General features: G+C 34.9%; 1 long non-coding RNA gene across 1 annotated transcript; it reads left to right on the forward strand.

Moving 5' to 3' along the window:
- Nucleotides 1–9,104: 9,104 nt before the first annotated feature.
- Nucleotides 9,105–53,005, forward strand: LOC119864943. Its single transcript, XR_005368393.1, has 3 exons — nucleotides 9,105–9,162; nucleotides 33,292–33,335; nucleotides 52,950–53,005. It is a non-coding gene; the product is annotated as an uncharacterized LOC119864943 (long non-coding RNA).
- Nucleotides 53,006–72,089: the final 19,084 nt, after the last annotated feature.

Genomic DNA, 72,089 nt, shown 5'->3' on the forward strand with positions numbered 1-72,089 from the left:
AGTAAATAAACTTTATAGGACATTATAAATTAACACTTATAGAGAATTTAGTGCTTAGTACAAGAGATGAGCCATTTATAATGTGTCAAAGACAAAATACAGCATCCATTCCTGATCACAACTCTTCAGAGTATAGGGATAGAGGGAACATTCCTCAACATCTTAAAAGCCATCTACAAAAAGCCCACAGCAAATATAATTCTCAATGGGGAAGCACTGGGAGCCTTTCCCCTAAGATCAGGAACAAGACAGGGATGTCCACTCTCACCACTGCTATTCAACATAGTACTGGAAGTCCTAGCCTCAGCAATCAGACAACAAAAAGACATTAAAGGCATTCAAATTGGCAAAGAAGAAGTCATACTCTCCCTCTTTGCCGATGACATGATACTCTACATAAAAAACCCAAAAGCCTCCACCCCAAGATTACTAGAACTCATACAGCAATTTGGCAGCATGGCAGGATACAAAATCAATGCCCAGAAATCAGTGGCATTTCTATACACTAACAATGAGACTGAAGAAAGAGAAATTAAGGAGTCAATTCCATTTACAATTGCACCCAAAAGCATAAGATACCTAGGAATAAACCTAACTAAAGAGGTAAAGGATCTATACCCTAAAAACTACAGAACACTTCTGAAAGAAATTGAGGAAGACACAGAGATGGAAAAATATTCCATGCTCGTGGATTGGAAGAATTAATACTGTGAAAATGTCAATGTTACCCAGGGCAATTTACATGTTTAATGCAATCCCTATCAAAATACCATGGACTTTCTTCAGAGAGTTAGAACAAATTATTTTAAGATTTGTGTGGAATCAGAAAAGACCCCAAATAGCCAGGGGAATTTTAAAAAAGAAAACCATATCTGGGGGCATCACAATGCCAGATTTCAGGTTGTACTACAAAGCTGTGGTCATCAAGACAGTGTGGTACTGGCACAAAAACAGACACATAGATCAGTGGAACAGAATAGAGAACCCAGAAGTGGACCCTGAACTTTATGGTCAACTAATATTCGATAAAGGAGGAAAGACTATCCATTGGAAGAAAGTCTCTTCAATAAATGGTGCTGGGAAAATTGGACATCCACATGCAGAAGAATGAAACTAGACCACTCTCTTGCACCATACACAAAGATAAACTCAAAATGGATGAAAGATCTAAATGTGAGACAAGATTCCATCAAAATCCTAGAGAAGAACACAGGCAACACCCTTTTTGAACTCGGCCACAGTAACTTCTTGCAAGATACATCCACGAAGGCAAAAGAAACAAAAGCAAAAATGAACTATTGGGACTTCATCAAGATAAGAAGCTTTTGCACAGCAAAGGATACAGTCAACAAAACTCAAAGACAACCTACAGAATGGGAGAAGATATTTGCCAATGACGTATCAGATAAAGGGCTAGTTTCCAAGATCTACAAAGAACTTATTAAACTCAACACCAAAGAAACAAACAATCCAATCATGAAATGGGCAAAACACATGAACAGAAATCTCACAGAGGAAGACATAGACATGGCCAACATGCACATGAGAAAATGCTCCGCATCACTTGCCATCAGGGAAATACAAATCAAAACCACAATGAGATACCACGTCACACCAGTGAGAATGGGGAAAATTAACAAGGCAGGAAACCACAAATGTTGGAGAGGATGCGGAGAAAAGGGAACCCTCTTGCACTGTTGGTGGGAATGTGAACTGGTGCAGCCACTCTGGAAAACTGCGTGGAGGTTCCACAAAGAGGTAAAAATAGACCTGCCCTACGACCCAACAATTGCACTGTTGGGGATTTACCCCAAAGATACAGATGCGGTGAAAAGCCAAGACACCTGCACTCCGATGTTTCTAGCAGCAATGGCCACAATAGCCAAGCTGTGGAAGGAGCCTCGGTGTCCAACGAAAGATGAGTGGATAAAGAAGATGTGGTTTATGTATACAATGGAATATTCCTCAGCCATTAGAAATGACAAATACCCACCATTTGCTTCAATGTGGATGGAACTGGAAGGTATTATGCTGAGTGAAGTAAGTCAATCAGAGAAGGACAAACATTATATGTTCTCATTCATTTGGGGAATATAAATAATAGTGAAAGGAAATAAAGGGGAAAGGAGGAAGGATAAGTGGGAAATATCAGTGAGGAAGACAGAACCTGAGAGACTCCTGACTCTGGGAAACGAACTAGGGGCTGTGGAGGTGACTGGGTGATGGGCACTGAGGGGGGCACTTGACGGGATGAGCACTGGGTGTTATTCTGTATGTTGGCAAATTGAACACCAATAAAAAATAAATTTATTATTAAAAAAAAAAAAGAATAATGCCCCGGGATCCCTGGGTGGCTCAGCGGTTTAGCACCTGCCTTCCGCCCAGGGCATGATCCTGGAGCCCCCAGATCGAGTCCTGTGTTGGGCTCCCGGCATGGATCCTGCTTTTCCCTCCTCCTGTGTCTCTGTCTCTCTCTCTTTCTATGTCTATCATAAATAAATAAATAAATCTTAAAAAAAAATTAAAAAAAGAAAAAATATAATGTGTCAAAGAAAATCTTAAAAATTTTCAAGTTATTGTGAGTATTTTTTGTGTTAACTAAGTTGAATCATGTTGCTCAGATATTTGGTCAAATATAATTCATTACATTAATTTTTCAAATGTTATCTTGAGTGTTTCTGTGAGGGTGTTTTTGGATAATATTTACTAAAAAAAAAAAAAGTTAAAATAAGATTTCCCTCCAAATCAGTGTACTTTGAGTTAAACAGATTGTTCTCCATAATGCAGATGGGCCTTATCCAATCAGTTGAAGATCTGAATAGAACAAATAGAACAAAAGCTGACCTCCCCCAAGCAAAAAGAAATTCTGATGTGATGCAACTTTAAAACTTCTACTGCAACCTCAGCTCTTCCCTGGATCTTTAATCTGCAGGACTAGCCTATAGATTGAATTTACAGGCTGCAATAATCATGTGATCCAATTCTTTTTTTTTTTTTTTTTATGTGATCCAATTCTTTAAAAAGTCTCTCTCTCTCTCTCTCTCTCTGTATGTATATATATGCATACACACACAGATAAACAGAGACATGTTCTATTATAGTTGGTCCTTGAATAATACAGATTTGAAATGTACAGGTCTACTTATATACAGATTTTTTTTGGATAAATGCAGTACAGTACGGTAAATGTATTTCCTTTCTGTAAAAAAAGATTTTAGTTATTTATTTGAAGAAAGAGTGAGTGAGATAGAGCTCAAGTTTGGGGGGAGAGCTAGAGAGAGAGGGAGAAACAGAGTCCCTGCTGAGCAGAGAGCCTGATATGGGGTTCCATCCTAGGACTCTGGGATCATGACCTGAGCCAAAGGCAGATACTTAATTGACTGAGCCACTCAGGTGCCCCATATTTCCTTTTTCTTGTGATTTTCTTAACATTTTTTCTAGTTTATTATAAGAATATAGTATATAGCTATTTTATTTTAATATTTATTTTATATTATTTATTATTTTATTTTGTTTTATTTGTTATAAAACGTGTTAATCACCTATTTATATTATTGAAAAGGCTTCTGGTCAAAAGTAAGCTATTAGTAGTTAAGTTTTGGGGGAGCCAAAAGTTAAACATAGAATTTTTACTGTGTGGGACTCAGTTTCTCTAATCCCCACATTGTTCAAGGGTCCATTGTAGTTCTCTATCTCCGCAGAACCCTACTATAGATGTCTAATATTTCCACATATTTTCTCATTTTTCTAATAAAAGTGATGCGCTGATGGTATGAAATTCAGCACAATGAAATACAGTACATCTTAATTTTTATTAGTTTGGACAGTGGCCTTGAACTATTTTGATAGGTTTTATCTCATATTTTTCTATTGATGATAACTGTGACATAGTATGCTCTTAAGGTGGCCCTATGATTCCCACCTCTACTCTTCATTCTCTTGTGTAATATACTTTCTTTGAATATGGGTGGGGCCTATGACTTAAGTTCTAACCAATTAAGTAGAGAAAAGGTGTTAGGGTGTATGTGTAATGTGCATGCAGTTATGTTACCTAGATTGTAGTGCCTGCCTCCTGTTCTCTTTCTCTTCCTTGCTGACTATGAAGAAGGAAATGCCCATGTTGGGGAATCCCACATGACTAAGAACTGTGGGTGGTTTCTAGCAGATGAGAGCTGTCCCAGTCAACAGCCTGCAAATGAACTGAAAGCTCTCTGTCCTACAATTGTAAACAACTGAATGCTTCTAAAAGCCACGTGGAGGGGAAAACAGATTTTTATGTAGTTAATGCTCCAGATAACATCAGTTCTGGCTGACAATTTACAGCATGATAAATCTAAATCATGCCTAGACAAGAAAAACTGTGAGATAATAAATGTATTGCTTTAAGCTGTAGGTTAATGATAATACAGTTATACAACAATAAGTAACTAATAAAATAACTTGTTTATATCAACATTTATAAGAAAGATTAGGTAAGTTTGGAGTTATGACATATTACTTTGTTTTACATAATTCTAGTTATCTGTATTTCTCTATGTTCTCAGCTTACATTCTTGGAAGCCTTAAATCCTTAATGCCTTTGCTACCCTCTTTCTCTCTTATAACTCCCTCACCACCTGCCAATAATAAGGGAAGCAGAAGGAGAAGAAGAAGGAGAAAAAGAATTAAGAGAAGAAGAAGTAAGAGAAGGAGAGAGAAAGGGGAAGGAAGCAGCGGGGGGAGGATGGTGTTAAATGCTTAGCTTCCTACACAAGCCTCTGGTATATCACTAGTTGCTTTGTCTTGACCTTATTAGTTTCCCAATTTTTCCCAAATAGGCTGCAAGGAGATAAGAAGAGGTGTTTTAGTTGTCAGGAAAATGATAGATATTCAATACATTTAAATTAAATGGAAATATTTAATTAAAAATGTCACATGAAGAGTATTTGCTTACACTTGATGCAAAGGACTGTAAAATTTTACCCAGAGAAATGGAATTTTACCAAAAAAATATTTTGACATTTGTTCTCTTTTTTATTGCCATAGTAACAATGCATTTTCCAGTGTGTCCTTATAATATTCATCAGTTTTCCTCTTTGCGGTCTTTAAAAATAGGAAGAAAACACACTGTCCATCTGGAAAGAAAAGAAAATAATAAATACAGCATTAAATATGATTTAAAATAATATGTGTAATTATTTTTACTGGCAGTCACCATGCCTAAAAATAGGAAAAGATCTATTCTATGGTATAATAATGTTAGTCTGAAAACTCATGGGAAAATTCATGACCTCTCACATGTATCAACCACTCAACAGGATGGTTTTGAGGTTTTCTGACTCATTTTTATAAGAAATGTGCTAACTTAGATATTGAACTTCTTTTAGAATCTCACAAATCTCATGTTACCTGTAGATATTAAGTATCCTCTTATGATATCCTGCCTCACTAAATTTATCAAACCAATACAGCTGTTCTCTTTGGGGCGCTTCCAGCAAAAATTACATCAACTAATGTTTAATATGTTTGTTGAACCTAATTTGCTGCGTGTCTGATTTGCAAGACTACTTCTTATTTAGTAACATATAAAATAAAAAACAAGTGGATTTAGTTTATGTAAGAGATTTTTTTGGCAGTATATTTCACAAAGAGAAAAAAATGCAAGTGTTTACGAGGGTAGTAAAGGAAGGGAATGAACATTTGTTAAGTGTGTGTAAATATGTATATGGGTGTTCAAGCATGTATATATGTTTGTATATACATACATTTGCACCATACACATACATATATACATACAAAATAAGAAGCATATATATTAATAGCATGAGACTAATGAGTAATAATACACAGTAATTATCCATCTTACAAAGAGAACAAATCTTGTCCTATTTCAGTAAAGGCAAAAAAAGAAAATGGTGGTTATTACATGCTCATTTATATTCTAATGAAGAGTATCTCCTTTTAATAATTTTATCTCAGTTCATTGACTAATGAAGTTCAAGGAGAGAGGTATCTGTATATGTTAAAAAGTCCAAGATCATGGAGCCAGGAATAGTACATTTGACCTTGTGAAAGTTTCATAATTGCTTCATATATCATGTGTGAATGATGATGGTTGCTACCTTGTAGCATTATTTGTTATGAGAATCGACTGGAAAAGTGTTTATAAAATGATCAGAGAATGCTATGAGATTAAAGAACAAAGAGATTGAGTTATTTGAGAATAAATAATTATTTCTGATATTGCTCTGAATTTATTTAATGCCATTTTTTAAATATAGACAGAAAAGAGAGTTGCCTATATAATGTGATTTGAAATGTGCCAAATGTTTATACGTGCTTTACACAATGTTATTGCACAATTGCTGTGACAATATGTGAAATTTTCATACATATCTTTAATTTATTGGTTTCAAAGCATTCTAGGCCCTAATAAATTGATAATTCTGTACATTTGTGTCATGTCTTAAAATCTGCAAGATATTTCCACATATTAACTATCTGACTTGTGATTTAGATATTATAAATAATTATAACTATTATAAATAATTTATAAATAAATAATTTATAAATATTATAAGGATAATTATTTCACTGGTGCCTGACTGGTTCAGTTGGTAGAGTGTGTGACTCTTTATCTCAGGGTTGTGAGTTCAAGTGTCATGTTGGATGTGGAGCCTACTTAAAATTAAAAAAAAAAAAAAAAAGAAAAGAAAAGAAAATCATTTCAGTTGTAGGTCTGACCCACATCAGGCCCAAGAGATGAGCTCAATGCTTTTGACTCCACCGAGAGCTGACAGTGGTCTCTTCACAATGTCATGGCTGAGTGAAAATGGTATCTGGAAATGTTTCCTCCCATGAAGAATTTAAGGTAAATTAAATTAGCTCTTATTGGCAAAGATAAATCCCCAGGTAAATGGGCACAGGAAGATTATGATAGGAAATTTATTAAGAAAATTCCACATTATAAAGAACAAGGTCTATAGGGCAAGTGTAAATAGGAGAGTCCACTACTGAGAAGCACTGTGTTATCACCAGATATCCGGGAGACAGGAAGGGCCTAAATGAGAAGTAGTACTAACAGGGTCACTAAGAAACACTTAAGGATACTTCGTGATCTGGTTCTACTCCAAATTCATGTTCCTCTGTTCCTTGACTTGCATTTTACAATTTAATCCTTTATTCAACAGTTACACTATATCAGGTACTGTCCTAGATCCTGGAAATGAGAGTGTGAACAAAATAGATACAAAGTCCTGCTCCCATGAAGATTAAATTGTAGTTAGAAATATTAAAATGGGGATCCCTGGGTGGCGCAGCGGTTTGGCGCCTGCCTTTGGCCCAGGGCGCGATCCTGGAGACCCAGGATCGAATCCCACATCGGGCTCCCGGTGCATGGAGCCTGCTTCTTCCTCTGCCTGTGTCTCTGCCTCTCTCTCTCTCTCTGTGACTATCATAAATAAATAAAAATTAAAAAAAATTAAAAAAAAGAAATATTAAAATGCTTAATAATCTGTCATCATCCTTTTTTTATTCCACCTGCAACCTCTCTATCTGAAATGTTCTTGCCTTCCCTTCCCCAATCTTTAATATGCTGCTTAGTTTTCACATCTTTCAAGAAGCTTTTCTGAATTTTACAATCTGGACAATATCCCCATATTTGATGTGCCCTTACTATTACATAGTCCCACGAGTCCCACGTTGGGGACTTACACACACACACACACACACACACACATATATATATATGTGTGTATATATATATATATATTACACTTTATATATATGTTACGCTTATATATATGCTATACTTATATAGTTATATGTATGTAAGTATACATATGTATATATGTATAGAAGTATACATATATAACTATATACTTATATATGTTACACTTATATATATACACACACACTCACTGTTATCAGTTTTTTTTTTTTTTTTTTTTAACTAAAAGGCAGGGTCTGGTCTTCTTTTTGAAACCCAATGTCTTACACATCTGCACGAAATAGGTTTGTTCAGTGAAAGAATAACCTTCCTTTGCAAATATATCCAAAAGCTAACCTTGCTTTTTTGCTGTTTTGCTGATTGCATTTTGGTAAATGTTTAGCTAAATTTTCCAGGGTGGTGCTCTTCATTGATCAAATGATTAGGTATCTGCTAAATTTCGACATCAACTTGGAACCATGTAGACCTGTTTTTCCCTATCCTTAAAGATTCTTAAAGTAAATAACAAAATAGAAAACAATTCTAGTAATAGAAACCTAAGAACACGTAACGTTCACAGTGAATGTAACTGTTCTGTCTATACCTTTAAATTCCCTGGGTAGTAGTAATAAGGTGATGGTTTGTGAATTAAATACACCTTCCGCCTTCCCCTCCCCCGCCCCTACCCAGAGCTAATGACTGACATTCTTACTATCACTCTCAAAGATTTTGAGCAGCACATTAGCCCAAAGATAATAAAAAAAGAACAAATTCCAAACCCATTAGGGAGAAAAATTACCTATGGAGCTGGAGTTGATCTGATATATCCAGCAAAATTGGGGATAGCAACTTGAATAATGATCCGGAAGACTGACAGAGTGATGGATAGACTTCTGTAAACCCATGGGGCTCGTAGAGGATTTCTTCGCTCTCTGTCTGCAGTAGCAGCAACTGGCATGGTTTCTTTATTCTGTGGCTGAAGTGTATTAGAATATATGATGAATTAGCATGGACTTTTCTTCCTTTTCTCACTGTCAGGTTTATAAAAGAAAAAAAATTACACTCAAAGACATATACATTAATGTTGTATTTAATAATTATCCCTACCCCCTGATTTACTTGTTATATATAACCCCTCATTAGGTTAGCCAGTTTCATTTTGTTCTGCTAAATGAGCAGACACTTAAATCGCTGCCCATACTCTTAGCCTACCCTTCACCTTTCCCTTCAGAATTCTTGCTTAAAGATCAATAGTCCCCCTTCCTCTTACTAACAACCTTAGTGCTTCAGAAGTCATGTGTACAGTGGGTAGGTGAGCATGCTTGGACTGACTTTGCTGCTCTGTGACTTAACAGTTGAGGGGCCTTAGCCAAGTCACTTACCCTTCCTGTGGTTTTCTCACTTGTGAATTAAATAACTCATAGTAATGTGATGAAGTTTGAATGATCCTGCCTGCAAACAAATCATCCAAAACTGTAAGCGCTCAGAAATGTTAATTTCCTCCCGGTCCATGAGTATAGCCCTTTTTGTTGACTGTGTTTTTATACTATTTATTTGTTTTAACAAGCAGAGAGGAAACAAAGCATATATTTTAACCCTAATGTTACTCATGAAGAAATGTAGTTACCACCTTGAGGTTCACTAAGCTAGGAAGACCTTGAGACAATAATCTTTATAACCTGAGTAATCCGGTTCCTACAATTCATAGAATTTTAGGGTAATAAAAAGGAATAGATGGAGAAAAAAAACTAATACATTTTGGTGCCCACTATATGCCAGGTTATGTGCCAAGTCCTTAATTATTTTCTAGCAATCTTGAAGGTACTTATTCTAAGAGTAAGTTTAGACTCACAAAGGTTGATTCATTTGCCATTGCTCATCCAGCCAGTTTGTGGTGAATTTTAGATTAAAAACCAGGCAATAGTGATCCTAAAATCTGTACTTTTTCTATCTTATCATGCTGCCTTCCATATTGAGAAGAATCTTAGGGATAATTTATGCTAACTTTCTCTTTTCAGATGAATTTGCTCTTTGTAATCAACTTGTTCAAGACAAGCCAAAGCTTGTCTTCTCAAACTTTATCTTCTAGGTGTTCATAAGATTTTTTTTAAAAAAACCTTTCTTTGACCTATTGCTTTAAAAAAAAAATGTTATTTATTTATTCATGAGAGACACACACACACAGAAAGAGAGAGAGAGAGAGGCAGAGACAGAGGCAGAAGGAGAAGCAGGCTCCATGCAGGGAGCCCGACACCGGACTCAATCCCGGGTCTCCACGACCAGGCCCTGGGCCAAAGGCGGCGCTAAACGGCTGAGCCACCCGGGCTGCCCGACCTATTGCATTTTTATAACTATATTTACATAGTTCAACAGTTTTTCTTTGTCCCTGAATCTTTCCTTATTGAGACTATATGTCTTCAGATTTTATATTAAGAAGAAAACACTGAATTTTAGCCCTCATCTGGCCTCCAGTGTGGTATTTGTTAACAATTAAATCAGTGTCTGTCTCTTTATTCTGCTTGCTTCTGTGGTAAAGAATGCTAGTGGATGATTTTAAAACACTCTGCTAAGTATTAAATGGCAAAAGTGGTCATAACTGCATATATCTAATAAGACCCTTAACAGAACCACTTAAGACTACTTGAAGTATATATACAAAGAAATAGGATTATTTAAAAAAAAATATATATATATATAATTCATCCTTTTTATCAGAGAGCCCATATTTCTCAGAGTGTATATGTTTGTATTTTCCCCTGAAAAGTACACCCCTTCCCCCCCTTTTAAAAATTTTCCCAAAGTATCCACCTTTGTAGATCATCTACTGTTTGGGCTGACTGCCTTAGGAATCCTCTAGTTCTTCAAAATAATAACCAAGTAGTTTTAATATGCCCCTTTTCTCAGATTTGTGAAATATAGCTGTCATAATGGCTGACTTTTAACACAGATGACATCATTTTAACATCATAATAGAGATGCCAAAAATTTCATTATTTTTTAAGAGGTGCCAAATGAATAAAACCGAACACAATAATAAGCTTACAAAAGGTTTTAGGATGTCTTGAAATGACATTTTTAGCAACCTCTTTATGATAGTACCTTGTAGAAATATATCTAGCCATGAATAGAAAAAACAAGTTTACTTAGGAATGGTCTGCCATTTAGGTTGGAAGCTACCAACATTAATTCTTTATATGTAGTAACCCAAGACTCTCTGTGCTATCCCTGCTGTAAAGACACCTCTTACTGCATTCTTACTCCTTTCTCCTAATCAGTCTTAAGGTATCTGATTGACCTTTCCTACAAATGACACTAGTTAAAGTAAGATATCTCACTTAATATAACTTTTGAATTTAATGATATAAGTTAAAATGCTGAGAACTCAATAAATGCTATTCTTTTCTCTGCTTTCTATAAATTTTAGTGAAATGAATTTTGTGGTAATGTGTATCAATTCCCTGCTCCAGCACAGAGTGAAGGCAGGAAGTCAGGACTGTGATTGTTTTTCTAGCTTGGCTATTCCTCAAAGTATGAGTTCAATACATGCCAACTGAATTAATTCACATATAGTTATACCACTTTATTTATACATACATGGTTATATAAAGATTCAGATATGTTTATATGTTAATGGTACTGAAAGTACTTATATATACTCCCTTCAACACACATGTAAGCTTATTCTAAGAAATAATAAATTATGAATTAATATGATAATCACTTTTATCTTCAATTATGATATTTTATTCATTTATTTGAACAAAGGTCTATGTCAAAATTTTACATTTATGTGACTGCTTTCAGGTTTCAAATTTCACAAATATTTTTTCCCACTTGATCCTTATATCTACAGAATAGAAAAGTAGATATCAGTATTCTTTTTTTAAAAGATTTATTTATCGATTTTAGATAAAGAAAGAAAGAGTGTATATGCATACAGGGAGAGGGACAGAGGGAGAGAATCCCAAGATGACTCCTCATAGGCATGGAAACCTATGGAGGGTGAAGCCATGACATGAGCCAAAATCAAAGTCGGTTGCTCAACTGAGTGAGCCAGCCACCCAGGCATCTCTAGATATTAATATTCTTATTTTAGAAAAGGAGAAGAAGATAGAAGTGAATTTGAACAAATCAGTTTATAGATGCTAAAATAGTGAATAGTTATTTTTATGACAAAGTTAATTTGCCAGATACTTATGTTTAGAAAATTCATCAAAATATTTTTATATGTAAACACAGATGCTTATTCACCATAATGTTGGGTATCTGTCAGAGGGGTGAATTTTGGTTCTTTCCAGATGGCTCTTCTCTAAATGGGGGTGCAATATCATTATTGTTATATTCAGCAATAATTTTCTTTTCTTGTAGTATCAGTCTTCTTCCTTCAGATTATTTGTGCTGGCAAGATAACACAGCATCCTTCTTGAGTAAGGCTGCAGTCATTGCATATTCTATGGAGAAGATGTAAGCTGTAGACAAATGAAAACTGCTGCTGTATTTTATCTGGCTTCTTAGAGATAAGCACTCTAAGGTCAAGATAAGTTTTTATGCTCCTGTGCTCTTTATTAATTGCTTTAAATTATATGATAAGAGTTCAAAACACAGGGGTTCCTTCTAATTTATTTCCTAATTATTATGTATGTATATCTGTGTCTATTTGTGTATGTGTATACACATACACTGTCTCAGATGGAAAAGGGGAAAAAGTAATATATAATGAAATTTAAAGACAAGAAATGTTAAAGGAGACACGATACTTTGACAGTCAAAACAACATTTATTAAAGTATGGTATGTGGCCATGTTGGAGGGAGTTTGTCAGTTTGAAGAGGAAAAATCTAAAATCCATAAAACTATTTTGTTCATGACTTTAAGCAAATCTGAAATGTAGGATTAATTTTTATTTGCATAGAAATCCCATTATTCATACAATTAATGGTAAGTATGTTCTCTGTAGTTATACATGTCCTTTTAAGGACCATATTGGCTTGTCTACAAATATCTAGCTAATAAGATACAGTTTGTCTCACCTAATATATTTTTATGCCATTTTCATGCTACGTTAACATTATTAAATTTGTAATTTTGTTTTTTATGCTTGTGCTGCATTATATCTTCAGTTCTCAAAAATGGACCCATGACTAAAATGTGGTTTACTGAAGCATAAAAAAGTGATGAAAAGAGTAACATAAATAGTACAACCCAAAATAACATCATAAACAAAGAGTGAAGTGGTCTCTAGTGGTGAATATGGAATACAAATCTCTATATGCTGGGACACATAAATCTTCAAGTGTCACTATTTCATATATGTGACAGGAAAAGAAAAGTGCAAATAGGAAGTACATTTATGAATATCTTAAAAATTGAATTATATTTGACTGGAGATTAATTTAGCACGATTCCCCAGTTCATTTTCCATTATGAAGACTTGTCAAACAGGGGCATAAATGTCTGGCAAGACATTTCTTGAAGGATTAATTGATGTGTTCCCTCTGCTTCCTTGTGAAGTTTCCAGCTTGTACCCTGAGAAATATTCCACTCTTTTGGACCATATGACTTAGGGAAATCACCCATTTAAAAATAAAATAAAATAAAATAAAAAAAAGGCTAAGATCATATAGGAAGGGAAGAAAAGAGAAAGGAAGGAGGAAAGGAAATAAAGAGGGGAGGTAAGAGAAAGAAAGGAGAGGGCAGAGAACAGAGGAAGGACTTAAAAGCCCCCAATCTTATCTGAATCATATGCAGAAAATACCTTTATTTTTAGGTACCCGAATTGCATGGAGTATGGCTGTGTTGCTATAATTTTTCTTTACAATGGAGAGGGCCAACAACAGATAACCTGCAGCCCTTTGATTTGAACATCCAGTTGCAATGAAGCTGTCCTATAATCTAAAGACTCTGCCTTCATTTTGCCCACTCCAACATGTCTCCTTATCTGTGACTGATCCCCCATACTATTGCCTGGAGCACATTCTACACTCCTCCAAGAGGGGAAATTAGACACCAGCTCTCTGGTAGTGTGGCAGTTGTGATAGTGTTCCTACTATTGCAGAGGTGAGGGTTGAGGGGCCTGGAAAGAATACATTGGAAATTGCCGCTTGACCTGTAGGATCTATTTTCATTCAATAAAATTGATTAATTTTGTTGCTAGAACTATACAAGAGACCAAAAGTTGGGGAAACATTTATAGTTGCACTCTTTGTAGCAAAAGCAACTTAGGGGCAGCCTGGGTGGCTCAGCAGTTTAGCGCCACCTTCAGCCCAGGGTGTGATCCTGGAGACCTGGGATTGAGTCCCACGTTGGGCTCCCTGCATGGAGACTGCTTCTTCCTCTGCCTGCTTCTCCTTCTGCCTGTGTCTCTGCCTCTCTCTCTTTCTCTGTGTCTCTCATGCATGAATAAATAAAATCTTAAAAAAAAAAAGACTTAGAAAACTGTAGTTGATGGCAATATTAATGACAAGTTTTATACTCAAAGAGAGAGCAGAAGCAGCTGGGATTGAAAATCTTTATCAAATTACACTTTAGGATCATGCCTAATATTAACCATGTATTAATGGAAGAAGAATAATTATTACGTGGTAGGTGACTGCATATATTTTGCTAAACAATGGAATGAAAACTACTGGGCAGACTATGAATAAATTCTTGGCTTATGCACTGTACAGATATGAGGGAATTATACTTGATGGCTTTTTATTATATTTATCAGTAAGGAATTCATGCTATAGGATGAGATTTTTCATTTGGTGATCACTTATTTTGTGACCTTGGTATTTGTGGCTGTGACCTTGCAAGAGGGTTGGGAGGAAGAAGGGGAGGATTTTGTGAACCATTCTAGGTGTACATTAGTAATAATGTACATATGATTTCAATCAAAGTGAATATTTTATGAATCCTGGCATGCTTTGTGTATCTAAAAGTAGCAAAAATAATAAGAATGAAACAAGATAAAAACCTCTGGAAAATAATAATGAAATAGAGAAAAGTAAGTTACCTGATAGAAAGTTCAAAGTAATGGTCAAAAAGATGCTCACCAAACTGGAGAAGAAAAGGTATAAACAGAGTGAGAACTTCAACAAAGAGATGGAAATATAAGAAAGTACCAAATAAAAGTCGCAGAATTGAACTACAATTATTGAACTCAAAAATAGACTGAAGGGATTTAACACCTGACCAGATGAAGCAGAAGAAAAATTCAGTCGACTTGAAAACGAGGCAGTGGAACTCAGTCAGAAGAGCAGAAAGAAAAGAAGAATTTAAAAAGTGAAGATGGTTAAGGGACTTATAAGACATCAAAAGGACTAACATTGGCATTATAAGGTTCATGTCATGAGAAAGGGGTAAATGACTTCATTGAAGAAATAATCAATGAAAACTTCCTTAACCTAGGGAAGGAAATAGATATGTAGATCCAGGAAGTCCAGAGAGTTCCAACTAAAATGACATTATAATTAAAGGACACCAAAAGTCATTAATATTAAAAAGTCAAAAGTTAAGACAAGGAAAGAATCTTATAAGCAACAAGGGAATAACTGGAACAAAGGAATAAGAATAAGAATAGGACTATCATAGATTTTTTAGCAGAAGTTTTGAGGGCCAGAAAGGAGTGTCATGATATACTAAAGTGCTGAAAGGGAAAAAACCCTCCAACCAAGAATATTCTCTCTGTCCAAGTTATCATTCAGAATTGAAGGAGAGATGAAGAGTTTTCAGGACAAACAAGGGGTTTGTCCCCTTAAAGGGGTTCATCACCATTCAAATTGGAAACAAAGAGGTAAAACTGTCACTATTTGCAGATGGCATGTAATACACTTAGAAAATCTGAAGGACTCCATTGAAAAACTATTATAACTAGTAAATAAATTTAATCAAATTTCAGGATAGGTAATCAAGATGCAAAAATCTGTTGCATTTCTCTACACTAATAATGAACTATCAGAAAGAGAAATTAAAAAAAAAATACTATCCATTTACAATTGCATCAAAAAGAACAAAATACCCAGTGATACATCACCAAAGAAATAAAAGGCATGGACACTGAAAACTATAAGACATTAATGAGGAAAGTGAAGAAGACAGAAATAAAAAGGAAGGTTTTCTGTGTGCACAGATTGAAAGGCCTATAAGACTTGCTTGCAATGTATTTGTTCATGGAATACGGACAGAGAAGTACTAAATTCAGAAGAAGAGCTTAGAATTCTTTAGAGTAATTTTATGGTAGTTTGACAACAATACTGCATGTAAGCCTCGTAACAGTGGACTCACTTCACAGAGCAGGTTAAGACCAGTTTTGATGATGGTCATCTTGTGATGTGAGTTGATGTAGAGTGAGATGCTTATATTTTGTAGGATTACAGTCCAACATGTTGCTTGCTTTGCTGAAATTTTTTGTAAGGAATCTTGGATATAGTTTTTAAAAATTCTGTTAAGGCCAGGAAGCCAAACCAAAGACTCTCCATCATGTTTCACCTGCAGTACCTATAGGTTTGGGTGAATTTCCCTCTTCTGAAGCCTCTTAAATATTCTAAGTTTTCCTTGCCTGCAAAGAAAGTCTCTTTCTTACTCAGTAAGACTTACTTAATAAGTCTGGGAATTCTGCATCCTGGTTACCTTATCAGTTTTCCTAATAGATGTTATGAGCATTGGTTCCATAAAGGTAACTTTAACTCCTTAACTCAAAGTGTTTGGTCATATCTGATTAAAAAGCATCATCCTCCAATATGACATTTCAGTCAAAGCCTTAGTTTATTACCAATGTTTCCAATTATGTCCTGTTAACAAAGGAAAACAGATTCTTACCAAACCTAAGCAAAAATTATGTTGCCACGAAATAAGAATACTTAATGAATAAAAGTTTCCAAAATATAGAAAGATGGAAGTAGAGAGAGTAGGATAAATGTTTCATATCTGGGATGCCTGGGTGGCTCAGAGGTTGAATGTCTGCCTTTGGCTCAGGGTGTGATCCCCGTCTGGAGATTGAGTCTTGCATCGAGCTCCCTGTGAAGAGCCTGCTTCTCTCTCTGCCTATGTCTCTGCCTCTCTCTGTGTGTCTCTCATGAATAAATAAATAAAATCTTTAAAAAGTGTTTCATATCTACTTATACAAGTATAAATTTTTAGGAATTATAGGGAGCATAAGAGCAAACAGAAAGGGTTTCTTTGTATCTAGAACTTAGGGTATTAAATTATCAGCAGTATTCCAAGCAAAACCTATAATTACCCTTAATCAGTTCATTCAATTCTAAGTAATTAATTTTTTTTCTGATTGACTTGGGGTTAATAGTCTCATGAACCCATCTGCTTCTACACTAGGGTTTTGGAAGTCCTGGCCCAGTCTAATAGTATAGTCTCAAAGTTATTTGGGCAATGCCATCTGAAACCTATGTCAAGAGTACCTGGCATTGTCATTTTGTAAGGTCTGTGAAATAATCTTCTTTTTTTTTTTAAGGAAAATCATTCTGATTTGTAGTTGATTTGCAAGTGCTTTCAGGAGGCACAAGAGTAAGACAAAAACTGTGTCTAGAGTATGCACACAATTTAACTATAACTTATTTACTCTTGATAATTTTCAAAAGTGAAAGATCTGATGAAAGCTCATTTAAAAATAATGCAACTGACAAGGAAATTTGTTTTGTGGCATGCAAAACAAAGTTGATTGAAAATCAAAGTGGGAAAATATTTTCAAAATATACATAAAATGTAACATGATTGAATCTTAGCACAAAAGTAAGAAAACTTTATTCTTTTAAGTAATAAAGGCCATGGAAAAGTCAGAAGAAAACACAAGAAACAATTCTAATATGACAGAACTTTTGGCTTCTCGGCAGGTTATTCAGAAGGTAAAGATACACCTCTTATAACCTCTTATTAAGAGCACACCAATAATTCAAGAAATTTTGTCATTTTAACAGAGAAAACCAGATTCTAGTTTTGTATCAATAGACAGTTGACCTTGAAAAATGTGGAGGTTAGGGGGCGCTGACCCCCAATGCAGTTGAAAATCCCTGTATAACTTTTGACTCCCTCCAAATTTAACTACTGATAGCCAACTCTTGACCAGATAACATATTTTTTATGTTTTATGTACTATGTGCTGTATTCTTACAATAAAATGAGCTAGAGAAAAGAAAATGTTATTATAAGAAAATCATATGGAAGAGAAAATACATTTATGGCACTCTACTGTATTATTGAAAAAAATTTACATATAAGTGGATCCCTGCAGTTCAAACTCATGTTGTTCAAGGGTCAGCTATAACACTTTATACAAAAGCCCCTTACAGAAATCTCTTAAAAATAAACCCATCAGAGCTTTGATGGCTTTGAGCAGGATGAATAACTTGTTTTTCTGTGGAACTGTACAATTTTGTATACTCATTCAAGTTTTGTCCTCCACTTTCCCCTTTATTATATGGAACAACTAATTATTTTACATTGGAACAAAACAACTCCCTCTTCCTTTAGTGAAAACACGTCCTGAACACCTTATATGGAAAACTATCTTTTTCTGCCACTATTTCTCCTAGTAGAACCTCATTAACATATAGTGATTTTAAGTTTTAAATACATTAACTTCTATTTCACAGTAAAATGTAATTGTAAATGTAATTGTGAATATCTTAGGCCAGGGTTTTGCTGTAAAGCTTAGGAATATTTATCTTTTCAGTTTTATAACCATATATGTCCTTGTGATATAATTTGTCAATGTGGCCAAAGATAACTATATTTATTAACAGACCCAAATGCATACAGTTTTAAGATGAGGCTTAGTAACTTATATTTCAGTATTTTATCTTAGAAGTAATTTAGGTATTTAAATAATAGTCATTAGTTAACCAAATTTAGCATACACCCAAGATTTTTTTTTAAGGATTTTATTTATTTATTCATGAGAGACACAAAGAGGGAGAGAGGCAGAGACATAGGCAGAGAGAGAAGCAGGCTCCATGCAGGGAGCCTGATGCGGGACTCAATCCTGGGACTCCAGGATCATGCCCTGGACCAAAGGCAGGCGCTAAACCGCTGAGCCACCGAGGGATCCCCATACACCTAAGATTTTAAGTTACCAAAAGATCTTTGAGATTATGCCTTCACACTGACATACCAAAAAGCATTATTGTTTTATTGAAATGAAGTTTGTTAGAATGATTCAATTTGATTAATCATAAATTTAAATTTTCATAATCTTAAACATCTGGCAGATAGATATAATGCAAGTTTATTTAGTTAGTAACATATAAGTTTAGGAAGAATATATCCAAATAGAAAAAAATATATTGAATAAGTCTCAATCTCTGGGTATTTTAAGATTCCATTTATATAAGCACTTATTTATCTCTAATAAATAGAATGAGTTATTAGAATGAGCTCTTTTAAGGCATTTTATAACAACTTGTTAATCATCTAGAGGTAGGGAAATATTACACATACATAATGTAAACACATGCAGGCAAACAAAATGCTCTTTGTGGCTTTTTTTTTTTTTTTAAGATTTTATTTATTTATTTCTGAGAGACACACAGAGAGGGAACCTGGCGGGACTCGATCCACATGGGTCTCCATAGTGGCCTCGCTCCTGTGACTCTTGACAGAGGCATCCTGGCCTGCTGAATCTAATGTAGTGAATCACTGTCTGAAATCAAAGAGAATCAGCCTTGCCCTCTGGGTCTCTGCTGGGAGTGGCAGCCTTGATGACCTCATTTTCCCCTTTTTTTGAAGATTGTTACATGTATATTCACAACTGGATAAATTTATGGTCCTGTCTTGTAGAATCCCAGATATCTGACAGCCTTCATTCATTCTGTTCTGTTTTCTCTGTCCCCTTTAGTTCCAGCTGGCATGGTTTCTGCTTATGTGATCCCCTTTCTATCCCTGGTTTCTGTTGAGATGGCTGAAGCCAATTAAATCTGTGAATTGCATCCATAGTTTCTTTATCAAATGGTTTTACAGCCACAATCTCAGTGTTCACTTCAGAACACGTTTCCTTGTTTATTGTAATATGGATAGGATGAGGATTTTCCAAATCTTCTAGTTCTGGTTCCTTTTTGCTTAACAGTTACTCCAAATTATGTCTCCTCTCGTAATTTATGTGAGTGGGTGGGTGGGGGGGAACCAAACTTCTCCTTCAATACTTTGGTTAGAAATTTCCTCAGCCAAATATCCAAGTTCTACCTTCCACAAAACACTAGAACACAGCCAAGTTCTTTGCCACTTCATAACAAGGATCACCTTTCCTCCAGTTTCCAATAACTTGTTCCTCATTTCCACAGGAAACCTCACAAAAATTATCATTAATGCCCATGTTTCTATCAGCAGTCCCTTCAGGATGATCTGGGCTATTTCAAGGATGCATCTCAAAACTCTTCTGACCTTTGTGCATCACTCAGTTTGAAACTACTTCCACACGTTTAGGCATTCATTACAGTGGTGTCCTCCTTCACAGTATCAACATTTGTGTATTAGTCTGTTGGGGCTGGCATAACAAAACACCACAGACTGATTGGCTTAAATAACAGAAATTTATTTTCTCATAGTTCTGGATGCTAGAAGTTTAAAATCTAGGTGCCAGCATGATCAGGTTCTGGTAAAAGCTCTCTTTCTGGCTTACAAATTGTTGTCTCTCATATGGCTTTTCTTCTGTGTGTACAGGAAGTTGTGGTGGGGAGAGGGAGAAAGAATGAGAGAGGGAGGTCATCTTTCTTAAAAGCCCTATGAAAACTCCACTCTTATGATTTCACTTAACCATAATTACCTCTCTAAAGACCCTATCACCAAATATAGTCACATTGAGATCAGAGCTTTAATATATGAATCGGGATGGGTGGGGGGCATGATTCTGTTTGCAGCACATACATACATATATATGCATGCATTTACAGACAGACCCAAATACAGAGATTTTTAGGTTCAATTCCAAAATTTAGCTAGAGTCAGACATAAACACAGAAATACAAAACTCACTGGTTTATAGGAAAGGCCTGGCTCTCATCTTTGCTTCATTTGTATATCATTATCATAACTGTGCTTTGGGCTGATAGGACAATTTGAGGTTACCTGCTCAATATGAAATTTGAAGAATACTCACAAATGATTGTGGGGGAGACTTTCAATTTTTTGAGTAATCTTTGCACCCAGCATGAGGCTCTAACTCACAACCCAGAGATCCACAACTGTATGTTCTACTGACTGAACCAGCCAGGCACTCCCTTTTAATTGTTTTTTTTAATCTGGGGAGCAATCTTATTTAGTCTGTGGGTTAAATTTTGGACAAGGGACTGAATAGAGAGCAAGTGACTATCTAGGTGAATGAGTGATGCAAAACCGGCTTGCTTCTAATTAGCTTTTTTACTATCAAGCGATTGCTTCTGAGGCCCCTAAGCCCAGTGGGGCACCTAAAGCTGGAGTGTGGAGTGACTGCAGGGAGATGAGGGGCCAGAGTCTGGCAGAGATGGATAGAGGGGTTGAGAAACTGGAGATATTGGGGAGTGGGGGCAGATAAAGATTCATAGGAGCTGAAGGCAGCAAAAAGAAAAAAAAGAGAGAGAGAGAAGGGATGGGTGATGGGTGGGAAGTTATCAATGGTCCAGTTTGGGGCAGCTCCAAATTTCCCAAACATCTAGAACATTGAAGTTTTAAATTGTTCTGTGGTGATATTTAACTTTTCTCAAGGTACTGAATTAGTGTCTGTTATGGATTAAATGTTTGTGCATTTCCAAAATTCAGGCATTGAAGCTCTAATCCCCCAGTGCAATGGTATTCTAAGATGGGGCTTTAGAAGGGAATAAAGGTTAGAAGAGGTCTCAAGGGTAGGGCTCTCCTGTGAGATTAGTGCCTTTCTAAGAAGAGATACCAGAAAGCTTTTCTCTCTGAGAAAAGCCATGTGAATACATAACAAGAAAGCCACCATCTGCAAAGCAAGGTCACTAAGACCCAGCCATGCTGATACCATGATTTCAGACTTGCAGCTTCCAGAACTGTGAGAAAGTAAATTTCTGTTGTTTAAGTTCCCCAATCTATGGTACTTTGTTATGGCATCCAGAACAAATTAAGACAATGACATATGGGAAAACATAATCAATGGGAGAAGAGGAAGCAGGGAGACTAATGAGTGAAAGTTACCCATAGGAATAGATAATATTAAATCAGAAATAAAACCTTAAGTGATCTGGGAAAGAGGTCCACCTGATGAATTCCTTCAGATAATCCTCAAAGTACCAAGGAAATTCTTCCATGCATTACCCAGGTGAGGAGCTAAGGAAATTCCCTCATATAATCTTTGGCTTGAGGAGCCACAGAAAGACAGAAAAGGCCTCACAGAAGGCGAAAAAAAATTTTTATGCATGAAAGAATCAAAGTAACTCCTTATCATGTTACAATAGACAAATATCTAGAACAATGTATGGGGAGTTGAGACTCCCCACTGTGGTGAGTTGCCCAGCTGACAAAAGGACACAAAAGACCAGAGAAGTTGGAACGAATTGAGGTGAAGACAGCAGAGTCTCAGGGTGGGCAGCACTCCATCTGGGTCTCAGAACACCAAAACTCTCAAATAAAAACAAATCAAGACCTAGATCAGGAGATATTTTATTTGAAAAGACTACTGCAATAGGGAGAAGTAGATAGACTTCTACATAAGAGAGTGCTGTCTAACCACAAGATCTACAAGTGTCTCAAACGTCAGGCAAAAAGGAATTTTTTTGGAGGGAATATGGGTGGGTTGAGCAGGTGGTGTGATCAGACATTTCATCAAGGAACTTATTTTCCTATGGTCAGCTGATTCCTGGGAGGGTCTTCTGTGGAGGTTCTTTCACATTTTGATGATGGTCCAGTCTAAAAGTGGGTAAAATTTAGAGTCTCGGAAGTGGGAGAGAAACCTACCTAACACATGGTCATGTTGGCAGGTGTTCTGTCAGATTGGCCAAAGGATACAAGTAATTCAGCTAGTCACTTCTAAGACAAAGAACGAAAATTTGGAAGATCTGTGTCTTGCCTTGTGATAGGTAAACATGAGGCATTCTTGAGTCTTATCTAAGTCCTATGATGAGAAAAGGTGGTTCTTTGCAGTAAGCCATTTCCCAGAACACAATTGGGTAGAGTGTGAGTATATACGTTGGGGAATCAGTTCTTAGCTGTTGCTGTTTCCAGGAGCACGCTGCCTGTGTAATGATCCACTTTGTCAGTTATAATCCAAATGATGGCAATGGAAGTAACTCTGAAAAAAATCCCAAAGACTTACTACTAATTTTACTTAGAAACATAATATCTTGTGTACCAAGTTTGATTTTATAACAATAATTGAAGACGAATTTTTAAAAAGGGTTTTTTATATTTATTTATTCATGAGAGACACAGAGACGTAGGCAGAGGGAGAGGGAGAAGCAGGTTCCCAGTGGGCAGCCTGATGTGGGACTCAGTCCCGGGATGCCAGGATCATGTCCTGAGCAGAAGGCAGATGCTCAACCACTGAGCCACCCAGGTGTCCCTTAAAGAGGAATGCTAAAACTAGTGCCATACTTACAGGATCATGATGTGACTGATGAAGCAATAAAACCATCAAAATCTTAGTAGAGATTATGAACAAATTATAAATAAATAACTTCAAAGCCACAAAAATTACTTGAAGGAAAGTGTATTGATGTTTCATAGTTTACCTTTGAACATGACTGCATGCATTCTAATAAAGTAAAAGTCAACACTAAAATATACAATTGTGATATTGACATATATGCTTAGAAATAAATACTGGGTGAATTTGTAGTATAGAAAGTAGTGAAAGTGCTGTTTTCCACTGATACCTTAATGACATATTCCAGAACAGGCTAATGATAAGAAGGACCATCTTAGAGAACAGGCTATCAAAGTATCTTTCATTGCAACTTGGCAAATGTCCAGATACAGCTAACATGACAATTTAAAATATTGAACACAGTAGTGATGGGAAGGAAGAATAAGTTTTTGCAGCTTAACTGCTGGAAGCACAACTAACTTTTAGAATATTTTATAAAAATGTAAAACATTACATTTTAAAAAAAATTAAGTTTCTATAGGAGTGTGTTCTGAAGAAACAGAGGTGATATCTGACGAACCTTCTGAAGCAGTTACGTAGATTAAAGAGTGAGCCTGTGCCAAAATTGATTCCTTGCTTCCTTCATGGAGAAAGATTTGCTGTGGGAGAAAAGAAAGTGCCTAGTGACTTAGTAATATTTATTAATTACAAAAGGCTAATTTATTAAAGTTGAAATTTTTAAGTGATAACATGGAAACTAATCATAAACAACAATTAATGCATGCTAGAAATCAAGCATTGTTTTCAAGATGTTTGAATTACTGAATGAACATTTAGTATTTCTACAAAATAAAAGTCACTTTGGTCTCAAAATTTTAAGATTATAAATTGGTCTTCTACTTTCATATTGCATATATTCAGTTTTTGTAATCCTTACATTTTTTTGCACACAGAGGATGAATACAACATAGCCTTCAAAGGCAGAGAAAACCAAAGAACAAAACCAAAATTTAGAAGTCCAGAAGAACCATTTCCTCAGATTCTTTAATGTGTTTCTTAATTTAAGAATGATTATCAGAGGATGCTGATACCACATATCTATAAAAAAGTTATCACTGCAAAACTTAAGAATTTTACAGAAAATTTTGATTTGCATTTTCCAACAGAATAAAGTGCACAAATAGGATATCTATGAATATAGAATTCCTTTCTTTAATCATAAATTAATTTAAGTGTAATCACAATTTTACAGAATAAATTGTTGAAATTGTGACTGATCAATAATTGAAGATAAATCTTGCAAAGCAGCATAACTGCCTTCATTTGGACAAAAGTTAAAAACATTCAGAGATTGACTGAAATGATTTTAAATTTCATTTTGTATTCAACTCAACAAACCCCTTAGAGAGTGGCTTCTCTACCCATGTTATTAAAATAAAATATATTAAAACACTGTGTAAATGTACATTATCCCATGCAAGTACCACTGCCATCAATCTGGTCTAGATTAGATAAACTAACAAGCAAGAAGCAAACTCATTCATCTTATTATATGTACTGATATGCATGTAATTCATCAGTTTTTAGAAAGAGGTTTAATATGGAAAACAGCCATTTTGCTCGTAACTTTTCATTAATATACGTTTTGAAATGACAGGTAGGAATTTGTCATTTTATACATTGCCACTTTTGAACAGTCAATGGACCACATGTGTGGCTTTTAAGTCTCTTCTCTGTGTAGAATGTGGTCCTTCAGAGTTATATTTTCATGTTATTTTTTCTAGCATTTTATTGTTATATTTTACAAAGCTCTCTAACTATGACTTATTATTGATTACAAAATAAGAAGTCTTTCATTAAATATAGCTTAAAAAGCACTATTCTAAAGCAATCTCTGATATTTTATTCTTTTTTAAAAAGCATTTTATTTATTATTAATGAGATAGAGAGAGAGAGGCAGAGGGAGAAGTAGCCTTCCTGCAGGGAGTGTGATGTGGGACTCGATCCCAGGCTCCTGGGATCACGACCTGAGCTGAAGGCAGATGCTCAACCACTGAGCCACCCAGGGGCCCACTGATATTTTATTCTAATTCTGGACTCTGCTGCCCTTTAACCTCCACTCCCATCAACTTCTATGAATTAAAAGCTAACATCTAATGTTGCAACCCAGGTTACTTTTGCCTCCTTAAGTGAACTAAAAACTACTCAAATTAAATTCACCTTGATAACTTGCCCATTCCCTTCATAATGTTTAGATATGACATACTTAGCTACTTGTTTTCTCTCAGAGACAAGCTTCAAAAGGTAAGCAGAAGTCTACAGTTTGAAATGGACAAGGAATATGAGTTTCATAAAATATACCTGAAAATATTTATGAAAATAAAGGAAATATTAAATATTTCCTTTTGGAAATATGTTCAAGACTTGAAAATCTAGAAGTCATAGCAGTCAAAAAATATCTACTCTCTGTTATATGCCAGGCATATATGTTTTCTTCAATGCACTCACAAAGAATATGACCAAGGAGGACAGTAAATATTAAACAAATTATAACAAATATTATAAAATAGAATTATAAGATTTTTTATTATAAAAATAATTACAGGATATCTTGTGGAGTATGAAATAGGGGGTATGATAGGATGAAGAATGGTCCTCCCAAAGACATCCACGTCCTAATCCCCAGATCCTATGAATGTTACTGTTTTTGATAAAATGGACTTTGTAGATATAACTAAGTTAAGAATCTTGAGATGACTCTCCATTCATTATGCTAGATTATCTTGGTAGGTCCAGTGTAATCACAAAACCCTTATAAGAGATCATAGTTATTGATAGGAGATGTGACTATGGAAGCAAGAAATTGAAATGAAGGGAAGAAGAAACCATTAGCCAAGAAATTTAGGAGACCTCTAAAAGCCAGAAAAAAAAAAAAAAAAAAAAGAAATCAGATCATTCTCTAGAGCCTCCAGCAGGAACCAGCCCTGCCAGTGCATTGACTTTAGCCCATTCAAAATAATTTTGGACTTCTGATTTCCAGAACTGTAAGATAATGAGTATATGTTGTTTTAAGCCACTAAGTGAATGTTGATAAATAGGAAACTGATACAGAGACCTAACATTTATAGGAGAGAGGCAGAGAAAATTTTCTATATGAAATGATATTTAATCTGAGGCATAAGAAAAAGTACAAATTAGCCAGGTAAAGGACATGTAGTACATCCAAAGTATTTGAGGCAAGAAAGAACATGAAGGTTACCTCTTGCATCTGTAGCAGATTCCACATACTTAGAGACTTAACACAAATTTATTACACAACAGTTCTGGAGGTCAAAAGTCTAAAATCAGTCTCAATAGACTAAAATCAAGGTGTTGACAGGGCTGTGTTCCTTCTAGGGAATTTAGAGGATAATCTATTTCTTTGCCTTTTCAGCTTCTAGATGTTGTCTGTATAATTTCTTGTCTTGTTGCGCCCGGCCCCCAGCTGGCAACAATATCACCCAAACTCTTCTCTGACTCCCCTGCCTCCCTGTTTTACTTATAAGGACCCTTGTGCTTACACTGGGTCTGCTGGGATAATGCAAGATTAACTTCCACTTCAAAATCCTTAACTAAGTCACATTTGTAAAGTCCTTTTTATTACCATGTAAGAGAGAGTTTCAGAGATTAGGTTGTGGGTACTTTAGGAGTGTGTGTGTGTGGGGGGGGGGGTGAGGGGATTATTCTGCCTACCACAGTGAGTTTAAGAAATGGAAATCATAGTAATATCTAGAGAACAAGTGTAAGAGGAAAGAGTGGTACAATAGAGTCCTAAAATATAGGTAGCAATGAAGGGCATCTTAAACTATGTTGAAGGTTTCAAATTTTACTCAGAATGAAGCCATTGTAATCTACCCTACACCTAGAACACTTCTGAGAAATACACTGATTTTTTTATTAAAGCATAAAGTTAATATTGGCCTCCATGTGAGTCCATAAGAGGTCAGTGCAGAGGTTGGGAGAAATGGTGGAACCAATATGGTGGAATAAAGATGAAAATGAATGGATAGATTTAAGAAAATTTTTGGAGGAAAAAATGTAAAGGACTGATGAATGATTGGAATGATAGATGATCAAGCAAGCTTGGGTATCATGATTTCTCTAAAACCCTGGCATACCTGAAGACCATGTAAACCATAAACTAAGAGGTAGAACTAGCTAGATAGGGGCCAAATTGGGAGTGGTGAAATCTTGTATTTAACTGAGAAATATGGTGTTTTGGTATCACAGATCCCTTCAGGTGAAGATCATTGTTTTCACAATTTAAGAGCACAGGTAGGAGGACTAGACTGAGGATGAAATATTTGTGACTCCTAGACATCAACACATCATAATTCAAACCAATAGAGTGGAGGATATTGCTCAACATAGACTGGGCAAAGAACTGAACAATTCTGATATTTAATGCAGTAAGAGAAGGTAGTATGAAGGTGGTAAAATATTGTTTTAGGAAAAAGTAGAAAGAGGCCTGGAGGGCTGACGTGTCATGGGAACCATGAGATTACTGTATTTTGAAAATGATGTTTTCAGGGATCCCTAGATGGCTCAGTGGTTGAATGTCTGCCTTTGGCTCAGGTCGTGATTCCGGGGTTCTGGGATCAAGTCCCACATTCAGGGACTCTCTGTGTCTCTCATGAATAAATACATAAAATCTTAAAAAATGATATTTTCAGCTGCAGTGAAAGTTGCTCAGTTTAATGAATAAAGACAAAAGATGTCCACTGGATTTTTTAACATCAATTTTCTTGGCAAACTTAAGAATTGTAACTTCTGTGGAGTTAATCAGGACAAATGTTGTCAGATTTTAGTGGATTGAGAAAGTAAAATCCCCAACTGTTGACAACTCTGTTCCAAAGTATGACTGAGAAGAGGGGTAAAGAGATGGTGGAGTTAATTGGAATTTGGTGTGTAGTTTGGGGACTTATATTTTTAATGATAGAAGAAAACAAATCATGTTTCAATGCTGATGCAAATTGCAAGATAGATGTACAGAAGTGAGGAAAGGCAAAATAGTTTAATATTCCTAAGACCTTGCTCACAGAGAGGTCTGGTCCTTGCTTCAAGGAGAGACTTCTGACCAAGGATAATACAGGATTTAACCACAACTCATGACATTTTTTTTTTTCATTTTAAAAGTTTGTTTCTTGTCCAAACTCCAACCAAGTCAAGATGTTACATTTATTTTCTTCTGAAAATAATTTCTGCAATTCTTTTTATTTTTCTATTTTAAAAACGTATCCTTTTTCTTTTAGTTTTTAATTCATGTTATGATACCTTGATTGCATGATTACATTTGTGCCTTGATTGCATTTTATATTTATAAATTCTCATTTAATTTATGTATCTCAAACCTTCAACTCTTTTCCTTTTATAAAGTTACCTTGTGCTCTTATCTTTATTTTTTCCTAGATTTTTTTCTTACTTCTATCTTGTGTTTACTCTTGTGAGAATTTTAATTTTCTTCCAATTTTTTCTCTATTCTTTTTCGTTCACTATATCACCATTTTTATTTTTTTCATCTTTATTTAAAGCAAAATTAGTCCCTCTTTGAATTACTTTTTCTAAAAATCCACTTCTATATTTCAATTTTTAATGTAAAATGTTTGGATTTTTAATTATCATTACTAAATATGATAGAGTTCTTTCCCATGTATAGGAGACTTTGTTTTTTTCCTATTGTTTGACACTGATGCAAACCACTCCTATTTTTTCCAGCAGATCTCCTTATCTATTTAATGATGACTCTTACAAACAACAATAATAACATCAATAGCAGCAACAAAAACAAAAACAAAAAAATTATAACATTAAGAAGAATGGGTTAATTCCTACCTAAAAATTCTTTCTTGGCAGATTAAATATTTCATATACTGAAATGATTTATTTCTAGGTACTCACAGCATGTAGTAGTTAAAATAGAGATTTGTGTTTTAAAATTCATTGTTTCTGACATATTAAAGCACTGGATTTAAAGCAAACTGACACGGCACATCATAGGCGTAGTGATCATTCTCATACATATTCATACAAATAGACATTTAAAGATAGCCAACTCAATGCTACTACATAAATAATATTCCTTTTGGTGGTTTAAACTTCTGTAATAAGTTCTTCTTTTCTTTTTTCTTTTCTTTCTTTTCTTTTCTTTTCTTTTCTTTTCTCTCTCTCTCATTTTTTTTTTTTTTTTTTTAGAGTGGAAGAGAGAGTGAAGGGGTGGGCAGAAGGAGAGGGAGAGAGACAATCTTAAGCAGGCTCCATGCCCGGGGTGGAGCCCAACACTGGGCTCAATCACACAAGATCATGAGATCATGACCTGAGCCAAATGTACTATGATATTCTTAAAAAAGAATTAGGCTCATACCACCTATGCTAATTTGCTTTTGTTTTGCTTTTATCATTTAATATTGTGCCATGAGCATTTTGTCATTCAAAATATATACAATGGAATATTACTCAGCCATCAGAAAGGACAAATACCCACCATTTACTTCGATGTGGATGAAACTGGAGGGTATTATGCTGAGTGAAGTGAGTCAGTCGAAGAAGGACAATCATTATATGGTTTCACTCATACAGGGAATATGTGAAATAGTGAAAGGGATTATAGGGGAAAGGAAAGAAAATGAATGGGAAAAATTAGGTTTAGTGACAAAACATGAGATACTCCTAACTCTGAGAAACGAACAAGGGGTAGTGGAAGGGGAGGTGGGCAGGGAGATGGGGTGACTGGGTGACGGACCTTGAGGGGGACACTTGACAGGATGAGCACTGGGTGTTACATGTTGGCAAATTGAACTTCAATAAAAAATATACAAAATATTTTAAATCAATGATATTTCATCATATGGGGGATCTGTAGTTTAAACATTTTCATATTGTAGGACTCTTGGGTTGTTTCAAAATCTTGCCTATAATTAACTTTTTCTGATTGTTACCTTCTGATATATATCAAAAAATGAAGTTATTGGATGAAATGATGTAACCATTTTTAAAGCTCTTGCTACTTATTGCCAAAATGAATTACCACACCATGTAATGAATGCATGGCTGTTTTGCTTCAATGATACCCTTATCAGTTGGCTTCTGGTTCTGCTCCCTGGGATTGGCTTCCCAGTCCATTGTGCAGAAAAAGGGAGGCAGAATGTGGGCAAATTTACCTTGTATTTAAGGCTCCCATGTTTTCAATCTCATTACTGTAGCCCATAGATGGTATATCACCCTTTAGAATTAGGTTTACCTTATTACCTGGTAACCTCAACTCCGTGAAGAGTTAAAAAATGTTATATATTATCCAGATTTTTTTCATTGTTCAGCTTGGAATGACATTCTGCTGCAGATTAACATCCTAAGTGTTATTAGAACTCTTTTTTATGGTATCTTGAATTTTCCTTCCATTCAATATCTCTGATACATTCTTCAGAAGCATTTATACTTTTTATATCAAATTTCCATTCTTTATCTTTCATAGTTCTTATATTTCCCTTTATAAATCCTCCTTGTTTACTCTGTGTTATCTATTCTAGATCCCTGATGATGATTTCCATCAAATTTTGTTCTCGTCTCAATAGGTATTTTAAGATTTAATTACAATTCTTTTTCAAGACAAATAGCTAGGTTCTTAGTCCAGAGAATCTCATCTCACATGCTTTTTTCTTTTCTTTTTGGTATTACTTTGCCTGCTTCTTTATTTTCTTTCATAAAAGTCAGATCTTGTAGCCTGTTGAGGACAATGAAGAAGGTTTTCTGGCATTGCTCAAGGTTATACCACAGAGTCTTTTCCTGATTTAAATATTTTTGATTTGAGTATCAGGATGATGTTCTTATTCTGTGCTGTAAGAATTTTTTTCCCCAGTGTCCTCAAATTTTGTTTAGTTTCAAAGTATTTGTTGTTTAGGACTGACATTTGCACCCAAGAAGCACATATACGTTTGTCTTGCTAAGTGTTCTTTGCAATTGTGGTAGATTTGCGATCTCCTTGAGATGCTAGAAGGCAAATTGCATTATACAGATTCTAGCATAATTTCTAGCAAGGTTCCTATAATAGTCAGGAAATGGGTATGAAGTATTCTACCCAGCACCAAAAATCATCCACTCTGATGATTGCCTCCTGATCAAGAAATTGATTGTGAAATGGAGCTAATTCATATCCACTTCCAAGAACAGCAAGTTTGCTTTGTTTCACTGCTGCAAACATGGTTTTATTAATTGGGTTTCCCAGTATAACTCCTTGGCTTTTGTTATTTAAAGTTCTTCTTTATTTTCAGCAATAAGTTTAGGGACTTTGTTTCAATATTATTATATAAAAGTATATTCTCTTCTCCATTTATGGGCATCCAGGGGAAAGTTGAAAAGGTTGAATCAGAGTCTACTAGTCAGGCCATTTTTAAACTAAAACCTAACATGAAGTTTTCAGACAATGACATGTATTCTATGGTCACCGCATTAATGCTAAAGTTCATGATTTTTGATAGAGTAAACAAACAGCTGTTTGTTACTGATATGGCATGAGAGGTGTGTGGGGCCTAATCGTTGAACTGCATCTGTGGCTTAATCAATTGTTGTCATATATGTATTGAGTGCCTGGCAGGCGGTCTGAGCTATCAAAGCTCCCCAATGGCATTACTCTATGAATATCAGAGCTTTGAAAGTTGACAGAGTATTGTTAAAGCAGCCCTATTTAAATTTCTTTCAGGCTGTTACCTAGTTAGATAAAATATAACTTTTGTCAATTTTAATCTATGTGAAGAAAGAACATCTAAATTAAAATCAGACAAAAATGGTATGCTCATTTCCTTTTCAGTTTTTCTCCCAATTTAACAGATACTTTACCCTCTAAGTCTGGAAGATACATAGTGTAAGTCTTTGCCGTGATGCATAGGTTATCTGTTCTGCATTTCTATGGACAGCCCAGTCGAGTCTGTGTTCTTTGATTTCTGGTTGGAATTTGCTGGAGATAGCAATGGGGTACTGAAATCCTGGTGAAAAGAAGTCCTCAAAAATGATAAACAATTTAGACTCTTAATCATAAACTAGAGCAACTTGATAGACATGGGGGCTCCCACAATGAATCATAACTCATGTGAAAAAGTTCAACCCTTTTAGAGTTTGAGGCAAGTGAAGTGGGATTGATAACTAAGAGCTGTTAAGCAAATACCTTGTCCCAGATGTATTGGGTATTAGTACCTGTACATCTCCCCACACACACACATTTCCCAACTTTCAAATAGGATTAATCTGGGACTTGGAGATTTTGACAACTTAAATTACTAAAATTAACAGAGAGACTCACATTTTGCACTTAGTTCTTTATGGGTACAAATCCTGCACTCTTTCTCCTCTTATATTCTGCCTATAATATGTAAGATATCATTTAGGTTGGAGTTACAAAGTACTAGTCTGACTTTTCAAAGTTTAGTGTCTAGCTAGGGGATTCAGATATATCAATTTAAATAGCAGATTTGGATAAAAGATACCATGTGAAAGGAGTCATTTCAACAAGGAAAAATTTCATAGGATAGAATATTCATGTGTGGGGCAGTTGGGTACACCTTTGTGATTTGGCAGAAAGCAATTAAGATATGTAGTATCAGGCTGGAGACCTGAAAGTCTCAAGTGTGGTCCAAACACTAAGAAACAACTGAAGAAAAATATTTATCATATTATTATAGATCAAAGCAGAAGTAAATATCTTAATAACTTCTTTAGATCTGAGGAAAAATGAATAGTTTTTATCTTCTCTCATTTCTATTTTCACTTGAGATGCATAGTCATGTGATTGATTGCTTTTTAAACACATAGGTGACATGGTCAACATACTTAAGACAGTCGTGTCTATTTGGAGCACCCTTAAAGGGCCATATGTGTAGGAGCCACTTAAACTATATTAAAATTACGCTCAATATTTGTGACTTACAGGATTTCAGGAGTGAAGGGCAGAGGGTGCCCTTCACTTAGCACTTATTTTGATATAAACAGTCTAATCCTACAAGGTTTACAAAATACCTTTGATATTCTATGTAAGAAGCAACTATTATTTACAAATATTTTAATACTTTCAGGTATTTATTCCTTGAGAAAGGAGAAGAATACTTTAAGAAAGAAGGTGAGTAATGAGCCATGGAGTAAACAAGGAAATAGATAATAAATGCTTTTGGAGAAATGAATCCATCAGTGTGTTGGGATGAATAGGTTCATTTTCAGATATATTTGAGATATGTCAGGAAAGGTAAGTGGTAGCCAGGTTGTGAATGATCAAGTTAAAACATTTGGATTTATCATTAGGTGGTTGGGAACGATAAAACATGTAAGCAGTAGGCAGGAGAGTTCCAGTTGTATTATAGGAGGTTAAAACTGGCAGAGATGCATTCTATCAAACAGAGCAAAGAGCGCCTAAAGGCAGAGTATTAGTTTTTGTTATACAGCAAAGGGCCTCAAAATATTAGTGGCTCACAACAATAAATGTTTGTAGCTTCTTTTTCATAGTTTTGCAGGTCAGCTGAAGCATTTCTTTTCAGGCTACAAATTGTCTAGGTTTGCTACAGACTGCAGGTTGGGTTCAAGTGTGCCCCCACAAATATCTCACCCTGGGATCAGAGGCACCAGGGACATTTCTTTTCTCTTCACAATAACACAAGGCACAAACACACACACCTTCTGATTCTTAAAGCCTCAGCTCCAAACTAGTTATTTTCACTTCCTTCTCCATTCATCGTTCAAAGCATGCTCGACATCAATGGAGTAGGAAAGAATAGATTGCCAATCCTAGTAGTTACCACAGTGTCCCATGGCAGAGGGTGTGACAGGATAAATGTGAGTCAGGGAATTGAAGAACCTCCATGAACTGAATCTACTACCCAGACACTGGTTGGGGACCCAGTATAGTAACCTAGATTTATTTTGATAAGGGCTTTGATTAGGATAGTGACAGAAGAAATTTATAACTATAGAAAGGAAAGAATTAATGAGAGATGCCTAACAAAAAGGGAAGAGGATTTCCTCTGATGTCAGGAATCTTTGGGAAAGGTTCAAAATCAGTACAAAGTTTTAAGTGTGAGGGACTGAGTAGATGACACAGAATAAGTAATCTATCTTAAAGGCAAGGAATTTGAAAGTTGTGATGACTCTGAAAATCACATATGGCCAACTCCAAAATTTGTTATCCCAACCACTATGCTGCATTGCTAACAGTCATATTATTACCAGAAATAATGCACAATATATGTTAGACGTGAGGGGAAATGATCAACTAGCTTTTAACTGGATCTATTGGTTCAGTCCCTCAAAATAGCTATTGGGATCTAAACATGTCCATCTAAAATTTTTTGTGCCAAATTCGCACATTGCCTTCAGAAGTGACTAGAGTTAGAGATATTGCAAAATAAATGGAAGTTATGAGAGCTCCCCTAAGAAAATTTTAGCTTGCTCTGTTTTGGCCCATTTCTATGGGATTCATTTAGAATTAGGCAATTTAACTCATTTATCAGTGGTATGGATTATTCTTTTTGTTTATATTTCTTTTAAATTGTGATTTCTAGATGTATCAATTTTTTCATGACTCCTAGCTAATTTCGTTATGTGTATAAGAAAGCAGACCATATGTGGTTTGAACATTCATGGAGAGGATTAATGCAAACATTTAAATTGATCTTAGAATATGACCGTGATGTGGGGCATCTGGGTGGCTCAGCTAGTTAAGTGTATGACTCTTGATTTCAGCTCAGGTTATGAGTTCAGTATTTTGAGATTGAGCCCCACATTGGTCTCCATCCTCAGCAAGGAGTCTTCCTCTCCCTCTGCCCCTTCCCCTGCTTGCTCTCTCTCTATCTAAAATAAATAAATAATTAAAATCTTAAAAAGAAAAGGAATATGATCATGATATATATGTATGTATGAAAAATCTCTGGAAACTGAATTAAATGTTGGCTGTATCTTTAGATTTTACAGTGTTTGATAAATTTTTGAAGAAAAATGAAATTGATTTGATTGAACTTTCATTGTATTTAGACATAATTATTAATAGTTAAGTAAATTTATAATAGTTAATTGTAACATAGAAGTTACCATGCCCATGAACCAGAAACCAGATAATTTAGTGGAAAAAAATCCATCAATATCATCATCTGACATCATGTGGAGAAATCAATAGGTTTGTTCAATGTGTTTGTCAATACTTATTTTGGTGTTGTATTGCTATAGCCTAGCAACATAGCAGAAACTTTCTTTGTATTTTTTTTCTTTCAGGCCAACAAGCATCCATTGCTCTATTTTCCACTTATTAAGATATAATAAAATAAACAAGGGGGAACATCATAGTGTTTTCCCAGAATTTCATATCTATGACCTCTTTTTATTTACCTTTTCTGTCTCACATAAGGGAAGATGTGTATGTGATAAGCATAAATAAACCATCAAAAAGGGAAAAAGAGCATATTAGAATAAAAGAGTAGTCATAAAAAATACTTAGCTTGGACAATATAACTAAATATATTTGCCACTATTTGAATTATTGCTATTAAGATTTGGAAGAATGAAACACAATGAAATTATAACTGGAAATCTAAATATTTTCCAGGCATAGAGATCTTAATTTATAAAGTAGTACTTTTAACTCTTCAGAGCTGTTGAAGAGCATTGAAAGTTGCTAAGAAACAGACTTAAGTTCTAAAGTCAAACTCAGGAGGTTTGAACCCTTCCCACTGAAGCTGAGTTTATAGCTTAACCTTTGATATTCTCCTATAAGGAGTGTTGAAATGCAAAATATTTGAAGCAGAAGGGCAGAAATTGTCATCATTGTCAATAAACATTATGTTTATACAACACAAATAGGGCCTATAAATTCTTAAAACTTGGGAAGCCCTGGTGGCCCAGTGGTTTAGCGCCACCTTCAGCCCAAGGCGTGATCCTGGAGACGCAGGATTGAGTCCCACATCAGGCTCCCTGCATGGAGCCTGCTTCTCCCTCTGCTTGTGTCTCTGCCTCTTTCTCTCTCTCTCTGTCTCTCATGAATAAGTAAATAAAATCTTTAAAAAAAATTCTTAAAACTTACCATGGATCAAAATATGAAATTGGTGTTTAGGAGGAAAGAAATACTAAATAGACTGCTACATTTTAAAAACAGTCCTATATTTTTTATTCCTTGGCAACTCTGGTGGTCACCAACAGAAAGAGCAAGACACGTATTTTCAGATTCTGCAAAGTTGCTATACTTTTAAGGTGGTCAGAGACTGAATTCTTTAAAAGAATGTGAGGGGTGCCTGGGTAGTTCAGTCAAAGCATCTACTTTGGTTTAGGTTATGATCTCTGGGTCTTGGGATCCTACCCCAAGTTGAGCCCCAATTTAGGCTCCATGCTCAGCAGGGAGTCGGCTTGGCTGTCTCCCTCTGACGCTCCCCCTGCTTAAGCTCTCTCTCAAATAAATAAATAAAATTTTCTAAAAAATTAAAAAATAAAAAAAATGTCAAAAATGAAGATGTTTTATTTTTCATGGTTTCTGTTTGTTTAAATTTTCCTAATTTATATAAAGAAATACAATAGAAACTAATGCAGCTGGTATAGTAGTTGAGTATCAAATTTGTCACTCTTGTGGCAGACCATAAATTGCTTGTCCTATTTCAGAGCACTATATTTCTCTCCATATTTTATACTTTCTACCATTGTTAAATTCTCAGGTTTACCAGATACAATGTTATATTTTATCCTTTAAGCAATTAAAGAGAAATGCAATATAATGTCAAAGAAAAAGTAATAGTTTTTATTACTTATTTCTGAAAAATACCTATATATTCTTTTCAAACTTCACAAAAAATAGTTTAAAATTTTTTTAAAAAGTCAATAAGGAGACTCAAACTGCAAATGATAAATCAATTGTGAGGAAAAGAAAATTCAGCAGTCATTGGGCAATGTATAGGATATAGAATATTCTAAAATATCTTTTCTTCTCAACTTTTGTAGTATTAACATCCGATATGTGAAATTTACAGAATAAAAAAAAAATGTGTACTTATATAGGCAATAGGAAAACCATTCTAGATATGAACATATGAAAATTTTATGAGTAGAGGCCAGCATAATTTACCTGGAGTCACACAGAATTCAGCCAAAACAGGTTTACTAGTTACTGCTTACATGAGTCCTTACAGTCCTCTCTTTGCCTTAATTTCCATGTAATTTAAATGAAGGAAACTAAAACCAAAAAACTTAGTTTTTTGATGATCTGATGGTGAAATTGGATCATATATATGTGTAACTTAACAATATAGCATAGTATTTGATATGTAGTAAACTAAATAAACGATGTCTGTTATTATTATTGAATTTTATTCTCATTGCAGAAATATATTGAGTGCTTGTACCTAATACTTGAATTTTAATAATTTGGAGACCAAAGCAATGATGATTTTACTGAACAATTTTTCTATGTAACTTTTTTAAAAAAAAATTTATTTATTCATGAGAGAGAGAGAGAGAGAGAGAGAGAGAGAGGCAGAGACACAGGCAGAGGGAGAAGCAGGCTCCATGCAGGGAGTCCAACATGGGACTTGATCACGGGTCTCCAGGATCAGGCCTTGGACTGAAAAGGTGGCGCTAAACTGCTGAACCACCTGGGATGCCCCATCTATGTAACTTTTTAAAACTACTTTTAAAAAATCAACTAATCTACACTATGTCTAGGTGATTTTATTTATAATCTATACTAGTGCTCTTATGTTTGTATCTGAGTCAATGTTTTCCTTTAATTTCCAAACTCATATCCTACAGCATATCTGGCATATCAACTTGCACATCTCTCAGGTACATGATCAAAATTGATCAGATGCATCAACTGAATTCCTTCCCAAAGCACATGCACATGCATATGTGCATATACACACACACATACACACAGTACACTCAGTAATAACAAAAACACCAACCAACCAACGGTTCGAGTCACTATGGATGTATAACAAACAACCTCAAAGCTTGGTGGCTTAAAGAACGATGAATGACATTTATTTTACTCACAAGTCTACCATTTGGGCGGTCTTGGTAGAGATATCTCATCTGTGTGGCACTTGGTGTCAGCTGGGAGCACCCTAAAGTCTGGAATCTGGAATTATCTGAAGGCCCATTCACTCAATGTCAGGTGGTTGATGGTGGCTTTTGACTAAGACCCTAAGGCCATTGACTTGAGTGCCTACCCAGGCCTTTCAGTGCACCTTATGGTCCTTGTAACCTGATGACTGGTTTCCAAGGGCAAGCCTCCTGGGAGTGAGATTTGCTTTTATAACCTAGCCTCAGAAGTCAAGCAGCATTCTTTCCATTGCGTTCTATTTATCAGTGCAGTCACAATGATCCAACCAGGTACAAAAGAGGGGAAATAGTCTATACCTCTAGCTGGCAGTTGCAAATTACTGGAAGCACATATGGGATTAGAAATGTTACTATGCCAGTTTTAGAAAATACAATCTACCATACCCACTGAAAAACCAAAATCCAGTTCCTTATAATCTCAGTAAGTGTCATTATCATTTTTCTGTTTGTTCAAATCAAAAGACTAGGAGTCAGCCTTAATTTTTCCTTTGCTTTAATTCCTCACCTCAGTAAATCCAACTGGTATTGACACCCATATTATCTATCTTGAATCCTTTCCTTCTATACTTTTGCTTGATCTCTCCTAATCTCAACACATTTTTTTTCTTTCTTCTAAACCTCACCAGTGAACTCCTAACACATTACCTGCTACTTTTTGCTATCCCTGTTCAATCCATTCTCCACATCTATGTGTTACCTTTAATAGTGAAAATTAGCTAGATGTCACTTCTTTGCTTAAATAGCCACACAAAAGCACAGAATACTTTAATCTTGGTTTTCTTATATGGAAATATTACAAGGGTATATGAAACATTCTAGTGGTGAGAGCTGAGTAAAATGGAAAAGTCTAACAAATGCTATCAAGCTCTTTGGTTGTTTAAAGATCAGCAGAGTTACATTCAGTTTCTGCCTTGAAACAAATTTAAAAATGGAAACAATAGATGTGATTTCTTTTAAAAACACAGAGGCATATTTTATTGTGATCTCAAAATGTATATTATTATTTTCTTCTATAAATAAGTATACAGTTCTTAAATTTTTTTCTAATCACCATTAATACGTATATACACATATATAAGGAAGAAATACACATTCTTCATATTATATAAATATATAATATACATATGTAACCATATGTATATATAATTAAAAATACTTTTATGTAATGTACTTTATACAAATATATGTAACCATATGTATATATAATTAAAATACTTTTATGTAATGTACTTTATACAAATTTTTCCTTTTTGTTTAATTTTTTCAGTAATAGAGGGTTCTAAGATATCATGAATGTTTTCGTGGTTATATAGGAAGGGAATCCCTAAAATTTGGAGAATAATTATAAAAATATGAGGAATGTAATATTTACAATCAATTAAAGCTACTTTATTAGTTGGCATCATAATTCAGTAGTAAATATGAACTTGGCCATAATTATTGAATTAAAAATAAACTTTCAGCAAAGTCTCTTTTTTTTTAAGGATTTTTTTAAAGATTTTATTTATTTATTCATGAGACAGAGAGAGAGAAAGAGAGGCAGAGACACAGGCTGAGGGAGAAGCAGGCCCCATGCAGGGAGCCCAATGTGGGACTTGATCCCAGGTCTCCAGGATCAGGTCCTGCAGGCTGAAGGCAGCGTTAAACTGCTGAGCCACCCAGGCTGCCCTCAACAAAGTCTCTTAAAAATAAATGTAATCCACTAACTTAAGTAGTTGGAAGATGATATAAGGCATTAAATAATTTGAGGTAGAGATTAGAGCTGAAAGGAAACATGAATTACTGTAATATTTCAGAGACAGTAGACAAAACACTCAAGTGATGAACTAGGGAAAAGGAAATCTATTCTAAGAAGATGAGGATAAGTGAATGATCTCACTGAGCAGCCTTATTTTGTAAGTAGGCATATATGAACTATTGTATAGTTGTAATGGTGACTAATTCTAGAAAATAAAGGATGAATAAATGCCAGCCAAGAATGATTTCACATTACTTATATTCCTAGAATTGAGTGTGCCTTACCACTTTCAATTTTCATTAACAAAATTTATGTAAAAATATTCCTAAATGCTCCTAATGTACGTGAAATAAAAACTTGGATATAACTAAATAATAATACTATACTGAAAATGTACATAACCATATATATATATATATATATATATAATCTATACTATCTACTATATATATAACAATATATATAAACATACTATATATATATAGTAGATAATCTCAGACTATTTCTATTAGACATTACATTTTACATTTTGTTTTCAAACTGTCAGGTATTTTTCTAAGCGTTTTATTCATTTTTAATTCATTTTTTAGTATTTTGAAGTAATCTCTGCACCCAATGTGGGGCTTGAACTCCCAACACTGAGAACAAGAGTCTCCTGCTCCACCGACTGAGCCAGCCAGGAGCCCTTTTCTAAACATTTTAAATGTATTATCTTGATAATATTTACAGTAGCCTGCAAGATTCTAACCACCATTTTGGATTGGATTCTAGAACTCTATTTTTTTCTCTATTAAATGCTTCCAGCATATAATTGCATAAGGCAAACAGCCATCTTAAAAAGATACAGTTTATATATTATTTACTTTTTCTTTTGTACTGCTTCATGTTCATATAAAATACATTTATTTTTATGTCAACAGAATAAAAAGTAATAAGACTTTAGATATAAAAACATCTCAATATCCTCTGTATTTTATCTGCTTTTCATGCTTGATTTTCCTTATGCTCAATAGTACATTTATACAATAAAAATGACCTCTTCCTATATAATCTATAATGTGTAATCTATAATAAGAAATGCATAACATATTTATAAATATATATTTATCCACACAGTCCTTTGTCAAGAATTTCAAATTGCTACATTTTCTTTTCTTTAGTCATTTCATATTTTATGTAATGTAGTCCAAACAAGAAGCTTGAAAACAGCATCTAATTTATATTTTATAAAGGCATATTTTTCTTTTATTTTTTCCTTTGCTAGTGGCAGTCTTCCTAGTGACAGTTTTTATTTTTTCTTTCAAACTGTGAAATAGCATGTACTGTGTACGCCTGGGGCATACATGTATACCTTTAAGCAATATGTGGACTGTTTTTGCTTGATCAAAAACTGGACAGATATGCTAAATTTACTGGTAGGTTTTTACTTCTTCTCAAATCACAGTCTTCTAATGATTCTTTAGTTACTTCATGAATTTGTGTTTAATAAAAGACATTTCACATTGAAGTTTTTGAAAAAAACAAGTTTTGAGGAAATGTTCTTATTTCAATAAATCTGTGACTGTGTTAAAAAACACTGACTTAAAAAAATGAGATGTGCTTCATTCGGTACTTTTTAAATTTTTCTAACTACCTCAACTCTGAAACATTATTTCTCAAATTTGTATTTACAAATGATCTTAGCAAAACCTTACATTTCAAAACTGTGTTTGAAGTGAGAAAAAAAATCTCAAGAGATAACTTCCTTAGTCAATTAGAAAAAAATTGGTAATCCACACTACACAATACACTTTATATAATTACATGTGTGAGAAAACTTTCACTAATGCAGTTATTCAACATCTGTACCATACATTCTAAGGACATTATATTATCAATCGCTTAGCAACAAACTATCACAGACTTAACTTAAAACAACAACAACAACAACACATTTTCTATTTCTGTGTATTAGGAATCCAGCACAGCTTAGCTGGGTCCTCACTTCCAGGATCTCTCACAAGCCTAAAGTCAAGGTGTTCTGTAGGGCTGGAGTCTCTAAAGGTTTGAGCTAAGGTTGGCTTCTAAGTTCATGTAGTCTTGATCAAATTCAATTTCTTGTTGTCTGTTGGGTTTCAGCTCCTTGCTGGCTTTTGCCTGGAGACTTCCTCCATTGCTTGCTTTAACAAAGCATGCAAACTGAGAGAGTGATAGAGAATATCAACAAGGTGGAAGTTACAATATTTTTTCTTAAATTTTTAAAATTTAAATTCAATCGAGTTAACATATAGTGTATTATTAGTTTCAGGGTAAAATTTAGTGATTCATCAGTTGCATATAACACCCAGTGCTAATTACATCACGTGCCCTCCTTAATGCCCATTCCCAATTACCCTATCTCCCCACCCACTTCAACTCTAGCAACCCTGTTTGTTTCCTATAGTTAAGAGTCTCTTATGGTTGGCCTCCCTCTCTCTTTTCATCTTATTTTACTTTTCTTTCCCTTCCTCTATGTTTATCTGTTTCATTTCTTAAATTCTACATATGAGTAAAGTCATATGGTATTTATCTTTCTCTGACTGACTTATTTCACTTACATAATATCCCTTAGTTCCATCCATGTCATTTCAAATGGCAAGATTGCATTCTTTTTGATAGCTGAGTAGTATTCTATTTTATATATAGATATAAAATATATATGTGAGTATATATACATAAAATATGTATATATGTATATATACATACAAATATACATGTATAAAATAATCTCTTTTTTATCCATTCATCTGTCAATGGAACTCTAATCACTATGTTTGTATCCTTGTATCTTTTGGATAAATACCTAGTCAATTGCTGGCTCGTGGGGTAGTTCTATTTTTATATTTTTAACTTTTTTTGAGGAACCTCCAAACTGTTTTCCAGAGTGTCTGTACCAGTTTGCATTCCCACCAGCAGTGTATGAGGGTTCCCCTTTCTCCGAATCCTCACCAACATCTGCTGTTTCTTGAGTTGTTTATTTTAGCCATTCTGGCCAGTATGAGGTAGTATCTCATTGTAGGTTTGATTTGTACTTCCCTGATGCTGAATAATGCTGAGTATTTTTTCATGTGTCTGTTAGCCATTTAGATGTCTTCTTTGAAGAAACATCTGTTTATGTTTTCTGCCCTTTATTTGACTGGACCTTTTGTTTCTTTGGGTGCTAAGTTTGATACGTTCTTTAATAGATTTTGGATAAGAGCCAATCTGATGTCATTTGTGAATATCTTCACCCATTCTGTAGGTTGCCTTTTAATTATTGTTGATTGTTTATTATTATTGTTGATGAAGTCCCAATACTTCATTTTTGGTTTTGTTTGCCTCACCTTTGAAGATGTGTCTAGCAATTACTTGCTGTGGCCAAGGTCAAAAAGGTTGCTGCTTATATTTTCTAGGATTCTGATGGATTCTTTTCTCACATTTAGGTCATTCATTCATTTTGAATTTATTTTTGTATATGGCATAAAAAAAAGTGGTCTAGTTTCATTCTTCTGCATATAGCTGCCCAATTTTCCCAACACTTGTTGGAGAGACTGGCTTTTTTCCATTGGATATTCTTTCCTGCTTTGTCAAAGATTAATTGACCATAGAGTTGAAGGTCTCTTTCTAGGTTCTCTATTCTGCTCCATTGTTCTATGTGTCTGTTTTTGCACTAGTGCCATAGTGTCTTGATGATCACAGCTTTGTAATACACACTAAAGTCTGGATTTGTGCCTCCAGCTTTGGTTTTCTTTTTCAACATTACTTTGGCTATTTGCGGTATTTTTACAAATTTTAGAATTGTTTGCTCCAGTTCTGTGAAAAATGCTGGTGGTATTTTGATAGGGATTGCATTGAGTGTATAGGTTGCTTTGGGTAGCATAGACATTTTAACAATATTTGCTCTTCCAATCTATGATCATGGAACATTTTTCCTTTTTTTTTTTTTTTTTTTTTTGTCTTCCTCAATTTCTTTCATAAGTATTCTATAGTTTTCCGAGTACAGGTCTTTTACCTTCTTGGTTAGATTTAGTCCTAGGTAGCCTATGGTTTTTGGTGCAATTGTAAATAGGATCAATTTCTTGAGTTCTCTTTCCGCTGCTTTATTATTAGTGTATAGAAATGCAACAGACTTCTGAGCATTAATTTTATATCCTGCAACTTTGATGAATTCCTGTATCAGTTATAGCAATTTTTTGGTGGAATTTTTCCAGTTTTCTACATAGAGTGTTGTGTCATCCATGAAGAGTGAAGGTTGGCTTCTTTTTTGCTGGTTTAGATGCCTTTTATTTTTTTTGTTGTTGTTGTTGTCTGATTGCTGAGGCTAGGACTTCCATTACTGTGTTAAACAACAGTGGTGAGAATGGGCATCCTTGTCCTGTTCCTGACCTTAGGAAAACAGCTCTCAATTTTTCCATTTGAGGATGATATTTCCTGTGGGTCTTTTGTATATGGCCTTTATAATGCTGAGGTATGTTCTTTCTATTCCTACACTATGAAGAGTTTTTATCAAGAATAGATGCTGTTGGGGCACCTGGGTGGCTCAGTGATTGAGCATCTGCCTTTGGCTCAGGTCATGATCCTAGGGTCCTGGGATTGAGTCCCACATCAGGCTCCCTCCAGGTCATAATCCCAGGGTCCTGGGATTCAGTCCCACATCAGGGTCCCCACAGCTTGCTTCTCCCTCTGCCTATGTCTCTGCCTCTCTTTGTCTCTTATTGATAAATAAAATATTTTTTTAAAAGAAAAGAATGGAGGCTGTCTTTTGTCAAGTGCTTTTTCTGTATCTACTGAGAGGATCATATGGGTCTTTCCTTTCTTTATTAATGTGATGTGTCACATTAATTGATTTGCAGATGTTGAACTAAACTTGCAGGCCAGGAATAAATTCCACTTGGCTGTGGTGAATAATCCTTTTGATGTTCTGTTGGATTTTTTTGGCTAGTATCTTGTTGAGAAATTTTGCATCCATGTTCATCAGGGATATATAATTCTCCTTTTTAGTGGGGTCTTTGTCTAGTTTTGGGGATCAAGGTAATTCTGGACTCCAATAATGAATTTGTAAGTTTTTCCTTCCATTTCTATTTTTTGGAACCATTTCAGAAGAAAAGGCATTAATTCTTCAAATGTTTGGTGGAATTCTATTGGGAATCCTTCTGGCCCTTGACACTTGGGAGATTTTTGATTGCTGATTCAATTTCTTTGCTAGTTACAGATCTGTTCAGCTTTTCTATTCTCCCTATTTCAGTTTTGGTGGTTTCTATGTTTCTAGGAATTTATCCATTTCTTTCAGATTGCCTAATTTGTTGGTATAGCTCATATTATTCTCTTCAATAATTCATATTATTCTCTTATAATTGTGTTTCTTCAGTGTTGGTTGTGATTTCTCCTCTTTCATTCATGATTTTATTTATTTGAGTCCTTTCTCTTTTCTTTTTGATAAGTCTGGCTAAAGGTTTATCAATCTTGCTAATTCTTTCAAAGAATCATCTACTTTTGCTCATCTGTTCTCCTGTTTGTTTATTTCTGTATCATTGATTTCTGCTATAATCTTTTTATTTCTCTTCTCCCAGTGGATTTAGGCTTTATTTGCTGTTCTTGTTCCAGCTCCTTTAGGTGTAAGGTAGGTTGTGTATTTAAGACTTATCTTGCTTCTTGAGGAAAACCTGTACTGCCATATACTTCCCTCTTAGAACTGCCGCATCTCAAAGGTTTTGAACTGTTGTGTTTTCATTTGCTTCCATGAATTTTTAAGTTCTTTAATGTCCTAGTTGACTCTTTCATTCCTTAATAGGATATTCTTTAGCCTCCATGTATTTGTGGTCCTTTTAAATTTTTTCTTGTGGTTGACTTTAAGTTCTGATTTGTGACCTATATGTGATCTATCCTGGAGAATGTTCCATGTGTACTTGAGAAGAATGTGTGTTATGTTGCTGTGGGATGAAATATTCTAAATATATCTATTAAGTCTATCTGGTACAGTGTGTCATTCAAAGCCTTTGTTTCCTTGTTGATCTTCTTCTTAGATGATCTACCCATTGCTGTGAATGGGGTGTTAAATTTCCCTACTATGTTATTATGTTATGCATATAATATATATTATAATATATATTATTATATATAATATATATAATATATACTAACATTATTATGTTATTGTCAATTAGTTTCTTTAAATTTATTATTAATTGATTTATATATTTGCATCAAGTTAGGGGCATAATATTTACAACTGTTAGATATTTTTGCTGGATAGACCCTTTTTTATGATATAGTGTCCTTCATCTCTTACTACAATCTTTGATTTAAAATCCACTTATATTGTCTGATATAAGTATGGCTACTTCAGTTTTCTTTTGGTGTCCATTAGCATGATAAATGGTTATCCATCTCCTCAGTTTCAATCTGGAGGTGTCTTTCTGTCTAAAATGAGTCTCTTGTAAGTAGCATATGGATGGGGGTTGTTTTTTTTTTTTATTCATTCTGATAACCTATGTCTTTTGATTGGACCATTTAGTCCATTTACATGCAGAGTAATTATTGAAAGATATGAATTTAGTGCCATTATATTACCTATAAAGTCGCTGTTTCTCTTGATTGTCACTGTTCCTTTCTGGTCTTTGGTACCTTTACTCTCTCTTTCCACACAAAGGGTCCCCTTTAATAATTCTTGCAGATCTGTTTTAGTGTTTATGAATTCCTTTAATTTTTGTTTGTCTTGGAAACTCCATCTCTCTTTCTATTCTCAATGATAGCCTTGCTGGATAAAATATTCTTGGCTGCATATTTTTTTTCCCATTTAGCATGTTGACTATATCATATTAGTCTTTTCTGGCCTGCCAGGTCTCTCTGGCCAGGTCTGCTGCCCCTCCTAAAGTCTACCAACCACAGCCACAACTGATAATGTCAAATATTTTGAAAAGAAGTATAGCTAAAAATAACTATATTTTTATGAATACATTTATAACAGCAAATTTTGAAGATTTTATTTGAGAGAGAATGAATGGGAGAGGGGCAAAAAGAGAGGGAGAAGTAGATTTCCCACTGAGCAGGGAGCCCAATTCTGGGCTCCATTCCAGGACCTGGGAATAATGATCTGAGCCCAAACCAGATGCTTGACTGAGACACCCAGTTGCCCCATAACAACAAATTTTAAAAATCTAGTTTCAGGATGCCTGAGTGGCTCAGTGGTTGAGCACCTGCCTTTGGCTCAGGGTGTGATCCCAGGGTCCTGGGATCAAGTCCCACATCGGGTTCTACACAGGGAACCTGCTTGTCCCTCTGCCTATGTCTCTGCCTCTCTCTCTCTGTGTCTCTCATGAATAAATAAATAATTTTTTTTAAAAATCTAGTTTCATATCAATATTGTGTAAAACAAATTTTGGCTCAATGTATGAATAAATCTTAAATTAATGAGAATTCATTAGAGCAATAATGAATCCACATGACTATATTTTATATTTGGGCTACTTCAAATTTAATTTTAATTAGTTTGCTTCAAAAAATTTTATTACTATTTTCTAAAATCATTAGAGATTAAAAAATACTGGTAAGCCATACCTCATGTAAACAATATTTTTTAGCTCATAAGATGTTTATTCTCTTCATAACAATGTGAGGAATATAAGGATTTTTAACTTCAGTTTGTCTTCAAGGAAACTAAATTTAAAGAAGTTTTTCTACTTTAGTAAAGGTTATCCAGATACCAAGATAGAGCCAAATCTTTTGGGTTTCCAAGTTATATGATCAAAGTTACTTCATATGTATCTAAAAGTTGTTTTTTTTTTTTTTAATTTTGTTTTACATTAAAAAGATCAGTAGGAAAGAGACTCTGAAAAGAATTTTCTGAAAAATCTATATTTTACAAACTGATGTTTCTTTCCCCTTTTCTTTCTTTCTTCCTATCTCAAAAACAAAACAAAACAATCTTCCTAAATCAATGAAAATTAATCTTTGTGGAAACCATGTTACTTTGTCCTTAATATTAATGGGCTTATTTGTTAGCCCCTTTTTCTTAAAACTACCCAGTGCAGCTAGAAAATCAGAATTTTATTGATGACTCCCTTTACATTAAAATATTAAAGTGAAAAGTAATGTATAAAAATGATATCATGTTTCACCAAACCAAGTGCGTGTTTTTCTATAAATTATCTCATTTGGTTATTGAGAATCTTCCTAAGAACTCTTCAAAATGTAGATGCAAATCTGGTCCACAATCATGAGAACAGATAAGTAAAGCACAGAGCCAGGTCTTACTTAAAACTGAAGCACACTCCATTGAAAAGCTACAGTGCATACAATGTCATCAGGTTTTACCACCAGCATTCCTGTGGTCAGTGAATGAAAATCAGAGGAGAGTATTCCTGCCTAGTCAACTAGTAAATTCCATTTCACCAACTGCCCATGAAATGTTTCTGAAATGTAAAAGAATATGTATTTTTTATAGTTTTTTTTTTAAGATTTTATTTATTTATTCATGAAAGACACACAAAGAGAGAGAGAGAGAGAAGCAGAGACACGGGCAGAGGGAGAAGCAGGCTCCATGCAGGGAGCCCGATGTGGGACTCGATCCTGGGTCTCCAGGATCATGCCCTGGGCCGAAGGCAGGCGTTAAACCGCTGAGCCACCCATATAGTTTAATAGACAAATGGATACTTACTCCCTGTGGTAGGCCAATTTTGAAATCATCAGTTTAAGAACTCTTTAGATAGTGTGTTGTCATTTTTTTGTGTTTGTTTCTAGAAGAACAGAAGTTTAATTTCTGAGTAATATTATTATTAATACTTCTTGAATTCAGGGCATGTTATTTTATCAGAATAGCACAGATAATTTTATATTTTTCAATATCGTGGACTGATAAAGGGGTGTTCTTTTGGTACCTTAATTTCCTTATCTCTTAAATTAGAAGTGGACTTCAGAATGTCTAAAATCTTTTTAGTTCAAATATTTATTGACTTTCATTCTGTTTACTTTTTGAAATCAGTATTTGGTAGATTCATATTATCTTTATTTTCATTCCCTCCATGATTATCAGAAAACCTATAGTTGTGTTTTTCAAGGACAGTTATATGGCAATTTGTAAAATGAAAAATGATTGTATTTTTAAAATATTATAGGCATACAAGTTAAGGAAAAGTAAACCAAGTAGATTCTAATTTCAACTGATAGTTAAGGGGCACCTGTGTGGCTCAGTTGGTTAAGTGTCTGACTCTTGATTTTGTCCAAATCATGATCTTAGGGTTGTGAAACTGAACCCACATTGGACTCCATGCTCAGCATGGAATATGCTTGTCCTTCTCCCTGGACTCCTCCCCTGACTTGTGTGTGCAGGCTTTCTCTCTCTCTCAAATAAATAAATAAATAAATAATATCTTTAAGAAAAAGATATTTAGTACCTTGATATCCTTTACATACATGAAGGTATATAATTAATTTGTGCTTATAAGGTAATTAAAGAATGTTATGTTGTTCCCTCTCTTCATAAAAAAAGTATATATAGCAAGTTTTATTTACTCCAACTCCATTTGTCCTCTGCTCTTGCTGATGTTACCAATAATTCCTCCATGTTGTCAAATACATTTCTTATTCTAGGTCTTATTTAACTTCTTAGCAAAGTTTAATTTATTTGATAAATTTGACCAATTTTTTTGTATTAAAGTAGTCTTTAATTCAATTTCATGATATCATGTTCTTTGTATCTGTTTTTCCTATCTTCATTATATTTTCTTCCACTTCTTTTTTCCTTGTGATTTCTTTTTTATACAACCTCAGGTCTTTATATTGTGCTTTTACCCCCTTCATGCTATACAGTTATTTTGCCTAGCTCATGGAGTCCCATGCCATTAGAATCCATTTATATGCTGACCTTTCCCAAAAATATATCACTAGTTCTGGTTTCACTTTTGAGTTTTGGGATGCAAAAGCAACAATCTGTTATATATATATATAAATTTGGATGTTTCAAAAATTCAGTCCTAACATGACCAAAATTAATTCTGTCTGGGTAGGGGAGGAAAAAAAAATGTACCTTTCTAGATTCTTTTGGCTTTTCTACTAATTAAATTGATCCAAGACAGATAAACATGAGGAAAAACAAATGTATTCACTTATCTGAGAAGCACAAAGACAGGCACTTGAAGCTTATATGCCATTTTGATCAAAGAAAGGGGTAGGTATCTGAGACTTCAAAGGGGAGGGAGATAATTCACAGGAAGATGAGAAGATTAAATGTTTGGTAAACAAATATTTGCCATGCCATACAGAGACAATGGGACACAGACAGGAATTTCAACAGGCCCTGCTGAGATCCTCCTAGTTTATCACACCTGGCACACACCCTTTATAGTTATCTCTGATGATAGCTCTCTTGCTGGAAGAGACACTATTTAAATTCTTTCAGGCAGTGAAGGGAGAGGCAAAAGGCTCCTCCTAAATATTTTGGACTCAGATTGTCTTTAGCTCAAAACAATCCATACATCCAAGTGGCATACTCTGCGCTGGCCTACCCTGAGGCCTATCACCTGCAAACAAATCTATTCCTCTTCTAGTCTTCAATACATAACAATAAATAACTGCTTCTCAGTAAATAATAACCACCATCTCCCAGTTGCTCACAGAAGAAAGTAGAACAACCATCATCTATAGTCGAATGCCAATCCTGTCAATTTTGGCTCAAATATAATATCTCAAATTTAGCCATTTATTTCTACACTCACTCCACCATCCTTTCTTAGTCATTTTGCCTTACCTTCTAGAATAATTCTCTTTTATTCTTTCTCCTAATGAATCTAATCTGTTAACAGCAGCCAAAATAATTGTAAAATATAAAACACATGATATTATTTCTCTAATTAAACCTTTTCACTGGCTTTAAATTGCAATCACAATAAAATTAAAAATCTTTGACCTGGCCCCTATGATGTCCTTCTAGCTGTATTTCCACTCTCTTGTTATCTCACCCATTCTTTCCTATCTAGCCACTTTGGCTCTCAATCAGGGTCTGGACAATTCTTTTAGACCTTTATAATTTCATCTCTCTTTGCTGGAAGCATACCTCTCCATTACTTGACTCTCTACTCTGTGCTCCAAATTCTTTTGCAGAACTAATTCATACTCATTAATGAGGTTTTCGCTTACCAAGTCAATTTTTCAAGGAAAACTTTCTATGATTTTCTAATCTAAATAACTACCCCCCTCTTCTTTTTTTTTCTTTTTTTTTCTTTTTTTTTTTTTTTTTTTTGGTAATCTCAGAGAACCTTGACTTCATAGACAATATTAATTTCTAAGTATGACATTTTTATGTCTATTTGCTTTCTCCTCTCACTGGATAATAGTGAACTACCTTTTCTTTCTTTCTTTCTTTCTTTCTTTCTTTCTTTCTTTCTTTCTTTCTTTCTTTCTTTCTTTCTTTCTTTCTTTCTTTTCTTTTTTTTCCTTCCTTCCTTCCTTCCTTCCTTCCTTCCTTCCTTCCTTCCTTCCTTCCTTCCTTCCTTCCTTCCTTCCCTCCCTCCCCCCACAATTTATTACTAAGATTTAGTATGGTAAATAATACCTAATAGATGATAATTTTGATATGACATCCTCCCTAAATGTAATTTTCCTCTAGTACCCAAAATAATGTTTATGTTTATTTGCATAGTGTTTATTCTCTTCTGGATCATCTTTTTACCTCCTGTTCCCCAGTCCATCTTACCTCACCAGAAGGTGATTATCATTTCTTCAAAGTACTTCAAATCAGTTTAATGACCCTTTTATTGTGGGATATGCAATGCCTGTGAAATCTCATTTTCAAGTTTCATTACTTTATAATTTATTTTTCTAACTTAATTTTCCCTACACTTATCTATAATAAGTTCAAACATGTATCCTCAAATGTCTTCTAAAATTTCTTCCTAGAATTTTTACAAACTTGCATCCCTATGGTTTTCTACTTTATCTAGTAATTATTCCTTATTTTAAAATAATTTCTACTTAATAAGTTTAATAATGGCTATGATAGCACAAAAATAACTGTTAAAAATTTCGTGATAGTTTTACATTTCAATGACTCCTTACATTGTAAATAAAGAGAATGCCTCTCATAAGACTGCATGAGGTCCAAACGCAGCTTTTGTAAGCCTGTGGGGGAGGAAAAATAATTTTCCTTCAATCCTTCTAGGTTCTTGGTTGAGACATCACCTTGTAATAAAAGATTAACAGGAGAAAAACATATAGAAGACTAATAACATGCATACCTCTTATATAAATTGGAGATATTCAGGAAAACAGTAATCTCCTGAAATGGCCTAAGCCACCCTCCTAAACAATATCTTTAGCTAAAGACAAAAGATGTTGGGGGGGAAGAAAAAGCTGGTTATGGTGGCTTAACAGTAAAGGCACAGCCAATAAGGGTAAGGTTGTTATCTAGATTTAAGTCCTTGCCTTCTCCATTGCTAAGGAGTTTTGAGAGATTTAGGGTCATCCTGCTCTTCCTGGGAGAGAGGATACCCTTACAAATGGTGATTTCCTGATATAGGTAAATGTCTCTCACAAAAGGATTAACTTTGACTTGGCTTTCAGAGCTTCTCCAAAGGACTGCTACTTAAAAATAATCATCTTAAGTAATCCTTAAGTAATATGCCAAAAAAAGCATATTTTGGGGGAACAAATTCTGCTCCGCTTGTCCCTTTGTCAGGAAGAGAGAACAAAATTGATTATAGGATCTTAACTTCACTATACCTGAGTGGGAGCTTATTGCGAATGAAAATTTATATAAGAAGTTGACTATTGGAGATAAACACTGGACTTGATTTTCTTTCCTACAGCAAGAAAAAAAGAAACTTATTTGGGATAAGAACAGAGCATTTAATTAACCTCATTAAATGCTAGATATGTATCAGGTCTTTTTCTTGATACAATATTATTTCCTTTCAGGAAGGCATCAGAAATGCTGATTACAAAGCCACCATGTATTATGGGCAAAAGAACTGTAAGTGAATTACTTGTTTTATATCACATAACACAATTCATTTAGTCAGTTTGTATTTGGTGACTTTGTCAATAGTTACTTAAAAGTAGCTAATTCATAATCATTGAAGGCAGATTTCTTAAACTTTTCTCCTTTTCACAGACAGTTTTGTATAACGTAGAGTCACTAGTAAGATCAATTTGGAAAAACTAAGTAGGAAGAAAGAAAAAATACAATTACTTTAGGGAGGCAGAAAAAGAAATAATTAGGCTTGAGTATAATTATACTTTTTTGTTATCAGAGTCTGTACACATTTTCTCTTTCACTTATTATTTGTACAGTGTTGTTTTTTTAACCAAAATCAATCATATTTTTAAAATAGGCACCATAAGGTGATGTAGGAAACGTTGGGGTTTGGAGCCAACAGCCAAAAAAAGAATTCCTGAAACACCTTTGGTACAAGAAAGTGGTTTTATTAAAGCACAGGGACAGGACCTGTGGGCAAAAAGAGCTGCACTGGGGTTGGGATGGGTGATGATTATATAATTTCAAGTTGGGAGGGGGTTAGGGACAGTGCAAACCTCCCAGGTATTTTGGATACAAGGTTTCCAGGATTCTGAGGGGGTTATCCTTTGTTAGGAAGACATCATTTATTACTGCTTAGAAAAAACTCAGTCATGAGACTCTTCAGATATGTATCAGTGGGCCAGGATGGTTGCCAACATGTATATGGGGGGGGGGGGGGTTTGAGATAAAGCAAGTTTCCAAAGGAATTTTTATATGTTTAAGTAACTTAAAGGATCCTGGGGGGTTGGTTAAGACTGTCTTTTGCCCTTAGCAAAGCATTAACATCAGGCAGTTGAGCTCCCAAAGGAAGGTCACTCTGCCTATTTCAAGGACTTGTCAATGAACTCTAAGTAGTAAGGAAATTTAATTTTTTTCTTCTTGGCTTTGTTTTCCATATCACAAGGGACCCAAACACACATGAGTCATGTGGTTACAGAATTTTCTAAGTGGTGCTATTATTTATTTTTGCTCACTTGACTTAAAAACTCATAATAAATTTAACCTAATTGCCTATACAGAGAATTCCTGACTTAATGATGTTTCCACTTATAACTTTTTGTTTTTTTCAATGGTGTGAAAGCAATTCACATTAAATAGAAACTGTACTTTGAATTTTGAACTTTGATCTTTTTCTGGGCTAGCAATATATGGTACAATGCTGTTTCATTTTTTAAAAAAGATGTGATTTATTTGTTTTGAGAAAGAGAGAGAGAGAGAGAGTGAGTGAGAAAGTTTGAGCAGGGGAAGGAGCAGAGGGAAAGAATCTCAAGCAGACTCCAAGCTAAGCAGAAAGCCTGATATGGGGTCTATCTCAAGACCCTGAGATCATGACCTGAGCTGAAATCAAGTCAGATGCTTAAATGTGTAAGCTGCCCAAGGTGCTGAATAGTCTCTTATGACGCTGGGCAGGGGCAGCTACAGTTCCCAGTCAGCCACATGATCATGAGGGTGAACAACCAATACACTTACAGCCATTCTTATAGCTAAATCAAATGAAAGTTTGTCCACCTGATGCATAGCAAGCCAATAAAAACTGGCAGTGAGCTTTTGCAGTGAAGAAAGACAGGCTATTTATTGGTGTGGCTTCACCCATGAGAATAAATGACTAATGCTCTAAAGTCCTAACTTCCCTGCTGGCTTGCAAGTGAAGATTTTTAAGGGCAGAAATGGGGGCCAGTTTCTCCTGAGGAGGAAGATTCTGTTGACTGGAGGCCCAGGAGGTCTTGCTGATATGGAAGAGCTTGGTTCTTGTCTCACACAGTTGAAGAATGAATCTTGCAGACAAAGGAGAGTGAATAAAGGGATAGAAGTTTATTAAGCAAAGATACAGAGAAAGCTGCAGAAGTGCAGGGGGCTCCTGACAGGGTTGCCACTGAGAGCTCGTAGTGGCAGTCTTTTATTGAGAACTGACTGGGAAGCTTATGGCCTTGAGATTCTTGTACTGTCTTGGTTTGAGTTAGGACTGGTGATAACATCTTTAATGGCTTACTTCTTCTTTGGGGTCTGGTTATTCTTGGTCACAGATGACTGTCATAAAAAAACACCCTCCGCACCCACACCTAGGGCAGGGTGGTCTGGCTTGCTCCCTTATCTCTAATTTCCTTACATATCAGCATTTTTGGGATTTCTGTGAGCCTGATTCCATGGCCCCCTACCTAGCCTTGCCCAGGCCTGTTTGTCCCTAACTCAGTGCCAGCAGGGGCTCTGTTCTTGCCTCATCTGGTCCCCTGGAGGTCCTTTCCACCTCAAAAGACTTGGAAATTGAAAGTCCATGGACCTTCCTTTATTCCTTATGTTAGAGATTTCATTTGTTACATCTCATGATTATATCTTTAGGGTAGTGCTGATTAACTACTTGTAAGCTGGTGGGGTTGCATTCCTATAGGTACCTTGGCTAGTCCAGGCATGCCCTGGGGCATTATGACCTCTAGTGTGCATTCTTTCACCTGAAATGACAACATGGATGCCTGCTTCATTATTTGTCCATACAACCAACCATTCTGTTTTTCACTATCAGTATGATATGTAATACATTACATGAAGTATTCAACATTTTATTATAAATAGGCTTGTGTTAGATAATTTTGTCAACTCTTTGCTAATAATGTAAGTGTTCTGAACACATTGAAGTTAAGCTATGCTAAGCTATGACACTTGGTAGGTTAGGTGTATTAAGTGCATTTTCAACTTAGGATATTTTCAACTTATGTTGGGTTTATTGACTGTAACCCCATTTGAAGTCAAAGATCTATATGAAATACTTGTGATGTTTATAGCAGCACATATATAATGGAGTATTACTCAGCCATAAAAAAGAATGAGATCTTGCCACTTTCAACTATGTGGATGGAGCTAGAGAGTATTATGTTAAGCAAAATAAGTCAGAGAAAGATAGATATCATATGATTTCACTCAAATGTGGAATTTAAGAGACAAAAAACAAGCAAAGGGAAAAAGAGAGAGGCAAACCAAGAAACAGCCCCTTAACTATATAGAACAAACTAATGACTACCAGGTGGGAGGTAGGTAGAGGAATGGGCTAAATTAGTGATGGGTATTAAGAAGTGTGCTTGTTGTGATGCGTACACCAGGGTGTAATCAAGCTGTATGCTTGATTCAGTTTGGAGAATGTCAATATTGCCAAATATGTTAATCTGTGAGAGTGTCGATGTCTTTCTAAGGGTTGAAGACAGGCAACCTCTAGATAGGCCACCTTTGTGTAATTGATGTGGGAAACAAAGACAGTAGAAAAATTATTAAATTTCCTTACTATTTAGAGCCCATTGACAAGCCCTTAAAACAGGCAGAGTGACCTTCCTCTAGGAACTCAGCTGCCTCAATAATAATACTTTGCTAAGGGCAAAAGGCAACCTTAGACCTGACCCCCAGGATCCTGTAGGTCTACTTTAACATGTAAAAATTCCTTTGGACACTTCCTTTATCTTTAACCCCTAAGACACATATTGGAAGTCATCCTCTAAGCATATGACCCACCAATATACATCTGAAGAGTCTCATGACTGTGCTTTTACTGAATGGTAATAAATTACCTTTTCCTAACAATAGCTAGCTCCCTCAGGATCTTGGAAACCTCATTTCCAAAATACCTGGGAAGCTTACACTATCCCTAGGCCCCTCCTAACTTGAAAATATAAAATGAGCCATTCCTCACGACCTCAGTGCATGGGCCTTGTCCCACTCACTGCTTTAATAAAATCACGTTTTTGCACTGAAGATGTCTCAAGAATTTTGGCCATCAGATCTGAAACCTAACAGCTTTCCTACATCAATAATTACTATTTTGAGTTAAACGGCATCAAAACACAGCAGATTCAGAAAAAGCTCTTTACCTCCCCCTCAACTATCTAAAAAGAATTTAGATGGAGGAACTGCTCCAGAAGGAGAGCTTTCACCTTAGCTAACTACATTATCATATAAACTAGACATGGTAGACAGGGTGGAACTAAGCAAGACTTGTTGGACCAAAGTCCTCTATGTCTCATGTTTCTGAGTGGCCCTGTAAACATTTACTTACCAAACATTTAATCTTTTTTTATTTTCCTGTGTATTATAGTCCTTGATTTTTAAGTCCCAGACCTCTACGCCCTTTTCTTCAGTTAGGATGGCATATATACCTAATTTTGCCTGTCTGGAATTTCCATGTGTGAATGCGCTCCCCATGTATATACTATTAAATTTTATTTGCTTCTGTTAATCTCAGGTCAATTTTATTCTTAGTCCAGTTAGAAGGACTTTGTAGGGGACAGGATATTCTTGTTCTGTGACAACATCAAATACTTTAGACTTTTGATCCTATATCCTTAGTTTTCTTTGCTTTTCAATGCTGATCTCTTTTTTCTGGCCACAGTGACAGTCTTCTTTTTGGAACCAAGGGCAAAACAGCTGAAATCCCCTTGAACATGAAGCATTAACTTGCTACTTGGATTTTAGGCTGAAAATGAATCACTCATACTACTGAATCACTGTTTTGTTTGTATCTTCTTACTGGAAGCAAAACTCAGGCATTAATTGTTCAGTTGTTTCTTATTCAGTATAATGAAGGCAACAGATATATATCTTGTCTAAGTTTTCTTTTACTTTATAAAAATCTGTGCTTCAGAAACATGACCAAGCCTTTAACAATTCTTAATTAGTAGTCGAGAAATAACATCTGTTCTAGTTTAACATTTTTTGCTTATATTTTCTATGAAATGACATCTATTTATAAGATGCATATCTATGTGTGTGAATGATATATAGCTAATTAAACTTCATAGACAAGCCCTTTAATGTCATAGAACAATAAAAGAATTAAACTATCTTAAAAATAAAGTCACAGTGGTTGAAATATCATTTAAATTAAATATTTCTAAGGAAATACTGATTATTTAGAAGTTAAATCTAATACATAACCACTGTCTTACCAGAATAACTTTTTTTGTGCCCTATGCCAAAAAACCTCACCAAAACCAAAACCAAATCAAAACAAAACAAACAAAAAACAAACAAACAAACAAACAAACAAACAAAAAACAGTGTGGTGGTTTATCCTCAAAGAGCAAAAAATCTTAAAATGAAGAAATAGACCAAAGTTCACTTTTATGTAATTATATTTTTTCCTTAGTGAATCAAAGAGTATATTAATTTTGATGAAAATTCAATGAATAATTGATATTTTACATATCCTACTTTTGAAAAAGGAAATTATCTTAGAAGGAAGTAGAGTTTCAATATTATCTGGTATGGGAAGAGGTAATTGTTTTTTGATGTTTACTTCCTTGTAACCCTAATTTTATTAGGAAATACATGTTCAATATAGACATTACAGGTGTCATCGTGTGGGATTTAGAACACTTAGAAACATATGTAACTAAAATAATAAATGAATATAATCCATTTATTTAAGAAAATTATATTTAAGTTTTATGATATGAAATAAACTTACTTGATATACTGATTATATAACATAATTTCACTAATATACTTTGCATTATTTTTTAACTGCTGTAGTATACCTGATAATTGAATTCCAATACAAAAACATAAAAAGTGTAATGGAAGCAGTGGAGACACATGTTTGGAATGAAAATAATTATGAAGAGTATATTTTGACTATTTATTTATTTACTTATTGACAAAGTTTTATAAGGTAAGTATATTTTTACCAATAAAAGGGAGAAAAGAAAGAGTCAAATAGTATGAAAATATGTGGATGCAATAGTTAATTTTCTGTGTCAACGTGACTAGAACACAGGACATGCAGATATTTAATTATATATTATTTCTGGATGTGTTTGTAAGGGTATTTCTGGATGAGATTAGCATTTGAATCAGTAGCCTGAATAAAATAGACTGCCCTCCCCAATGTGAATGGGCATCATTCAGTCCACTGAAGGCATGAGTAGAATAACAACAAAGCAGAGGAAATGAGAATTTGCTCCTTGACTGTTGGGATGGGACATCAGTCTTTTCCTGCCCTTGGACTGTGACTTTATCATCAGGTCCCTTGCATCTCAGTTCTCCAAATATGAACTGAAATTTTTACTATTGGCTTTCCTGCCAGATTCTCAGGCCTTCTGACTTGGATTGGAACTACACCACCAACTTTCCTGAGTCTCCAGCTTGCAGTAAGCAGATTGTAGGATTTATCTTCCATAATTGTGTGGACCCATTTGTTGTAATAAATCTCTTTAGATAGATGAATGGATAAGAGATATAAAGGTATATATGTTATTGGTTCTATTTCTCTGGTGAATCAATCCCTAACTAATAGAATGGGTAAAATTAAAGTATAACTATTACCACTCATACATATTATACTCTCACATAAACAGCCATTTACCCAAAGAAATATATAGGAAGATATATAAATAGGAGAAAGTATTTTCACACAAAGTCATTGATTTAGTGAACAATGTGATGCAATTATTTGTGGCTTCTCTGAGGATTTTGTCTGAAAGGAACGAAGGAAGGAAGGAAGGAAAGAAGGAAGGAAGGAAGGAAGGAAGGAAGGAAGGAAGGAAGGAAGGAAGGAAGGAAGGAAGGAAGGAAAGGAAAGGCTTATTGTAAAAGAAGGAAATAGCAAATAGATACTCATAAACTAATTTCATTTGGAAAAAATATAGTTCTTATGTTTTTACCTAAGGAAATTGTTTTTTCAATTGTCCAAATGCTTAAAAATTCCAAAGAACTCATGATAAAATTAATCACAAAAATGAAAACTGTTAAAATGTCACTTTGGCAAGAAAAGAACTTTTCTGTATGGTTCAAGGTGTACCATGATGATGTGAACCACAATTTTGCCATTAAAAGATTCATGTTGTCACAGTGGCCACATTCAAACAAATGGACAGAGAGTTGTAGATTGTAATATTCATGGTGATTTAGGAATAGAAAACATTCTTAACTCTTTATAATTTGGCAGGTAAACTTTTAGAATGCTGAGCTGGTAAATGCAAATATATTTTACATATCTCATTTCTTCTTGTAATAGAAGGAAAAATAATGTAGCATTAATAAGATGTTAAAGATAAATCAAGAGACAGAAAGATAAAACTCTCTATTGTGAATATCTAATTACCAGACATATTAATCTAGGGAAAAATTTTTCAGCATAGAGGTTTTAAATTTAGGCATTGAACTGTTGGAAATTTCTATATAATGCAAATATTTTTAAAGATTATAACTACTTTCCCATAAAAATATAATTTTCAAAGTGTAAAAAATGAAGTTATTTGCTTATGTGGCAGAAAGCTAACTAGAGCAATGTTATTATATGAACATTTTTCTTAAAAAAAAAAAGATTTTATTCATGAGAGACACACAGAGAGAGGCAGAGACACAGTCAGAGGGAGAAGCAGACTCCATGCAGGGAGCTTGATGTGGGACTGGATCCTAGAACCCCAGGATCACGCCCTGAGCCAAAGGCAGATGCGTAACTGCTGAGCCACCCAGACATCCCTATATGAATATTTTCTAGCAACATTACTTTTCTTTTGGTTAAGAGTGAAGTATACAATATCAATAAAGTGATTTAAGTTAATTTTAGGTAACATTTTCCTTCAGTAATATATTATTATGTTTACAGTATCAACTGAGACAGTTAAGTTAAAATCACAGTTTGATATGTTCCCTCTTTAGGTCTAATGCATTTTTCTTAAAAATGTACCATTTGTGCTCGCTTCAGCAGCACATATACTAAAAATGTACCATTTATTAGAATCAAGTTAGAATGAGTATTTTGATCATTTTGTTGCAAGATCTGATGATGTTCTTTCAGCTGTGTGTCAATGAAACTTAAGAAAAAAATAACCCTATAAAATTGAGCTTGCTGTGATCCTTTCCCTGATTTTAATAATATTCACCACCCTAAGAGAGTATTCCAGACACTGCTTTACAACATCTGTGAGTGTACTCTCTACTACTAAGAGAGAACAGGTCTGTGTAGACTTTAATAAAAAATTATTACTTTCATACTGAAAATGACTTTTCTGATAATTTATAGGATGGTAATCATTCACTGTATCCTCACTAGTGGTGAATCTATTAACCATTGTATAGAGATCAGTTAATAAATCAATGAGGCTGAAATCTGCAGGAAACCCCGTGGTGCTGTCTTTATTCATAAACAGGCTTTGCAAAATGCTATGGGGATGAATGTGAAGCAGGCCTGACTTAGCAAGCGCTGCTGCAGTAACAGGAGGAGATGGCCTCTGCTCTACTTGATGGGCCTTGCTGTTTTTCCATGCCCAGGCAATGGTTAAGTCTGTGGAAATTCTTAGTAAAATCTTTGGATTTTACAAAAGCTAGCTTAATAATCCAAATATTATCCTTTTATGGAAGCACAGGTCTGAGAAGCAAGATAAAGGCACATTCCAAATTATTTCTATTATTTCCAAACTTCTTGCAGAAGAAATAATACCCTTCTTCCTTTACTGGAGAGTTAAAAGCCATCCTCAAGCAGAGTCCCATCTTTTTATTTCTCTATGTCCTTTATAATTATTGTCATGTTTATATTTTCACCACTCACCAGTGCTTTTATATTATTACTGACCCCTCACTATTATTGTTACACTGCCATTAGACGTTTGTGAAGGTTCTTTTCTGTTTCCCTCAAGAGCCAGGTTCCTGAAAGCAAAGGGAAAAGAGACATGGATATTCTCTGCTGGTTTTTGAAAAGGCCCCAGAAAGGACTTTAGAATTAGCAGGTGATCCAGCTCCCAGCATCTGGCACTTTTTATTTGGATGTGGGACAGGACATAGGTCCCTAATTTTAGAGTGAGAGGATATTGATGAAAGTCAAGGCTCAAGAAGAGACCCTTTGCTAATGGACTAAGTTGGGCAAAGTTATTGAATTATTGAAGGGATGTGAAATCAGTGACCAAAGAATTATAGTCATTGCTGCATTTCTCAAAGTTTTTGCAGAAGCATTTCTAATGACATAGGATAATAAACCAGAGACATCTAGTGGACTGTTTGGTGCCCCATGGGCCCCTTTCCTAAAATTTCATGAAAACTTCACATTCAACTCTATAAACATCACTATTTTATCATTAAAAAATAGTACTTTATATTACTTATCATGTGAGATTCTTTTATTTCTCTTTTCCTAAATGGCAAAAATAAATATTTATTAAAAATCTGAGTTAGATGAAGAAACACTCCTTGTCTGGGCAATTTCATTTGTGAAAAAAATATTTAGACATATATAAATATGTAGATATAAAATATAAATATGAACTCAAGTTTTTCAGTTCAATGAGCTATGGCATAATTATTACGGAAAGTTACTCTCGGGGCACCTGGGTGGCTCAGTTGGTTAAGCATCTACCTTCAACTCAAGTCGTGATCCCAGGTTCCTGGGATTGAGCACTAGGTCGGACTCCCTGCTCAGTAGGGAATTCCTGTAGAGAAGCTCTGGGATGATGTTTTCAAAGAGATGGCGCCATCCAATGTTAAAAATTTCAAGAAATGAATCTTATTATTGGGAAATTTAATTAATTGTGTTTTATGTCAGTGAAACTTTCACTGACTCACTCCTCAATCTTTTTTACTAGACTAGACATGCTCAGTGGAGAAAGAGAAGTCATACATTTTTTTTAACCACTAATACTACAATTTTTGTTACATGCAGTGAAAGGTAAAAACGACTTTATATTACCAAAGATCATGTTTCTTTTTCAAACTCAAACTTAATTTCTATTATATGGCTATTGTCAAGTACATCATAACAATTCACAATTAGCTCATCGTCATTGAATGTAAATGCTCAGCCTGAAAAATATCTCCTAAGTGATCCAAATTTGTGAGCAACTTGTTAAGTAAACAATGAATCCTTTCACCTTATCCTCATGTTTACCCTTTGCGAGGACATCATTATTTTTCTCTTCGAAGGAAAGCAGCAAATAAATTTTGGTTAATGCATTCTACATGCCAAGTAAGGATTTATTTCTGCATGTAAAGAAAGCTTATAAGTCACTTCAAATTCCATTATAAATATGGCCCAAAAGTGTTTAAGTTATTATCTTAATTTACCACTTTGCCACCCAACTAAAAGATATTGAGAAAACAAGGATGAAATAATTTTAAATTGAGGACTCTCTCTCTCAGTTAAAGGTGTCTTCTTGCTGAGTGCAGGATGCAGAATGGGCACCCTGTGAACTCCCATTCTTGTAGTTTACCTGTTATGGTTTTGATCCCATATAAATCTATATCTCTATTTTTTCCAAGTTGAAAGTACATATAAATATCTGAAAAGTTCTTTATAAATAATTTTACAATTAAATCTATCTTTATAGGTGTGTGTGTGTGTGTGTGTGTGTGAGTGAAACAAAACAATCAAATGACCAAAATGCTATGTGCTCATTCAAACAAGTCCAAGGTAATATTTTGGTTGATTTCAGGCTTTCAACCAATTATTCAAAATATTCTTCAAGAATTAAAATAAGGATATGTTTTTTCTATCTTGACTTCTGTTTTGACTAAAAATAGATTGGTTTAGATCTTCATTGCAGTACTTCATACAACTTCCTATTACACAAGCTTATCCATCTAATATGAGTTTAAAACTCATCTTGTAAGAGCCTTCAACTATTTTTTTTTTTTTTTTTTTTGCTTGTCACAGGTAGGATAGGAACTTCGTGTTACTAAGTCAGATGTAGGATAAATAGAAACTTACTTTTCCTAAACTATAATTTCTATTTTTAGCCTTATTTCATCAGAGTCTCAAAATTTGTAATACAAATTGTTTTCTTGGTCTTTCCTTTCCTTTTCTAGGTACTGTGCCAAGGTTCTGTGCGTCTTATGTAGTCCCAAAACACTGAGGGTATGATGGACATCTAGTTCTAACTGTGTTCTGTTCACACCGACTTCTATTAAGTCGCTCATTGTCTTGCTTATTTCTCAGTGGTCATTCTATACAGATTCCTACTACATTGATCCTGGTTCTCATCTGGTCCATTAAGTTGAGCAAACCTCTTTTCTTCTGTAGTGTATACTCAGGCCAAGAGAAATAATTTTGTTGTTGCTCCCACAACGTTGTACTTGGGGAACTTTTTGAGCCTAATTAAGCCTCAATCTGTCTGGAAATTCCATGAAACGGTTTTTATTTTTGGCCTCATTTTGTGTTGCATGCATATTATTCTACTGTTGCTGTGCACCCTGGGAGCTGAAGAGATCTGTTACACTTTCTAAGGCTCTAGCTGCATAAACACATGGTTCTGTCATCTTTCCCTGAAGACTCACTACCTTGCTAAGGTGTTAGTGGGAGATAAGATACAATTATACTCTGGTCTCAGTTGCCTCAAACATGTACAGAATGAATGGATTATGTAAAAATAACAAAATTTAATACAAAATAAACTAGACTGACTATTTACCTGGATCTATATTCATTCTTCCTTTTCCTCTTTTAATAGGGAGATGTTTTTCCTTCTTCCAGTTGCAGGATTCTCCTTTTTCCTGGGCTTTGAACTCCATCTTTTACTTTCTGAGGCACTTGTTTCCACATGGATCCGATTCCTGTTTACTGACTCATTCTGATGGCAATGATGATGATATCATGTATCAGGGCAAAGTCAGGAAGAGAGAGAGCTCATGACAGGTAGTTTAATAAAGAGAACATGACAAAAATGATGAAAGACATAACAAATCAAATGGGTGATAGTAAAGCATCCAGAAGTTGACAAAAGCTGAATTCTACTATCACCCCGATAGTTGGAATTACAGTGGGGCAAAGTGGTGCTACCAGAGTGCAGACAGGGTTTGCTGAGATCTGACATGGAGCCGAGAGAGAAAAATAATTATAACTATCTTGACTTCTTTTCTCTCCTGCAGTCTTCTGCTAGGGCATCTAGAATCTTGAAACTAATTGGAAGCCAATAGATAAAGGAAAAGCCCAGGAAAAAAAAGGAGGCAGACATCTGTGGTGTAAAGCAGTACAAGACCACACAAGGGAATCGATCTGAAAGTAAATAAACCGATCACAGTTCCAACTGCCAAGAAATAAGAGCACATGTCAACTTTATCAATCTTTGATGTCAGCAAATAATATTATCCCCATTTTATAGGAACGACAAAATAATGTCATGTTAAAGCAATGAAGAATGGGTTGTTTAGGGACAAGAGAAGTCTGGAGAGAATTAATATTCTTCAAGAATTCTAGTCTGCTTTAGACTGATGAACTTGTTAAAATCAACACAAATTCCTTCAGTAAATAAAACATGAAAATGACCAAGTGCCTCCCATTAGAAAACTTCTTAATTTCTAATTCTTCCTCAAATTACTTCTTCATCTCTCTCATCTCTTTCATAAGCAAACTTCTTAAAAGATTTTTATGAACTGGTTGTCTGCTACTCTGATGTTGTCACTCACTCTGTCTTCTGCAATGTCTTCTAATTCTCCCACGCCATTGAAACAGTCCTTTGCAAGGATCACGGATTATCTCTTATGACATGCAGTGAGTAATTTCCATTCCTTTTTATTTGACCTTTTCCTCTTTTTCTTAAAAAAAGTATTTGCATAAAAGACACCACTTTTTTTTTTTTACATTTCCAGGCATTAATTTGAAGAAAGCAGAAAGAAGAAGGCTACATCCATAACTTCTAATGAATTTTATGAAGATATCACACATTTTTATTTATATCCCCTTGGCTAGGACTAAGTCCTACTGAACTTAAAGGAAGGCTAGGAAATAAAACCTTTTAGCTGGATGGAAATATGCTTATCAAAAAAATGGAGTTCTAAAAAAATGGAGTTCTTAAAAAAAGATTGAATGAATATTTTGAAATTCCTAGCCATTTTGTCAAAGAGGTTATGTTCCATGTTTTCAATGGTCACAATAAAATATTAATTAAATCTCTTAGTATTTAGCTTAGTGGAGTTGAGAACGTAGTGTGAAGACATGGTAAATTATCTCAGAATGTTGGATAACAAAGGTACTAAGGGAATATAGTAGTTATAGGATTTACTTATTGTGTGCTTGTTTGAGAAATTTGATTATAATTTGAATGTGAAATATGTCCAGTTTTATGTTTTTCTTTCCCTAGAAATATCCAGGTGCTTAATTACAGGCAGCAAAATGATGTAGTTTGAAGTTCAATAAGAGGTTTCCTAGAGTGAAAATGGAGGGGAAAGGGGCAAAATGAGTTGAGAGTGTTTGCCAATGAGTGATTGTAGTGGCATGCTGCGTAACCAAGATAAAACAAAACAAAACAAAAACAAAAACAACTGGGAGAGGGCTAATAAAAAGACAGTTATAGCAAAAGGGCCGGAGAGGGATTAGGAATTTTAATGTCTGAAACCCATATATCACATCTGGTTGATTTCTATTGAAATGAAAGCTGAATGTGGGAATGGATGTCTATGGTAGTATAGAGATGAGACTTCAAGGATCAAAAAGGTCGGGGTGTGGCCAGCTCATCTATGTCATTGCTGAAGTAGCTGAGAGATGTTCTTCAACAAATAATAAGGAACAGCTCTGTAGATGGTTTCAAGATACAAGAGGGTGGCAAAGAAAGATAATACATGCTTTAGATAGCATTAATTCCTTCAAAAGAAGGTGAGGGCATTAAGTAGGAAGGACATTTATCTTACTTCTTGGTCATGAGATTTGAGGACAGAAAAAGAAAAAAAGAAAAGACTTAAGAACAATCCAGAGAAAGGACTTCTACAAGGAAGAGCCAAGTTTTAGTGATGGTCAGCCAGTCATGAAAACATTCAGAGAAAAGATGGCAGCTATAGGGGAGTTTGGTGATCACATACTAGAAGGTTGAAATGCATGAAGGAAAGTAGCAGACAATTGGGTAGGTATAAGGTATAAGTAGTATGGGAACTGGTGATTACTGGCATAATGAGGGTAAGCCAAACATCTTTTTCTAGGCCTTTGTGCTTTTCCAGTGATTCACATAAACTCTATGAAGTCAAAGACCCATCGATATTGCTAACAATTATATTCCCAGGAACTAGCATACTATCTGGCTGTGTATACCTGGAGCTTCCAGTGCCAAAGTTTGCAGGGGCCAGGATGAGAATATCAACAATTGAAGTGAACTAGGTTTTGCCTTTTTTGTTACAGAGATTGTTTGCATATTTAATTGTGAAAATAGCCTTATTTCTAACTGTAAATATATTTCTCCTTTTTCTTAAAATGTGATATGATTGGTCTAGCTTTTGCTTTTCAAGTCTTTATAGAGGGACTGATACAAAAATATATATCTCTATGAATAACAATAGTGGCAGGGCTCTGATAAAAGAGAAGTGAGAGGTAGGGTTTCATTGGGGAATGGTCAGAATGGTAGTGAAGTTTACGTACCCTGCCTAAAGGAGACAGCACTTTCTCTCCCAGCTGATTATCTAGCCCGCATAAATGCTAGTCCTAGCTTCTCAAGACAAGAAGACAGAAATCTAGATCTGTATATAAAATGCCCTAATTTTTAAATGTTGGTTCAACTTTTTAAAAGATAGTGCAGGCTGATGCCACTTGCCCATATTTGAACTCATATCCTCAGTCTACACTTCCATGTATTTAGCAGTATATGTTTAAAAAAAGAGAGAATGAATGAAGAAGATATTTTTCTTTATGTGAAATATTTGGTTATTTTTAAAGGAAAGTCTTCTCAAATAAAGCAATTTAATATTGCAAACTTTTATTTTATAATTTCCTTATTCAGAAGTTGCCTTCTTTTCCCCAAGTTCTTAAGGGTAACATGCTGCCACATTCTTTTTTTTTTTTTTTTTTACATGCTGCCACATTCTAAGATCTTTTACCCTGAGTAAATCCTGTATGAGATTGTGAAATCATTTTTTATTGTGAAATTATTTTCATACATAGTTTATGATTGGTTGTGACCTCTTCCCAAAGATAGCAATAATTTATTCATCTAACAAAATTGCTTTTGAAGACCTTATAGATTAAATAAATTATTTTATATATCAGATTTAATTATTTCCAGTAAAAAAAAAAACAATTTCACAGTAAGGTTGCTCTTCTCTCAGGGCTATAATCAATGAATGAGGATAGCCTACTGATAGTAGGCTATCATACTTCTGTTTCTGTTACCCATAAATACCCATATATATGTTACCCATATATAAAGTCTATAAAGCATTTCCATCTTGGTTTTCAAAAGTGTCTTAAAATGTCTCCAGTTGAAATGAGAGAATTGAGATTCCTCCCCAAAACAACTAACAAAAAAACTTAAGTCAACACAAATATATTTGTCTATTTTTCATAGAAATCTATATATAAATGTTTTCAAAAGTATAATGTATTTCCAATGTAGAAACACTGAGTATATACATATATTATGAAACTCATTTCCATAAGTGTAACTTAGCATGAAAATAAAATCTTATTTTGAGGAGTCCTGTATTTATGTCAGAAAGGGAGAGACTGAAAGTGCAAATAGAAAATGACCAGATTATATACAATATAACATTCTAATCCACAACCTTTGTAGCAACGAGCCAATCCACAACCTCTATACCAATCAGCCCCAAATGATCGTGATTGGTTGATAAGTGACAATTTTCCTAATTTTGCTCCAACTTCCAACTTAGACCAAACAGAGAAAGCCAGCTATGCTTTCCTAGGGATTCACACAGGATACTTCACTTCTCGTTAGCCTACCTCCAGCCTCTTCATGCCAACTACCTCCAATCAGAGCCTTCCTTTTTTCCTCACTGTAAAGTACCTCACTCCCTGTCTGCTTTTGAGTCTTTGCCCAATGAAAATGATGGTGGTGACTTCCTTACTTTATAGTAAACTCTGAATAAATACCCTTTCTTTCATTTGGGTGGCCTTTATTTCCACAGGAGTTTTATGAATTTTGGTTTCTTGTTTGTTTCAAATGAAAACAAGTAAGCATATGGCAACAAATACTGACAGAAGAACTATAAGATATGATGATTTTGTTTTCAATTTTTTTTTAAAAAAAGATTTAGAGCCTGCATGGAGGAAGTGGCAGAGGGAATTGAACAGACTCCAAACTGGTGCAGAGCCCGGTGTGGGGCTTACTCTCATGATCTTGAGATCTTGACTATAGCTGAAATCTAGAGTTGGATGCTCAACTGACTGTATCACCCAGGCATTGCTAAATATGATGATATTTTATAAATGATGGTATACTATTTCTTCAGCTCTTTCAGATGCTAAAAGAAGAACTTCTATCTTTTCCTAGACCAGTAGGAAGGAATACTTTCTAGATGGGTAAATCCTTCGACTATATAGCTTAATAGAAATTTTAAGGCCTAGTGAAGGGCTTCGATTACAGGGAGGAAAAGAATTTGCATTGGCAATACCAGAAGAATAGGAAGGAATTATCATTTTACATGAAAAGATGATTCACAGTTGTTTATTAAAAATTCACATATGACTACAGCACATTTGACCTTCCATTGCTGGAGTTTAAGGAGAAATTTACCTGCAGATACAATATTAACTCTGATAGAGTGTGAACTCCAGGAAGACTTATATTTATAATAATACTGATGATAGGAGTGCCTGGGTGGCTCAGTCAGTTAAGCATCTGACTCTTAATCTCAGGGTTGTGAGATCAAGCCCTGTGTTAGCTCCATGCTCAGTGAGGAGTCTGCTTAAGATTCTCTACTTCTCCTTCTGTGCCTCCCCTACTCACACATTGTTTTTCTCTCTCTCTAAAATAGAATAGATAAAATCTTAAGAAAATAATGATGATAATATTAAAAACAATTAAAATAATATCTGTATTATCTACTGAGAGCCTACTATGTATTAATTAGTCTGGGAGGGGGTACAGGATGAGATGTTCCAAACTGTGCCATTTTGGCACAAAGATTATTTTGAGTTAAAAGTAATTAAAACCCAGTAGATACAGGAAAAGCTCTCTGCTTCCCCCACCACTTCCTACATTTACATTGGAAAGGAGAGCCTGTACCAGAAAGAGAGCTATTAAACAGAGACTCCCCCTTACCTAAGGAAGATATCTGCATAATAGGGCAACTTCTTTTCCCAAAAATCTTCTTTCACCTTCTTGCTAATGAGCTTTCTTCCCTGTATATCCTCAGACCCTGCCCCTTCCTTAGTTCATAGAAGCTTCATGTTGCCCCATTGTCTTTTAAATTTTATGTCTGTGAATTCTCTATACATATGCCTATTAAATTGGATATTCTTCTGTTAATCTGTCTCATGTCAATTTGATTCCAAATCCAGCTAGAAGGATAAAAGGGCAGAGGAAGCTCTTCCTCCTCAACATCTGTTTTTAAATTCATCTTCTCATTTGAGTCTCACAAAAGTCCTATGAGGTAGAACTTACCTTTGTTTCAAAGATGGGGAACCTGAAGCTTAGAATGTACTGACTTTCAAAATTCACATAACTACTGGTAAAACTGAAATCCATTCAAACCCATTGAGCCAACTCTCAATGGCTTCAAACATACAACCTTTCCTTAGCAGTTATAAGATTTTTCAGGTCCTTTTTGAATAACCATTTCAACAAATGCTGTGAAAATGTCAAGTTGGGAATGAATCCTCTTAGAAGTACTTATTTTTTGATATTACCATTTATTTGTTTTCTTTTGCATTAAGGCAGTAACAGTGGAATTTGAAATTTTTGTTGCTTCATTCAGTATGTATTGGGCATCTATTCTCAGTGAGGCAGTCTCCTAAACATATCAGATAAAGGGTGCAAAATCCCTCACGTGCCAGTTGATTGCATTCTGCAGAAGATACATCCACAAAAAAAAAAAAAAAAAAACAAAAAAAACACACACAATAGAGCTCTGCAGTCCTGATGAAGAATGGGGATGGTGTAGGGAGGATTTCAGAGGGAAGGTGACAATCCTTCCTTCTTATTTTCTCTCCTTAAACAAGTGTTTGCTAAACACTGACTATTTATCAGGAACTATTCTAAATGCTGGAGATTTAAAGATGAATAATGCATAGTTTGGGAGCTTAAATTTTTATACTTTAAAGTAGGAGACCAATGTACCTATAAATAATGGCAATGCTAAAGTTGCCAAGGGGTTGCAAAGAAAGGGTCATTTACTCTGCTTAGAGTGCCAAGGAAAACCGATATATAAAATGAATATTAGTTCATCAGGTTAAAGCAGGAGAGCAAGGCTCTTTTCTCACAAAGTTGAAGAATGAATCTCATAGACAAAGAAGAGTGAGCAAAGTGATAGAGTTTTATTAAGCAAGGATACCGAAAAAGCTCTCAGGAGTGAGAGGCATCCTGACCACAGTGCCAATGAGGGCTTTTCACCTCTGGCCTTTTATTAGAAATTGACTAGGAAACTTGCCAGTAGTTAGGTCAGTGGCCTGGAACTAGACATGCCACTTATACATGGTGTGAGAAGTGAGAAAACTTCTCTTTCCAGTTTTGTTATCAAAACTGGAAAGAGAAGTATTAATACACATCTACTAGATCACTTGGTGCTCAGCATGGATTTTTTTTTTGGCTTCATTATGAAGAGCTTTCTTACTTTCTCTTGATGATCCAGTTCAATAAATCCTGCCAGATTGGTGCCTCTTTTCTTTGCCTTTAGGTTCCCAGAGGCATTAGGTGGCATCTTAAATTTTATTGAGACTATGGATAGATTGATTACCTCTTGGAAGTATTGCTGCTGTAGGAACTAAGAACTCTAGGACCTAAGGTTGTAGAATAATAAGCATGAGTCCTTCAAGTGAGTCACTGGGATAGATGATAAGCAAGGTCACTCCTAACTTCACTTTTTGCTTCCAGACCTATGTTTTCTATTTATTATGGTGATTGCATCATTTAATGGTTTTTGATTCATGATGGAAACCACATCCTGAAGTTTGGTGTCCAATCCTTGCCAGATAATATCTCCAAGCTAGAACTTCAACTGCATCGTCAAAATGCTGTCCCAATGCTCCATTAGACTGGTAACCACAGGGAGGTGCATATACTATTGGACCTAGATCCTGTGTTCATGTGCCCATTGTAACATGTGTTACATGTTACACCTTTGCTACAGTGTGGCTCTTGGTTTGAGATGATATTATGCTTATGACGTCCAATTGGATTAAACATTTTGCAATT

Source organism: Canis lupus, chromosome 13 (genome assembly GCF_011100685.1).
Source record: "Canis lupus familiaris isolate Mischka breed German Shepherd chromosome 13, alternate assembly UU_Cfam_GSD_1.0, whole genome shotgun sequence".
NCBI lineage: Eukaryota > Metazoa > Chordata > Mammalia > Carnivora > Canidae > Canis > Canis lupus.